The sequence below is a fragment of the Ascaphus truei genome, chromosome 1 (assembly GCF_040206685.1).
Source record: "Ascaphus truei isolate aAscTru1 chromosome 1, aAscTru1.hap1, whole genome shotgun sequence".
NCBI lineage: Eukaryota > Metazoa > Chordata > Amphibia > Anura > Ascaphidae > Ascaphus > Ascaphus truei.
In genome coordinates, this window is record NC_134483.1 from 466,167,734 (window position 1) to 466,239,822 (window position 72,089).

General features: G+C 48.2%; 1 protein-coding gene across 2 annotated transcripts; it reads left to right on the forward strand.

Annotated features, from left to right (window-relative positions):
* The first annotated feature begins 1,627 nt into the window (after positions 1-1,627).
* CHIC2 (cysteine rich hydrophobic domain 2) lies at positions 1,628-58,914 on the forward strand. 2 transcript variants are annotated; one of them, XR_012787464.1, is made up of 7 exons: positions 1,628-1,924; positions 26,773-26,827; positions 26,922-27,077; positions 50,017-50,073; positions 50,242-50,301; positions 51,508-51,602; positions 56,970-58,914. XR_012787464.1 is itself a non-coding variant. In XM_075566565.1 (6 exons), exons 1-6 carry the CDS (start codon positions 1,806-1,808, stop codon positions 57,018-57,020), a joined length of 498 nt encoding a protein of 165 aa, XP_075422680.1. In that variant the 5' UTR covers positions 1,629-1,805; the 3' UTR covers positions 57,021-58,914. The 2 variants fall into 2 exon arrangements, 1 of the variants encoding a protein (XP_075422680.1); XM_075566565.1 differs by lacking the exon at positions 51,508-51,602 and having other exon boundaries at positions 1,629-1,924.
* The last annotated feature ends 13,175 nt before the right edge of the window (positions 58,915-72,089 follow it).

Here is a 72,089-nt window from a genome sequence, read left to right on the forward strand (position 1 = left end):
TCCCTGAGGGCCCTAAGAGATTCCCTGAGTCACCGTAGGTTGTGTGCTGCAGGGAAGCCCAATAGTGATAGGAACATCACCCCCTACTGAATACAGATAGGGACAAAGAGTGCAGAGTTGCGGTTGCTGCTAGTGAGCTGGGACCAGGTTGCTGAGCATCGCGACATCAGACCAACTGCACTGGATCGGCGGATCCTTTTTGAAGTTGTCACCAGTCACCGCAGTGACCGGAAGGTATTTAACAAAGTGCACCAACACCGGTCAACAGGCGCTGATCCCGCCTTAGGGAACACTCTTTGGGGACACTAAGTAGAGTGGCCAAAGGACTGAGCCTATATACAATTACAGTACATGGACATGGTGTGGGGGCACGCGGTGACGGGACAGTGACATCACTCCTTACGAGAGAGTGGCCGAGCCAATAGCGTTATAAGTATAAGTTGATGTATGTGATATGTGTTATTGCCACGGTTAAGTAATAGAGGTTATTCTTGCATAGTTAACAGTTCCAATATATATGTGTTGCAATGGTTCTTGCCCAGGGGAATCTTACACGATGGGGATCCTGGGTAAGTGGAGGCGCTGCCATTAATATAAGTGTTACCCCAGGCTCCCAGTTAGCGGAGGCTCAGATCTACTGGAGCCTACAGGTGTGTGCAGTACCCGTAGTCACTCTAGAGCGTAGGAAAGATGGCTACATCTACATATATTTGCCATGGGATGTTCTACATCGTGTCACTATTCTGACGTTTTTAGCACCTTTCTGGAGTGGGTATTACGGGAAAGACCGGGTTAGACAGGGTCCTGCATTATTTGAATTATTTTTGGTTCATTGGCTCAGCAGTATCGGGTGGATGTGAAACATTGTTGTTTGAATTTACCGGTAATAGCACAAAAGTTTGGGTTGCTGTTAGCTTTGGATAAGACCGAGGGACCAACCAAGGTGTTGAGTTTTCTGGGGTTAGAAATGGATACAGAGAAGATGCAGAATAGATTACCACAAAAGAAGTTGCGTAAAGTACGAGGTCTGATCAAAACTACGTGATATTGGAAGAAAACCACTTTAAGAGAATTTCAGTCCTCTTGGAGCATTTAATGCTCGCATTACAAATTATGCCAATGGACAGGGGATTTTTTTGCAGACGTTTAGTGAGATCTACAGTAGAAATCAAAATGCAAGAGGATTACAAGAGTGGTCAAGTAATATTTGACTCTCGGGAAACATTATTCATGGATGAGGGCAGTGGAACATTATCAGTTGCTTTTATTTACAGATGCAGTTCATCGGTTTGGATTCGGAAGTATATACTGTACTGATATTTAATTAATAACCTTTTAAGATCTGCTACACCAGTGTATATTACTCCGGGTACAGCTAGTTTATTTGTAAATGTTTTAAGGATGTTGGTGGGGGGAGTGAGGATCTAGGAGGGGTGTTTTTGGTTCTGTGCACCTAGACTTTTTTTCCTCTGTGAAATGTTGCAGGGTATGCACACATTATTTTTTATTATATTAGTTTGTTTTGCAAATTGTTTCCTGCAGCGTGTGAATGAGACTGTGAGAGACACGTGACCATCCTGCTGCTGCTGCACAGCCGCCAGAAGGCTGCGTCTTGTGCTCTGGGAACGTGCAGGCCGTGGTGACGTCTCTGGCGGCCGCAGTCCGTAATGACGCAGCGCGACTTGGCGGCCTCCTCTTCCTGGTAACGGAAAAGCACCGGAGGAGAGTGACACGGAGGGGAGGGGAAAACTGTAGCGGTGGCCTCCTCCGCCTCTACCGGGCGCCCGGTCCCGGAAGGTGTCGGGATGGCGGATTTCGATGAGATTTACGAAGAGGAAGATGACGAAGAGCGGGCGTTGGAGGAGCAGCTGCTCAAGTACTCGCCGGACCCGGTGGTGGTGCGAGGATCCGGTCACGTCACTGTGTAAGGCCGCGGGGCTGGCGAGGGGGGCTGTGGGGTTAGGAGACCCGGGGATGAGCGGGGCTAGGGGGCAAGAGACCAGGGGAAGAGCGGGGCTGGGGGATCAGGAAACCCGGGGAAGAGCGGGGTTTGGGGGTCAGGAGACCCAGGGAAGAGCGGGGCTGGGGGGTCAGGAGACCCGGGGAAGAGCGGGGCTGGGGGGTCAGGAGACCCGGAGAAGAGCGGGGCTGGGGGGTCAGGAGACCCGGGAAGAGCAGGGCTGGGGGGTCAGGAGACCCAGGGAAGAGCGGGGCTGGGGGGTCAGGAGACCCGGGGAAGAGCGGGGCTGGGGGGGTCAGGAGACCCGGGGAAGAGCGGGGCTGGGGGGGTCAGGAGACCCGGGGAAGAGCGGGGCTGGGGGGTCAGGAGACGCGGGGACGAGCGGGGCTGGGGGGTCAGGAGACGCGGGGCTGGGGGGTCAGGAGACGCGGGGCTGGGGGGTCAGGAGACGTGGGGACGAGTGGGGCTGGGGGGTCAGGGGACGCGGAGCTGGGGGGGTCAGGAGACACGGGGCTGGGGGGTCAGGAGACGCGGGGACGAGCGGGGCTGGGGGGTCGGGACGAGCGGGGCCGGGGGTTCAGGAGACGTGGGGGGTTCAGGAGACGCGGAGCTGGGGGGGTTAGAAGACGCGGGACTGGGGGGTTCAGGAGACGCGGAGCTGGGGGGGGTCAGGAGACGCGGAGCTGGGGGGGTCAGGAGACGCGGAGCTGGGGGGGGTCAGGAGACGCGGAGCTGGGGGTTCATGGGGGTTTAGGAGACGCGGAGCTGGGGGGTTAGGGGACGGGGGGGGGTCAGGAGACGGGGAGCTGGGGGTTCAGGAGACGCGGAGCTGGGGCTTCATGGGGGTTTAGGAGACGCGGAGCTGGGGGGGGTCAGGAGACGCGGAGCTGGGGGGGGTCAGGAGACGCGGAGCTGGGGGGGGTCAGGAGACGCGGAGCTGGGGGGGGGTCAGGAGACGCGGAGCTGGGGGGGTTCAGGGGACGCGGAGCTGGGGGGGTTCAGGGGACGCGGAGCTGGAGCTTCATGGGGGTCCAGGAGACGCGGGGCAGGGGGGTTCAGGAGACGCGGAGCTGGGGGGGTTCAGGAGAAGCGGAGTTGGGGGGGTTTCAGGAGACGCGGGACTGTGGGGGTTCAGGAGACGCGGAGCTGGGGGGGGTCAGGAGACGCGGGGCTGTGGGGGGTCAGGAGACGCGGAGCTGGGGGGGTTTCAGGAGACGCGGAGCTGGGGGGGTTTCAGGAGACGCGGAGCTGGGGGGGGTCAGGAGACGCGGAGCAGGGGGGGGTCAGGAGACGCGGTGCTGGGGGGTCAGGAGACGCGGAGCTGGGGGGGTTCAGGAGACGCGGAGCTGGGGGGGTTCAGGAGACGCGGAGCTGGGGGGGTTCAGGAAACGCAGAGCTGGGGGGGTTCAGGAGACGCGGAGCTGGGGGGTTCAGGAGACGCGGAGCTGGGGGGGGGGTCAGGAGACGCGGAGCTGGGGGGGTTCAGGAGACGGGGAGCTGGGGGGTTAGGGGACGGGGGGGTCAGGAGACGGGGAGCTGGGGGTTCATGGGGGTTCAGGAGACGCGGAGCTGGGGGGGTCAGGAGATGCGGAGCTGGGGGGGGTCAGGAGACGCGGAGCTGGGGGGGTCAGGAGACGCGGAGCTGGGGGGGGGTCAGGAGACGCGGAGCTGGGGGGGGTCAGGAGACGCGGAGCTGGGGGGGGTCAGGAGACGCGGAGCTGGGGGGGTTCAGGAGACGCGGAGCTGGGGGGGTCAGGAGACGCGGAGCTGGGGGGGTTCAGGAGACGGGGAGCTGGGGGGTTCGGGAGACGCGGAGCTGGGGGGTTCAGGGGATGCGGAGCTGGGGGGTTCAGGGGATGCGGAGCTGGGGGGGTTCGGAAGACGCGGAGCTGGGGGGGTTCGGAAGACGCGGAGCTGGGGGGGTTCGGGAGACGGGGAGCTGGGGGGTTCGGGAGACGCGGAGCTGGGGGGTTCAGGAGACGCGGAGCTGGGGGGGGTTCGGGAGACGCAGAGCTGGGGGGTTCAGGAGACGGGGAGCTGGGGGTTCATGGGGGTTCAGGAGACGCGGAGCTGGGGGTTCAGGAGACGCGGAGCTGGGGGGTTCAGGAGACGCGGAGCTGGGGGGGTTCAGGAGACGCGGAGCTGGGGTTCAGGGGACGCGGAGCTGGGGGGGGTTCAGGAGACGCGGAGCTGGGGGGTTCAGGAGACGCGGAGCTGGGGGGGTCAGGAGACGCGGAGCTGGGGGGGTCAGGAGACGCGGAGCTGGGGGTTCATGGGGGTTTAGGAGATGCGGAGCTGGGGGGTTAGGGGACGGGGGGGGTCAGGAGACGGGGAGCTGGGGGTTCAGGAGACGCGGAGCTGGGGCTTCATGGGGGTTTAGGAGACGCGGAGCTGGGGGGGGTCAGGAGACGCGTAGCTGGGGGGGGGTCAGGAGACGCGGAGCTGGGGGGGGTCAGGAGACGCGGAGCTGGGGGGGGGGGTCAGGAGACGCGGAGCTGGGGGGGTTCAGGGGACGCGGAGCTGGGGGGGTTCAGGGGACGCGGAGCTGGAGCTTCATGGGGGTCCAGGAGACGCGGGGCAGGGGGGGTTCAGGAGACGCGGAGCTGGGGGGGTTCAGGAGAAGCGGAGCTGGGGGGGTTTCAGGAGACGCGGGACTGTGGGGGTTCAGGAGACGCGGAGCTGGGGGGGTCAGGAGACGCGGGGCTGTGGGGGGTCAGGAGACGCGGAGCTGGGGGGGTTCCAGGAGACGCGGAGCTGGGGGGGGTCAGGAGACGCGGAGCAGGGGGGGGTCAGGAGACGCGGTGCTGGGGGGTCAGGAGACGCGGAGCAGGGGGGGGTCAGGAGACGCGGTGCTGGGGGGTCAGGAGACGCGGAGCTGGGGGGGTTCAGGAAACGCGGAGCTGGGGGGGTTCAGGAGACGCGGAGCTGGGGGGTTCAGGAGACGCGGAGCTGGGGGGGGGTCAGGAGACGCGGAGCTGGGGGGGTTCAGGAGACGGGGAGCTGGGGGGTTAGGGGACGGGGGGGTCAGGAGACGGGGAGCTGGGGGTTCATGGGGGTTCAGGAGACGCGGAGCTGGGGGGGGTCAGGAGATGCGGAGCTGGGGGGGGTCAGGAGACGCGGAGCTGGGGGGGTCAGGAGACGCGGAGCTGGGGGGGGGTCAGGAGACGCGGAGCTGGGGGGGGTCAGGAGACGCGGAGCTGGGGGGGGTCAGGAGACGCGGAGCTGGGGGGTTCAGGGGATGCGGAGCTGGGGGGGTTCGGAAGACGCGGAGCTGGGGGGGTTCGGGAGACGGGGAGCTGGGGGGTTCGGGAGACGCGGAGCTGGGGGGTTCAGGAGACGCGGAGCTGGGGGGGGTTCGGGAGACGCAGAGCTGGGGGGTTCAGGAGACGGGGAGCTGGGGGTTCATGGGGGTTCAGGAGACGCGGAGCTGGGGGTTCAGGAGACGCGGAGCTGGGGGGTTCAGGAGACGCGGAGCTGGGGGGGTTCAGGAGACGCGGAGCTGGGGGGGTTCGGGAGACGGGGAGCTGGGGGGTTCGGGAGACGCGGAGCTGGGGGGTTCAGGAGACGCGGAGCTGGGGGGGGTTCGGGAGACGCAGAGCTGGGGGGTTCAGGAGACGGGGAGCTGGGGGTTCATGGGGGTTCAGGAGACGCGGAGCTGGGGGTTCAGGAGACGCGGAGCTGGGGGGTTCAGGAGACGCGGAGCTGGGGGGGTTCAGGAGACGCTGAGCTGGGGTTCAGGGGACGCGGAGCTGGGGGGGGTTCAGGAGACGCGGAGCTGGGGGGTTCAGGAGACGCGGAGCTGGGGGGGTCAGGAGACGCGGAGCTGGGGGGGTCAGGAGACGCGGAGCTGGGGGTTCATGGGGGTTTAGGAGATGCGGAGCTGGGGGGGGTCAGGAGACGCGTAGCTGGGGGGGGGTCAGGAGACGCGGAGCTGGGGGGGGTCAGGAGACGCGGAGCTGGGGGGGGGGTCAGGAGACGCGGAGCTGGGGGTTCAGGAGACGCGGAGCTGGGGCTTCATGGGGGTTTAGGAGACGCGGAGCTGGGGGGGGTCAGGAGACGCGTAGCTGGGGGGGGGTCAGGAGACGCGGAGCTGGGGGGGGTCAGGAGACGCGGAGCTGGGGGGGGGGTCAGGAGACGCGGAGCTGGGGGGGTTCAGGGGACGCGGAGCTGGGGGGGTTCAGGGGACGCGGAGCTGGAGCTTCATGGGGGTCCAGGAGACGCGGGGCAGGGGGGGTTCAGGAGACGCGGAGCTGGGGGGGTTCAGGAGAAGCGGAGCTGGGGGGGTTTCAGGAGACGCGGGACTGTGGGGGTTCAGGAGACGCGGAGCTGGGGGGGTCAGGAGACGCGGGGCTGTGGGGGGTCAGGAGACGCGGAGCTGGGGGGGTTCCAGGAGACGCGGAGCTGGGGGGGTCAGGAGACGCGGAGCAGGGGGGGGTCAGGAGACGCGGTGCTGGGGGGTCAGGAGACGCGGAGCAGGGGGGGGTCAGGAGACGCGGTGCTGGGGGGTCAGGAGACGCGGAGCTGGGGGGGTTCAGGAAACGCGGAGCTGGGGGGGTTCAGGAGACGCGGAGCTGGGGGGTTCAGGAGACGCGGAGCTGGGGGGGGTCAGGAGACGCGGAGCTGGGGGGGTTCAGGAGACGGGGAGCTGGGGGGTTAGGGGACGGGGGGGTCAGGAGACGGGGAGCTGGGGGTTCATGGGGGTTCAGGAGACGCGGAGCTGGGGGGGGTCAGGAGATGCGGAGCTGGGGGGGGTCAGGAGACGCGGAGCTGGGGGGGTCAGGAGACGCGGAGCTGGGGGGGGGTCAGGAGACGCGGAGCTGGGGGGGGTCAGGAGACGCGGAGCTGGGGGGGGTCAGGAGACGCGGAGCTGGGGGGTTCAGGGGATGCGGAGCTGGGGGGGTTCGGAAGACGCGGAGCTGGGGGGGTTCGGGAGACGGGGAGCTGGGGGGTTCGGGAGACGCGGAGCTGAGGGGTTCAGGAGACGCGGAGCTGGGGGGGGTTCGGGAGACGCAGAGCTGGGGGGTTCGGGAGACGCGGAGCTGGGGAGGTTCAGGAGACGGGGAGCTGGGGGTTCATGGGGGTTCAGGAGACGCGGAGCTGGGGGTTCAGGAGACGCGGAGCTGGGGGGTTCAGGAGACGCGGAGCTGGGGGGGTTCAGGAGACGCGGAGCTGGGGTTCAGGGGACGCGGAGCTGGGGGGGGGTTCAGGAGACGCGGAGCTGGGGGGTTCAGGAGACGCGGAGCTGGGGGGGTCAGGAGACGCGGAGCTGGGGGGGTCAGGAGACGCGGAGCTGGGGGTTCATGGGGGTTTAGGAGACGCGGAGCTGGGGGGTTAGGGGACGGGGGGGGTCAGGAGACGGGGAGCTGGGGGTTCAGGAGACGCGGAGCTGGGGCTTCATGGGGGTTTAGGAGACGCGGAGCTGGGGGGGGTCAGGAGACGCGGAGCTGGGGGGGGTCAGGAGACGCGTAGCTGGGGGGGGTCAGGAGACGCGGAGCTGGGGGGGGTCAGGAGACGCGGAGCTGGGGGGGGGGTCAGGAGACGCGGAGCTGGGGGGGTTCAGGGGACGCGGAGCTGGGGGGGTTCAGGGGACGCGGAGCTGGAGCTTCATGGGGGTCCAGGAGACGCGGGGCAGGGGGGGTTCAGGAGACGCGGAGCTGGGGGGGTTCAGGAGAAGCGGAGCTGGGGGGGTTTCAGGAGACGCGGGACTGTGGGGGTTCAGGAGACGCGGAGCTGGGGGGGTCAGGAGACGCGGGGCTGTGGGGGGTCAGGAGACGCGGAGCTGGGGGGGTTCCAGGAGACGCGGAGCTGGGGGGGGTCAGGAGACGCGGAGCAGGGGGGGGTCAGGAGACGCGGTGCTGGGGGGTCAGGAGACGCGGAGCAGGGGGGGGTCAGGAGACGCGGTGCTGGGGGTTCAGGAGACGCGGAGCTGGGGGTTTTCAGGAGACGCGGAGCTGGGGGGGTTCAGGAGACGCGGAGCTGGGGGGGTTCAGGAGACGCAGAGCTGGGGGGGTTCAGGAGACGCGGAGCTGGGGGGTTCAGGAGACGCGGAGCTGGGGGGGGTCAGGAGACGCGGAGCTGGGGGGGTTCAGGAGACGGGGAGCTGGGGGGTTAGGGGACAGGGGGTCAGGAGACGGGGAGCTGGGGGTTCAGGGGGGTTCAGGAGACGCGGAGCTGGGGGGGGTCAGGAGATGCGGAGCTGGGGGGGGTCAGGAGACGCGGAGCTGGGGGGGTCAGGAGACGCGGAGCTGGGGGGGGTCAGGAGACGCGGAGCTGGGGGGGTTCAGGAGACGCGGAGCTGGGGGGGTCAGGAGACGCGGAGCTGGGGGGGTTCAGGAGACGGGGAGCTGGGGGGTTCGGGAGACGCGGAGCTGGGGGGTTCAGGGGATGCGGAGCTGGGGGGGTTCGGGAGACGCGGAGCTGGGGGGGTTCGGGAGACGGGGAGCTGGGGGGTTCGGGAGACGCGGAGCTGGGGGGTTCAGGAGACGCGGAGCTGGGGGGGGTTCGGGAGACGCGGAGCTGGGGGGGTTCGGGAGACGCGGAGCTGGGGGGGTTCAGGAGACGGGGAGCTGGGGGTTCATGGGGGTTCAGGAGACGAGGAGCTGGGGGTTCAGGAGACGCGGAGCTGGGGGGGTTCAGGAGACGCGGAGCTGGGGGGGTTCAGGAGACGCGGAGCTGGGGGTTCAGGGGACGCGGAGCTGGGGGGGGTTCGGGGGACGCGGAGCTGGGGGGGGTTCGGGAGACGCGGAGCTGGGGGGTTCAGGAGACGCGGAGCTGGGGGGTTCAGGAGATGCGGAGCTGGGGGGGTTCAGGAGACGCGGAGCTGGGGGGGTCAGGAGACGCGGAGCAGGGGGGGGTCAGGAGACGCGGAGCTGGGGGGGTCAGGAGACGCGGAGCTGGGGGGGTCAGGAGACGCGGAGCTGGGGGGGTCAGGAGACGCGGAGCTGGGGGGGTTCAGGAGACGCGGAGCTGGGGGGTTCAGGAGACGCGGAGCTGGGGGGGTTCAGGAGACGCGGAGCTGGGGGGGTTCAGGAGACGCGGAGCTGGGGGGGTTCAGGAGACGCGGAGCTGGGGGGGTTCAGTAGACGCGGAGCTGGGGGGGTTCAGGAGACGCGGAGCTGGGGGGGTTCAGGAGACGCTGAGCTGGGGGGGGTCAGGAGACGCGGAGCTGGGGGGGTTCAGGAGACGGGAAGCTGGGGGGTTAGGGGACAGGGGGGGTCAGGAGACGGGGAGCTGGGGGTTCATGGGGGTTCAGGAGACGCGGAGCTGGGGGGTTCAGGAGACGCGGAGCTGGGGGGGGTCAGGAGACGCGGAGCTGGGGGGGGTCAGGAGACGCGGAGCTGGGGGGGGTCAGGAGACGCGGAGCTGGGGGGGGTCAGGAGACGCGGAGCTGGGGGGGGTCAGGAGACGCGGAGCTGGGGGGGGTCAGGAGACGCGGAGCTGGGGGGGGTCAGGAGACGCGGAGCTGGGGGGGGTCAGGAGACGCGGAGCTGGGGGGGTTCAGGAGACGCGGAGCTGGGGGGGTCAGGAGACGCGGAGCTGGGGGGGTTCAGGAGACGCGGAGCTGGGGGGGTTCAGGAGACGCGGAGCTGGGGGGTCAGGAGACGCGGAGCTGGGGGGGTTCAGGTGACGGGGAGCTGGGGGGTTCGGGAGACGCGGAGCTGGGGGGGTTCGGGAGACGCGGAGCTGGGGGGGTTCGGGAGACGCGGAGCTGGGGGGGTTCGGGAGACGCGGAGCTGGGGGGGTTCGGGAGACGCGGAGCTGGGGGGGTTAGGGAGACGCGGAGCTGGGGGGGTTCGGGAGACGGAGCTGGGGGGGTTAGGGAGACGCGGAGCTGGGGGGGTTCGGGAGACGGAGCTGGGGGGTTCGGGAGACGCGGAGCTGGGGGGATTCGGGAGACGCGGAGCTGGGGGGTTCGGGAGACGCGGAGCTGGGGGAGTTCAGGAGACGGGGAGATGGGGGTTCAGGAGACGCGGAGCTGGGGGGGTTCAGGAGACGCGGAGCTGGGGGTTCAGGAGACGCGGAGCTGGGGGGGTTCAGGAGACGCGGAGCTGGGGGGTTCAGGAGACGCGGAGCTGGGGGTTTAGGGGACGCGGAGCTGGGGGTTCAGGGGACGCGGAGCTGGGGGGGTTCAGGAGACGCGGAGCTGGGGGGTTCAGGAGACGCGGAGCTGGGGGGTTCAGGAGACGCGGAGCTGGGGGGTTCAGGAGACGCGGAGCTGGGGGGGTTCAGGAGACGCGGAGCTGGGGGGGTTCAGGAGACGCGAAGCTGGTGGGGTCAGGAGAAGCGGAGCTGGGGGGGTTCGGGAGACGCGGAGCTGGGGGGGGTAGGAGACGCGGAGCTGGGGGTTCAGGAGATGCGGGGCTGGGGTTCAGGAGACGCGGAGCTGGGGGGGTTCAGGAGACGCGGAGCTGGGGGGTTCAGGAGACGCGGAGCTGGGGGGGGTCGGGAGACGCGGAGCTGGGGGGGTTCGGGAGACGCGGAGCTGGGAGGGGTAGGAGACGCGGGGCTGGGGGTTCAGGGGATGCGGGGCAGGGGGGTTAGGGGACGGGGGGTGGTCAGGACACGGGGAACTGGGGCTTCATGGGGGTCCAGGAGACGCGGGGCAGGGGGGTCCAGGAGACGCGAGGCTGGGGGTTAGGGGATGGGACGGTCAGGAGACGGGGGGTTCAGGAGCCGCAAGGGGGGGGGATTCAGGAGACGTGGGGACGAGCGGGGCTGGGGGGGTCAGAAGCCGCAGGGGGGGTTCAGGAGACGTGGGGCTGGGGGGGGGGGTCAGGAGACGCGGGGCTGTGGGGGGTCAGGAGATGCGGGGCTGGGGGGGTCAGGAGACGCTGGGCTGTGGGGGGTCAGGAGACGCGTGGCTGTGGGGGGTCAGGAGACGCGGGGCTGTGGGGGGTCAGGAGACGCGGGGCTGTGGGAGGTCAGGAGACGCGGGGCTGTTGGGGGTCAGGAGACGCGGGGCTGTGGGGGGTCAGGAGACGCGGGGCTGTTGGGGGTCAGGAGACGCGGGGCTGTGTGGGGGGTCAGGAGACGCGGGGCTGTGGGGGGTCAGGAGACGCGGGGCTGTGGGGGGTCAGGAGACGCGGGACTGTGGGGGGTCAGGAGACGCGGGGCTGTGGGGGGTCAGGAGACGCGGGGCTGTGGGGGGTCAGCAGACGCGGGGCTGTGGGGGGTCAGGAGACGCGGGGCTGTGGGGGGTCAGGAGACGCGGGGCTGTGGGGGGTCAGGAGACGTGGGGCTGTGGGGGGTCAGGAGACTCGGGGCTGTGGGGGGTCAGTAGACGCGGGGCTGTGGGGGGTCAGGAGACGCGGGGCTGTGGGGGGTCAGGAGACGCGGGACTGTGGGGGTCAGGAGACGCGGGGCTGTGGGGGGTCAGGAGACGCGGAGCTGTGGGGGGTTAGGAGACGCGGGGCTGTGGGGGGTCAGGAGACGCGGGACTGTGCGTGTTCAGGAGACGCGGGGCTGTTGGGGGTCAGGAGACGCGGGGCTGGGGGGGGTCAGGAGACGCGGGGCTGGGGGGGGTCAGGAGACGCGGGGCTGGGGGGGGTCAGGAGACGCGGGGCTGGGGGGGGTCAGGAGATGCGGGGATGGGGGGGGGTCAGGAGACGCGGGATGGGGGGGGGTCAGGAGACGCAAGGCTGGGGGGGGGTCAGGAGACGCGGGGCTGGGGGGGGGTCAGGAGACGTGGGACCCCCCCCCCGGGTTATTTCTATGAGCTGTCATTTTGAATGAGAGGATCTATCATACTGTACATGGAGCAACGGAATGGAACATTTGATCGCGTCAAACTGCCGCTTCAATGGGAAGGTTGGGGCAATGGGTTATTTTTAGCATTTAGGGTAGATAGGAATTTTAGTTTTAAGGGGTTAGAGTAGGGGGTTTTAGGGTAAGAGTTAAGCTTAGGCGAAGCGGGCGGTGGCGACAGATCCCAGCGGCGGGAGTGAGTCGTGGCGAAGCACCAGCATTTGGTCACGACCAAATGTCCTAGACCCGGCCTGCACAACTTATAAAGTAAAACGGGCCAAACTGCTCCAAGGAAAGCAGATTCGGACTGCACTTTAATTAAAACTACCCCCCCCTTCATGACTCTTACCCCCCCTTCATGACTCTTACCCCCCCTTCATGACTCTTACCCCCCCCCCTTCATGACTCTTACCCCCCCCCTTCATGACTCTTACCCCCCCCCCCTTCATGACTCTTACCCCCCCCCCTTCATGACTCTTACCCCCCCCCCTTCATGACTCTTACTCCCCCCTTCATGACTCTTACTCCCCCCTTCATGACTCTTACTCCCCCCTTCATGACTCTTACTCCCCCTTCATGACTCTTACTCCCCCCTTCATGACTCTTACTCCCCCCTTCATGACTCTTACTCCCCCCTTCATGACTCTTACTCCCCCCTTCATGACTCTTACTCCCCCCTTCATGACTCTTACTCCCCCCTTCATGACTCTTACTCCCCCCTTCATGACTCTTACTCCCCCCTTCATGACTCTTACTCCCCCCTTCATGACTCTTACTCCCCCTTCATGACTCTTACTCCCCCCTTCATGACTCTTACTCCCCCCTTCATGACTCTTACTCCCCCCTTCATGACTTACTCCCCCCTTCATGACTCTTACTCCCCCCTTCATGACTCTTACTCCCCCCTTCATGACTTCACGACTCTTTCTCCCCCTTCACGACTCTTTCTCCCCCCTTCACGACTCTTTCTCCCCCCTTCACGACTCTTTCTCCCCCTTCACGACTCTTTCTCCCCCTTCACGACTCTTTCTCCCCCTTCACGACTCTTTCTCCCCCCTTCACGACTCTTTCTCCCCCCTTCACGACTCTTTCCCCCCCCTTCACGACTCTTTCTCCCCCCTTCACGACTCTTTCTCCCCCCTTCACGACTCTTTCTCCCCCCTTCACGACTCTTTCTCCCCCTTCACGACTCTTACTCCCCCCTTCACGACTCTTACTCCCCCCTTCACGACTCTTACTCCCCCCTTCACGACTCTTACTCCCCCCTTCACGACTCTTACTCCCTCCTTCACGACTCTTACTCCCCCCTTCACGACTCTTACTCCCCCCTTCACGACTCTTACTCCCCCCTTCACGACTCTTACTCCCCCCTTCACGACTCTTACTCCCCCCTTCACGACTCTTTCTCCCCCTTCACGACTCTTTCTCCCCCCCACCCCTCTCACGACTCTTACCTCCCCCCCCACCCCCTCACGACTCTTACCACCTCCCCCCCCACCCCCTCACGACTCTTACCACCTCCCCCCCCACCCCCTCACGACTCTTACCACCCCCCCCCCACCCCCTCACGACTCTTACCTCCCCCCCACCCCCCTCACGACTCTTGCCCCCCCCTCACGACTCTTACCCCCCTCCCTCACGACTCTTACCCTCCCCCCACCCCCCTCACGACTCTTACCCTCCCCCCCACCCCCCTCACGACTCTTACCCTCCCCCCCACCCCCCTCACGACTCTTACCCTCCCCCCACCCCCCTCACGACTCTTACCCTCCCCCCACCCCCCTCACGACTCTTACCCTCCCCCCACCCCCCTCATGACTCTTACCCTCCCCCCCACCCCCTCACGACTCTTACCCTCCCCCCCACGACTCTTACCCTCCCCCCCACCCCCCTCACGACTCTTACCCTCCCCCCCACCCCCCTCACGACTCTTACCCTCCCCCCCACCCCCCTCACGACTCTTACCCTCCCCCCCACCCCCCTCACGACTCTTACCCTCCCCCCCACCCCCCTCACGACTCTTACCCTCCCCCCCACCCCCCTCACGACTCTTACCCTCCCCCCCACCCCCCTCACGACTCTTACCCTCCCCCCCACCCCCCTCACGACTCTTACCCTCCCCCCCACCCCCTCACGACTCTTACCCTCCCCCCCCACCCCCCTCACGACTCTTACCCTCCCCCCCACCCCCCTCACGACTCTTACCCTCCCCCCCACCCCCCTCACGACTCTTACCCCCACCCCCCTCACGACTCTTACTTCCCCCCCACCCCCCTCACGACTCTTACCTCCGGTGGGGTGAGGGCATCTCCGTCTTCTCCCCTGAAAATTCTACTGTTTCCACTGCAGGTCCTGAAAACAAGGTTGCCGCCCTGGCAACGGGATGTTGTGACATCGCGGCGCCATGTTGTCACTTAGCGTCCCGTTGCCATGGCAACACAGCGTCATTTGCCGCCGTGTGGCCATTTTTTTTTTTTCAAGACCTGTATGGGAAACAGTAGAATTTTCAGGGGAGAAGACGGAGATCCCCGCACCAGCCGCCTGACCCGGTGGGCCGCACAGTGATTCCGGGCGGGCCGCATGCGGGCCGTTGTTTCGCTGGCCTTTCCTAGACTGATGGAGCAATACCTGCTTGAGAACCTGTTTGTTCACTTAGGATATATTTATTTATAAAGTGTTTTACCAGGAAGTAACACATTGAGAGTTATCTCTCGTTTTCAAGTATGTGCTGGGCGTAGAGTTATAATGACAAATACATGGTTACAAATACATGGTTACAATGAGTGAAAAGGGTTATACAGTAGATTATATACAATACATTGCATGCACAGTTAAAGATAATATATATTATAGGGGTTACTAACAGTTGTTATAGACCAGATTAAAATGTGAGACAGCCTTAGTTTTGAAAGAACTTAAACTGGTGGCGGCTGTGAGAGTCTCCGGTAGGTTGTTCCACTTTTGGGGTGCACGGTAAGAGAAGGAGGAACGTCCGGATACGTTGCTGAACCTTGGGACCATGAACAGTCTTTTGGAGTCTGATCTCAGATAAGTGCTGCATGTGGTAGGGGTGAGGAGCTTGTTCAGATAGCTGGGTAGCTTGCCCAGAAAGTATTTGAAGGCAAGACAGGAAAGATGAATTTTGCGCCTTGACTCAAGTGATGACCAATCTAGTTCTTTGAGCATTTCGCAGTGATGTGTGTTGTAGTTGCATTGGGGAACAAAACGGCATATTGAGTTGTAGAGGGTATCAAGTTTGCTAAGGTGGGTTTGGGGTGCTGTCCCATATACTATGTCCCCATAGTCTATAATTGGCATTATTGGATATTGAGGTAGACCCTCAATTACTAGTGCTGCAAAGCATATAACCCACTTGTAGTAAAGGATGCAGACGGCTGGACTGGGCTAAAAATTCTTTATTTAGACATGGATTAAAAAACCAAGAGGAGGGGAGCAATCCCCTGCACCTCTAACGCGTTTCACCCAAGCATGGGCTTTTTCAAAGAGGGTGATTTTTCTGCCTGCATAAAGGGTGATTTTTCTGCCTGCATAAAGGGTGATTTTTCTGCCTGCATAAAGGGTGATTTTTCTGCCTGCATAAAGGGTGATTTTTCTGCCTATAATTGGCATTAGCATCTGCTGTGCGATACGCTTTCTGACCAGCAGACTTAAGGACGATTTGTTCCTATATAGTTAGGGTGACCAGATTTTCAAAATAAAAACCGGGACTTATCTCCCCTAAGTCTTACTCCCTCTTTTCCTCACTCACTCCCCACTCTCTTCTCTCACTCGCCCCCACCTTCCATCAATTACCCCACTCACTCAATCCCCCCACAAAATACATACCAAAAAACTCCACCCCGCAATACATAATAAAAATACCCGCCCCAGCCAATACATATTAAAAAAACCCCTGGCACCCCAATACTTTTTTAAAAGACCCCCCCATACATATTTTAATTTTTTTTGGCATCACAGGTAAAATCATCATCATCCTCATATACCCACCCCCTGCATCTCCCATCACCCTCATATCAACCCCCCCCGCATCTTCCATCTCTCCCCCCCGCATCTTCCATCTCTCCCCCCCCGCATCTTCCATCTCTCCCCCCCGCATCTTCCATCTCTCCCCCCCGCATCTTCCATCTCTCCCCCCGCATCTTCCATCTCTCCCCCCGCATCTTCCATCTCTCCCCCCGCATCTTCCATCTCTCCCCCCGCATCTTCCATCTCTCCCCCCGCATCTTCCATCTCTCCCCCCGCATCTTCCATGTCTCCCCCCGCATCTTCCATCTCTCCCCCTGCATCTTCCATCTCTCCCCCCGCATCTTCCATCTCTACCCCCCCACATCTTCCATTTCTCCCCCCCCCCCCGCATCTTCCATTTCTCCCCCCCCCCGCATCTTCCATTTCTCCCCCCCCCCCCGCATCTTCCATTTCTCCTCCCCCCCGCATCTTCCATTTCTCCTCCCCCCCGCATCTTCCATTTCTCCTCCCCCCCCGCATCTTCCATTTCTCCTCCCCCCCGCATCTTCCATTTCTCCTCCCCCCCGCATCTTCCATTTCTCCTCCCCCCCGCATCTTCCATTTCTCCTCCCCCCCGCATCTTCCATTTCTCCTCCCCCCCGCATCTTCCATTTCTCCTCCCCCCCGCATCTTCCATTTCTCCTCCCCCCCGCATCTTCCATTTCTCCTCCCCCCCGCATCTTCCATCTCTCCCCCCCCGCATCTTCCATCTCTCCCCCCCCCCGCATCTTCCATCTCTCCCCCCCCCGCATCTTCCATCTCTCCCCCCCCGCATCTTCCATCTCTCCCCCCCCGCATCTTCCATCTCTCCCCCCCCGCATCTTCCATCTCTCCCCCCCGCATCTTCCATCTCTCCCCCCCGCATCTTCCATTTCTCCTCCCCTCCGCATCTTCCATTTCTCCTCCCCTCCGCATCTTCCATTTCTCCCCCATCTTCCATTTCTCCCCCCCCCCCCCCGCATCTTCCATCTCTCCCCCCGCATTTTTTGGCAGCACAGGTAAAATCATCATCATCATCCTCATATACCCACCCCCTGCATCTCCCATCACCCTCATATCAACCCACCCCGCATCTTCCATCTCTCCCCCCGCATCTTCCATCTCTCCCCCCGCATCTTCCATCTCTCCCCCCGCATCTTCCATCTCTCCCCCCGCATCTTCCATCTCTCCCCCCGCATCTTCCATCTCTCCCCCCGCATCTTCCATCTCTCCCCCCGCATCTTCCATCTCTCCCCCCGCATCTTCCATCTCTCCCCCCGCATCTTCCATCTCTCCCCCCGCATCTTCCATCCCTCCCCCCGCATCTTCCATCTCTCCCCCCGCATCTTCCATCTCTCCCCCCGCATCTTCCATCATCTCTCCCCCCGCATCTTCCATCTCTCCCCCCGCATCTTCCATCTCTCCCCCCGCATCTTCCATCTCTCCCCCCGCATCTTCCATCTCTCCCCCCGCATCTTCCATCTCTCCCCCCGCATCTTCCATCTCTCCTCCCCCCCGCATCTTCCATCTCTCCTCCCCCCCGCATCTTCCATCTCTCCTCCCCCCCGCATCTTCCATCTCTCCTCCCCCCCGCATCTTCCATCTCTCCCCCCGCATCTTCCATCTCTCCTCCCCCCCGCATCTTCCATCTCTCCTCCCCCCCGCATCTTCCATCTCTCCTCCCCCCCGCATCTTCCATCTCTCCTCCCCCCGCATCTTCCATCTCTCCTCCCCCCGCATCTTCCATCTCTCCTCCCCCCCGCATCTTCCATTTCTCCTCCCCCCCGCATCTTCCATTTCTCCTCCCCCCCGCATCTTCCATTTCTCCTCCCCCCCGCATCTTCCATTTCTCCTCCCCCCCGCATCTTCCATTTCTCCTCCCCCCCGCATCTTCCATTTCTCCCCCATCTTCCATTTCTCCCCCCCCCCCCGCATCTTCCATCTCTCCCCCCCCGCATCTTCCATCTCTCCCCCCCTGCATCTTCCATCTCTCCCCCGCCTGCATCTTCCATCTCTCCCCCCCCCTGCATCTTCCATCTCTCCCCCCCTGCATCTTCCATCTCTCCCCCCCTACATCTTCCATCTCTCCCCCCCCTGCATCTTCCATCTCTCCCCCCCCCTGCATCTTCCATCTCTCTCCCCCCCCCCCCTGCATCTTCCATCTCTCTCCCCCCCCCCCTGCATCTTCCATCTCTCTCCCCCCCCTGCATCTTCCATCTCTCTCCCCCCCCTGCATCTTCCATCTCTCTCCCCCCCCTGCATCTTCCATCTCTCTCCCCCCCCTGCATCTTCCATCTCTCTCCCCCCCTGCATCTTCCGTCTCCCTCCCCCCCTGCATCTTCCGTCTCTCTCCCCCCCCCCCTGCATCTTCCGTCTCTCTCCCCCCCCTGCATCTTCCATCTCTCTCCCCCCCCCCCCTGCATCTTCCATCTCTCTCCCCCCCCTGCATCTTCCATCTCTCTCCCCCCCCTGCATCTTCCATCTCTCTCCCCCCCCTGCATCTTCCATCTCTCTCCCCCCCCTGCATCTTCCATCTCTCTCCCCCCCTGCATCTTCCATCTCTCCCCCCCCCCCTGCATCTTCCATCTCTCTCCCCCCCCCCTGCATCTTCCATCTCTCTCCCCCCCCCCCTGCATCTTCCATCTCTCTCCCCCCCCTGCATCTTCCATCTCTCTCCCCCCCCTGCATCTTCCATCTCTCTCCCCCCCTGCATCTTCCGTCTCCCTCCCCCCCTGCATCTTCCGTCTCTCTCCCCCCTCTGCATCTTCCGTCTCTCTCTCCCCTCTGCATCTTCCGTCTCTCTCCCCCTCTGCATCTTCCGTCTCTCTCCCCCTCTGCATCTTCCGTCTCTCTCCCCCCTCTGCATCTTCCGTCTCTCTCCCCCCTCTGCATCTTCCGTCTCTCTCCCCCCCTGCATCTTCCGTCTCTCTCCCCCCCCTGCATCTTCCGTCTCTCTCCCCCCCCTGCATCTTCCGTCTCTCCCCCCCCTGCATCTTCCGTCTCTCTCCCCCCCCTGCATCTTCCGTCTCTCTCCCCCCCCTGCATCTTCCGTCTCTCTCCCCCCCCTGCATCTTCCGTCTCTCTCCCCCCCCTGCATCTTCCGTCTCTCTCCCCCCCCTGCATCTTCCGTCTCTCTCCCCCCCCTGCATCTTCCGTCTCTCTCCCCCCCCTGCATCTTCCGTCTCTCTCCCCCCCCTGCATCTTCCGTCTCTCTCCCCCCCCTGCATCTTCCGTCTCTCTCCCCCCCCTGCATCTTCCGTCTCTCTCCCCCCCCTGCATCTTCCGTCTCTCTCCCCCCCCTGCATCTTCCGTCTCTCTCCCCCCCCCTGCATCTTCCGTCTCTCTCCCCCCCTGCATCTTCCGTCTCTCTCCCCCCCTGCATCTTCCGTCTCTCTCCCCCCCTGCATCTTCCGTCTCTCTCCCCCCCTGCACCTTCCGTCTCTCTCCCCCCCCTGCATCTTCCAGATCTCTCCCCCCCCCCTGCATCTTCCAGATCTCTCCCCCCCCCTGCATCTTCCAGATCTCTCCCCCCCCCTGCATCTTCCAGATCTCTCCCCCCCCCCTGCATCTTCCAGATCTCTTCCCCCCCCCGCATCTTCCAGATCTCTTACCCCCCCCTGCATCTTCCAGATCTCTTCCCCCCCTGCATCTTCCAGATCTCTTCCCCCCCTGCATCTTCCAGATCTCCCCCCCCCTGCATCTTCCAGATCTCTTCTCCTCCCCCCCCCCCCCCCCCACATCTTCCATCTCAACCCCCATATTCCTACCTCAGGCGGGTTCGGCGGAGGCGACAGATTGAGGCACGCGCTCAGTAGCAGCAGGCACAGGAAGTGCCGTGAGCTGCTCTGGGGGGGATGGAGATGAGCCGGGGACCGGGTGCCGGAGGGAGAGCCGGGGGGAGAGCGAGCCGAGGACCGGGTGCCGGAGGGAGGGAGAGCCAGGGTGCCGGAGGGAGGGAGAGCCAGGGTGAACCAAAGCCCCGCCCCCTTCTACCTTGACCAATCCCCTGTGGCCCGCGCTCACTAGCAGCAGGCACAGGAAGTGCCGCGAGCTGCTGTGAGCAGGCTCTGGGGGGGGGGGGATGGAGAGCGAGCCGGGGGCGGGGGGGTGGAGAGCGAGCTGGGAGCTGGAGGATGTGGGTGTTGGGTGCTGGAGGGAGGGCCAGAGTGCCGGGGGATCACCGGCCGGGCTGCTGAATCCTCCCCGCCTCCCCCACGCACCGCCGCCGACACATTTTAAAAAAAAAAAAAAAAAACGGGAACATGGAGGAAAACCCGGGACATTTCCGGGACGGACTGGCAACCGGGACAGCACACGAAAAACCGGGGCGGTCGGTCACCCTATATAGTACACCTGGTCTGACATAGGCTTTGGATGTCAGGGTATCAATGTGCAACCCAAATGTTAAATGGGAGTCAAACCATATGCCCAAATATTTAAAACTAGTAACTGGCTAGAATAGTATTAGAGTTGGCTTTGATCTGTAGCTCCTTCATTGGAAGCTTTAGAAATTTAGCCTTGATACATATATGGTACATATCTGGACAGCTTGTCTTAGGTTTCTGCCATAGTGCCTGCGACGGTGCGCGGCGCAAACAAAATACAGTACCTCAATCAGGCCGGCCATAGTGTGTGGGACGGCGCAGCAGGATTTTGAAGACATCATTTAGTTTTTTCCGTGCGACGTCTGCGTCACGTGAGCGTTTCAACCAATTAGGGCAAACCAGCCTGGTGACGTCATAGCCACTCCTCCCACCAAAACCACGGATCGCTCGGGCAACAGGCGTGCGCAACTCCTTGTACTCCTTCACCCGCGTGAGTGCACAATCACAGCCTTACTCTATGGAAAATCGCACGAACATCAATTAAACATGTGAAGACACTATAATTATTAGTAACTGTACTATTGTGATCTGTCACTTTTTGGGGCTTATTTATGAAACTGCTGTTGTGCAGTTTGTGGCACTATTGAACGAAAACTCCTATTAAATCAATGGGATTTTCCTTGCATGCAGTGCCCTGATCACAGTTTAATGAATAACCCCCTAAGCCTTTAAACATCTCATAACTGTGAGAGAAACAATACTGTACCATGTAGAGAGATGTTAGCAAGTGCCCAGCTATACTATGCATAAAAACAGAATGGACCATACGTGGAAAAGTATTTTTCTCCTCAGCTCTTTATTGTCTCGTCCATTCTTCAGCTTGTACCGCTCATAGGTTTTTCTTATGGTGGAGGGTTTTTGTCACTTTTTTATCCATCATAATTTATTTAATGTGTGGTTGAAACCTATCACAGCTTCAAATTGCCATGTCACTATAACCAACTTCACACTGAGACCCAAATTGTCAAAAGAGCTGTCTGAATGGTTTCTTTAACCCAGGCTGTGCTGAAAAGCTGTGCAATACGGCATGCATAAGCTCATAGGGGTCCATGTTAAAATGGATTTGAAGCAAAAGGTGACAGTGTGTGCATTTGCATATCATTTCCCTGAATCCCTGGCTGCAGTGGAAGCGCTGGATGCTAGGAGATAATGGGGAAAAGCAGGGCTGCAGACCTGAGACGTTAATGTGCTCTCACATGTGATATTTTTATTTGTGTTTTTTTTCTTGCTCTAATTATTGCGGCTAAAACTGAACAAAAGTGAATACTGGAAAAATCAGCGCGTTATTTGCTGCACACTCCTCCACCGCAACCCTGAGGTAGACACTAAATGTTGGATAAGTGGGTGAAATCTTTATCTTTCAAACTACTACAAACATCAGATTCTTAATTGTTGTGTGCTTGTTTGCAGAGGGCCACAATTGTTAAAAGGATGTGTGTATTGGTTATAATGTACCTTCGTCTAGATCCTTGCTTACCTATTAGTATTTTAATATTTTTTTCTAATATTGACATGTGCCCATGCTTAACATCACATTTTTCAGGCACAATAATTCCCTGCCCCGAAAATCTTACTATTGAATTCTGGGGCCTAAAACAGGGAGATTAAGTGACTCGCCCAAGGTCACACACACAGCCTACTGGGATTTGAACAGTGTTCTTGCTGCTAAATTCCTCCAACTTAGTTGGAACATTTTGCCAGGGAAGGTGCAATGAGACAAATATATCGTTGTCATGCGTATCCAGGGTTTTACTCGCATTTTATAGGATTGGTAGAGTATGTTGTTTGTTCCCATTTTACAGGCACAGTAAATACCTGCTTACAGTGTACAATTAGTAATCAACACACATGGAGTTAAAATAACTTGCCATGATCAGAAGGAACTGTGTTGTTTATCAACACTTATATTGCTATGTAGGGTTGTTTGCCTATTTTATTTCTTGCTTCAACTGAGTGCTAGGAAGCAGAATGGCAGCTGCCTAGAGCTGTCATCTCACAGATGTGGGGACTTTCCGGATTACCACTCAGACCATCAGCTATGCTGAGTGATAATGGCTTCACTGAGCATCATACCTGCAATCTTAGACCCCATGCTTCCTACATATGGGGAAAAAATTAGAGCAAAGGGAGATAATTAAGATAATTAGGTAATTAATGGTAATTAGACAACACTGAAAACAGGTATATATGCAGTGTTATGTATCTGTTGATGAAATGTTGGTTTGCTAAATGATCAGACGCCTGTCCAACTGGAAATAGACATTCAGAATCATAGACTGCGTATTGCAGAAGCTACTCACTAATCCAAACTTATCCCCATACCGGCTCGGCAGAACTTAGTCAGCTCACTCATTGGTTTTATAGCCATTAATATCTGGTTGCCATAATCTCTGACCACTGTCTCTTAATACGTGCCTCTGCTTAGTAAAGTGGAGCAAGAGTGAAAAATAATCAGTAAAGATTATGAATTAATTATATGAGATCTCTTATCAGAATTGGCTACTGGGATGGCAGAAATAGAATAGCATCATGATTCACAACTTTTGTTGACTGGAGACTTAAAGCGACAGTCCGCCACCCAAATGGATAGATGTAGATATCTATCCTACCTGAACCATGGGGTCCTCTGGAGTTCATCTGGAACCATCACCCCAGATATTTTTATGGTCACCAATAGAAAGCTGCAAGGTCCTCTTTGTGACTTTACTATTGTCTGCTGGGTCCAGCCCTATACCTCGCACCTCCATTTAATGTTTGGCGGACACATACTCTGCTCGATGCCAGTGTGAAAACCGGGGTGACCCCCCGACAGCCTTCGGGTCAGAGGCAAAAAAATAAAAAAGGAGCCGCTCAAACTGCTGTTGTAATATTCAATATTTACTGTTTCACAAGCGCAATACAGGAAACACTGCTGTGATTATTCACTTTTTAGTGTAAGACCGAATGCAGCTTTAACAATCATATTATGAACCATTTTAATATGATGGTCTACAGGAACAACTTATGTAATAATTCCCTCCTCTTGAGTTGAACAGCGGCACTCAAAGCTTTGGGGGAACTTTCAACTGCTCAGATTACCCATCCTTTTTTTCCCCCACAGAACTTGCAGGGAAATAGAAAGATGACTGCAGTGTCACCTCACAATTGTCGCATGTTTTTATTGGCTGCCAATGTGAAGCAGACCTTAGTGGCTTTATTGTTTCTCCAGGACAAGAATACTTGTAGAGGAAGTTCAAAATTAAATATATCATGGACAGGGGGGCAGGGGGCTATAGCTTGGAGTTTTGCATTCCAGCACCATGCTTTCCCCCCCCCCCCACACCTCTTCTTTTTTATTTTATTTCTTATCCTTTCAAAATATATATATATACACACACACAGACACACAGACACACAGACACACACACACACACACACACACACACACACACACACACACACACACACACACACACACACAAAATCATAAAATGAATATAAATGTTTAACCAATCCACAGTATCTACAGTGTGAATATAAATGTCGCCTGCTTGTTTAATTGCTTCATTTTAAATGTAGACAATTGTAAATAGAAAAAAATGAGAATTGTCAGTGTTTTTATTGTATGTCTTTATTTATATAGCGCCAAAAGTGTACTCGACGCTTCACAAAGAATACAGTGCAGGGAATTATAATACAATAAGTGCAGCAAAATCAGACAATAGGAAAGGAAATCCCTGCCCCGAAGAGCTTACAATCTAAGAGGTTTGATGGGGAACTTACAGAGACAGCGGGTGAAGGAATAAGTGCTGTAGATAGATGGCAGTGCTTGGTCATAATGGGTGGTAGGAGTAACTGAGTGTGGGACAGTAACCATGAGTGCAGGCTATTTGGATGCTTGATTTGTGGGGCAAGTTTTAAGGTTAGTCAGTATTAAAATGAGAGGGTTAACACAATTTACAGGGGAAGAGATGGCAGGAAGGCATGGGTGAAATCAGGTGTGTATGTCTGGCTTCAGGCTATGGGGAGATCCCCAGCAGCAGGAAGGAGTAGATAGAGGGTTTTGTGGGTGTTTTTGGGGTAAAGAAGTTGTTGGGAGAGAGGTGTATAAATAATGGTGGAGTGGGGAAGTTGGAGAGAACAGAGACTTTCACAAAGGAGTGTAGAAACAGTCAACAGGAAAAGCAGTAGGGAGGGCATAGTGAGATGCAGGAGGATAGACTTCCCAGGTACTGGGGGATATAAAGAATACAAAGAATCACAGCTTTTGGAAAGTTAATTTCTCACCGTTGCAAAGTTGTTGTGCAAAGTCCCGATCTTCCTCAAATCTTCACCTCCAATTTCAACTCCCAAATTAACTCTGCCATACACTTTAAATGTGACACTTAAGATGGGACACACAGCCTACATGGATGGTCTTAAATACTCTAAAACACAGCCGCTTGACTAACAAGGTAGGGGTTTGCCTAATCAACTCTCACAGACATACTGATTACATTTTAAATTCTGTAACAATTGATGGTAGAATGCAGCTCAGACACATACCTATTTGAAGAAATAAATCAGAATGTTAGTCCAGATATTCAGAATGCATCCATGATTAAAGATATAGAAAGGAAACATCCAGAGATGATAACTCCAAAATTAACTCTGACAGACACTTTAAATGTGACACTTAAGATGGGGGACACAGCCAAAACGCTGGTGAAGTCTGGTACATTGTACAGTAACACAGGGAATCGAATGGTCAGGAAACCCGCATATAAAACCTGATTGGCAACACTTCTTTCCCAACTTGTTCCTTTGAAACGTTTGCTACTAACTGCTGCATTATCCCTCTGGTTATACAGTACTAGCATGAATACAAATAAATCAAACTGCATTTTTCCTATTTACTTTAATATGTCTCTAATTTTCTAGGCATTTCTTTTCTAAGAATATTGATCTTATTGTGATGGTCATACTAAATCTAGTGAAAATTGGTGCTTTTCAAATATGTGGGTTGATTTTCATGGTTAAATGCAAACATGTTTTTTAATTATGGTTTTAACCCTGTTCCATTTTTTTTTAAAATGCTCCAGCCTAACTTACGGGTTTATACATAACAAACAAAAAGAGAAACAGGAGCGCTAATGGTAAACAGCAGATGTAATGGTGGATAAGAATAAACAAACAGCAATAAGTTTGTTACACACTAAAGAGACAACACAGTATGTAACAATGAGGTTATATTAAATAACTAAAGATGAATAAAAGAACCAAAAAACTTTTGCCTGTGTGGGGGTTGAGAGAAGATGGCCCGGTGTGGCTGTAAACCTGGGCTGTCCACTCTAGCACAAGGTAGGTGTGTCCCCGAATCAATGGTGCTGCACGTATCCTCAGGAGCCGATTCAGGAACCGATGTTGCTGCCACTGCCTCTCCCTTTGCTGCGCTTGTCCCTCGGGTGTTCCCACTCGGGGGTTGTCGCGCTGCCGTCTGGGGTTAGGCTGCTGGTATCCTGGCGTCCTGCTTGGAGTCAGCTTCCTCCCTCCTGCCACTCGACTACGCACTTCCGTTGTCGGGGCGGGCTACCGGATGCTCGGAGCTCCCCTCGTTGTGTCCACCCAGTCAGACAGGCTAGAGTCCCTGGTTTATGCAATCTTTAGCTTGACTCTCAACGGGCATCTACCCACTAGAAGAGCCTCTGGTGTATTAAAAATCAATATTCAATAATCCAACGCGTTTCGGCGTACCTACGCCTTCAGGGTTAATTTTGGAACAGTGCTCTACAAACCTTAAATGTCTGCAATCAATTCAGTTAGAATTTTGCTGACTGGCCAAGATCTTAATGAGTAAATTACTACCAGCTGTTTAACCCTGTTTGGGTATTGATGGCTCAGTAGTATCCAATAGGGATTATGAGTATGCTTTATATTATCCCTCTTCACAGGCTCTGGTTCTGTGTAGCGCACTCAGTCCCACCCCCCTTTTCCGATTTGCTTTTGGGTTTATACATGCCTTTGTAGCAAAGGGCAATAGGACATGTTACATTGAATATGTACAACTTTGCATGTGCAATGGCATTAAACATTGATAATGGCAAGTATTGTATTCGACTCTAGAATTAACATTCTGGTGTTTTTAATTGGATGAAAGCACACACACTTGTGATCTGGATGGAGGCATGAACCCTCTCTGCTCTTCCTGACTTCCTAACTATATGCTGGGAAGCTGCCTTCCCCCTGTCAGACTTAAATCCTATTCAAATGAATGTAAATCTTCCCGGGCAGAGGAAAGACTGCTTCACAGCATATTGAATAGGGGCCTCTGCATTTTCCACACCGCTCGCTGCCCTCGGGTTTTCTTGTGTGAGGATCCATTTTGTTTTTAAAAGCTGCTTTATTATATTTCCAACACTTATCTCTCTCCTATTTAATGAACCCATGCAAAAGTACCACAAATAGTGATGTGCTCCAAGATTCTCTCAAACATCACATCCGGTTCTGTTGCTACAAGAAGGTCCCTTTTAGCATACAAAATAAATGCGTGTGAGCTGCATATTAATAGCTTTGATCCGTCTTCATATTGATTCTTAAAGATAGGTGTGCAGCCATACTGGCTGTTTCCTATGGAGCCTCTAGCACAGAGAGGTTAACAAATAATAGTTACTAATAGCATATGTGGTCGTGGCTAATTATTTTATTTTTTCCCCCCATTAGGTTTGGTCTTAGCAACAAATTTGAAGCAGAGTTTCCATCATCTTTAACTGGCAAGGTATGTGTGTAGTGATTCTACATACAGATTATTGCTTAACTTGTATATATTGTTTCTTTTTGTAATGTGTACATATTTGTTTTTTACCTCTCAGGTAGCACCCGAAGAATTTAAAGCCAGCATTAACAGAGTCAACAGTTGTCTTAAGAAGAACCTTCCAATCAATGTCCGTTGGCTGCTTTGTGGATGCCTTTGCTGCTGCTGTACATTGGGGTGCAGCATGTGGCCAGTTGTTTGTCTCAGTAAAAGAGTAAGTTGATGCTTTTATTACGAGCTCGGCATTGTATTAACTGTGTGTGATATTACTACAAGTACAATTTGAGGAGCATGTCTGTGGAAGCTGTAAGATAATCACATAAGCTAACGCTTCTCTTTAATTTGAAAGCAGCATTTTATATTTAAATCAGTTGTGTAGTGTTAGATAATACTTGGTAAAAATCACTCTCCACTTCTTCTTCTTTTTTTTTTTTAATGATTAATGTTTTAAGCTTCCGCGGGTTGCTATAGCAACTATTTAGGAAGCCACACAACTTCCTCTTTTGAAATAGGCAGCCCTGGGATATTGCATGCCCTGGGAAGGAGGATTTTCGCAGATCGATCGGCAGCTTAAATAATTGCATTGCAGTAAATGTTAGGCCGAGGTTATAGTGCCGGCGACGTCGCCCAAAAACAAATGCGTGCGCTTATAGTAAACGCGACGTGGTGACGCAATTTTTTTAAGCCGCCAATATTTGATTTTTCAGGGACTGTCGCCTCATGTGACAGCCCCTGAACCAATCAATGGCCTGGTCGCCCGTGACGCCGCCGCAAAGCAAAATGCAACTTTCGCTAGCGGTGACGTCACGCGTCGCCGGCACTATACGCACGGCTTAAAACTGCTGCATTGGTTAAAACAGAAACTGTCACAAATGCTACTTTGGTCTGTGTGGGATATATCTTGTGTCCGCCATTTTGTAACACTGCTCAAGTCTTCCGAATTGCATAATAAAGAATTCTGTGAAGTGACAATTCTGCTGTGCATGGCGATTCAAAATCTACTAGCTACCTGCGCCCTACAGCTTATTTATTCTGTTTTTCACTTGACACCTAGGCAAGCTTTGTCTTCACAGTACTTTTGGCTTCAGACCTGATTAGGTTATAAAATATATCTACATAGTTATCTTGGTAAAACCATTTGATTTGTAGTTTCATAAGAGTAAGAATTTGAAGATGCTTTGTGATTAGTGGGGGTTCAGTTCAAAAACAGATAATTAGTAAGGTAGTTTTAGCAGACCTGTACAAAGCGACAGATATTTGAAGTAGGTGGTAGTCTACTTTTTAAAAAGTATTTCAATCTGTAAAATTGCCGGCTCGTTTACTGGATAGGTTTATAGCGGAAAGGGCCATGGTGGTCTGTTTCACCTGAAACCGGCGCCTGCACAATGTTTTACTTGAAGTGATACTAAGTGGGACTTGCACTATAAGATGAGGAGGGCGAACGTGTCTGAATCCGATCTGCGGATTTTCCTGGGTATTTTAAAACCAATCCGATCCGCACACCAAAATCCGTCTGCCAATTCGGTACTAACAAATATGAGCGGATACCTCTGAATCCGTCATTAAATCCAATCTGATCGGATTTTTAAGAATCTGAACTCTGATTCAATCGGGATTCCAAATTTGAATTTAAAAAAATCTGAAATCTGATTTGAAAACCTGAAACTGTCTGTGTCTGTGTCTGTGTCTGTGTCTGTGTCTGTGTCTGTGTCTGTGTCTGTGTCTGTGTCTGTGTCTGTGTCTGTGTCCCTCAAATCTCCCTCCAAATACATTAGGGAGATATGCCTTTGAAAAAGCAGTACACCAGCGGTACTCTGGGAGATATGCTGAGTATATTGAAATGAGTCACATCCCACACTTCATAAAAAGCTGTCCAATGTCCATAACAACTATACGGAGTTGACGAGCCTAAAGCCGCGTTTATAGTGGGGGTGCGACGGAGCGCATGGAACATTCACTATGCAATAGCGAGAATGAGCGATTTGCCGTCAATGGCTGAACCATGCACGTGACCTGGCCGTCAAGCGACAAACACAGAATTGTTGTGCTGCGTCGCACGCTCTATGGGTGGCCTCATAGAGAAGAGATCTGTTGTGCGCGCCGTCGCTGCCACTATAATCGCGACCTAAGGATCCCAGTGACTGAAAGAAAATTATATCCGAACGTTCTTAGTGACATTACAAGATCTCAAAGAAACGTATGTAAGAGAGAGAGCCTTATTAATTAAGGGTTGAGCTAATTTTTTAAGAATAAAATGCTCATTAAAATTTAAAAAAAAAAAGCTGAGCAGTGAAAAAACAAGAAGCGAAAATAACATTCAGGTGGAAGTACACCTTAAAAATACAGTCCCTCAACACCAACGTGAGCCTATGGCAGTACATTTAAGATTTTGTGTTATGTTTTTAAACATATTATTTTACGGCAGATTACCACTTGGCCACCTAGTAAGCCCATTTTCCAATCGTCTGTAAAAACAATGTATACAATCATTAGCCTTCTTTTGTTTTTATGCTAGCTGTATGTCTCGCTCAAGCCACTTGGAAATCCCATGACTGTATTGGCCTCTAGCACCTCCGTTGGCAGGCTATTCCATCAATCCACCACTTTTTCCATGAAGAACACCTCACATTTGACTTGAGCCTGCCACTCTCCAGCTTCAGAGCATGACCTTGTTCTAGCCCTTTTCTCTGAAATATGCTTCCTTCCTCTATTTTGTTCTATGTATGTGTATGTATATACCCACACATACACACAGTTGGAATTATATCCCTCCTGTTCCTCCACAGCAGGATCTTGCAATCTACTTAGTCTGATTTGCAAAGTTTGACGTAAATTTTCGCCTATCAAGTGTTTATAGACTTTATAACCTAATGGCGGAGCCACCTCTTCAACGGGCAAAGTTCTGTTTCTCCTCTCCACTTCTCTTTGATCATTTGGTGGAGAGAACCAATGCATGAACTAGGATTTGGATGTTTTGCTGGAACAGGCTGGGCAATGGCAGAGGGAGCAGACTCTCGATACCAACTGAAAATACAAATTCATTTTCAGAGATGGGGGGTTTGGAAGGTCTGGCAACTTCAAGTGAAGTTTTTGTTATTTGGGGCCTGTAGTTTGCGCTTGGAAAAAGAGCATATAAGACGGACGCACTGCAGAAAAAGTAATGGACAGACTGAGGTAGCAATAAAAAAGGATTTATTTGACCAATGCCATGAAGTAAAAAGAAGGAAATAATCCTAGTTTGAACTTCTTTGTAGGAGGATTTCATAAAATGATTTAAAGATAAAATCCTTGCAGCGTCCATGTGTCCCACGTTGGTGCATGTCATAGATGGGTCTCTGAATCTCCAATTTGTACAGCAAGCCCGCCTTAATGGATTAGCCCAGGGTTCATTTAGCTGGCAGAGTTTTTATGAATGGAATGCAGTTAGTTTCCTTGCTTTGCGGGTGCAAACCTGTTTTTGTTTGAATAAATCGCAGAGGAAGATAGAGATTGAAAAACGTGACTCAAGGATTTCTCTCTCTCTTTTGGAAGGTGCTAAGGCATTAGGATTCTGAACTATCGCATGGGTCATTACCTCAGAAGATGAAATTGAACATTGGTAAATTGGTTAAAAAGATAAAAAAAAAAACACACCAAAAAAATCCCAAAGCTTGCTTTGGAGTTTTTTTTTTAAATCTTTAGTTTTGAGGACTGACCGTTTTATCAAACATATAAAGGTGAATTGTTATTGGTTTTATATAGTCCTTATGAAGCCATCAGTAGTCCAAATGAAATAATGTTATTAGTAGCTAAGATGCTTGAATTCAGTGTATCTGGAGAGCACGCCATTGGCGTAGCAGGTCAAAAATATATTTTTCAAAACAACTTCTCTATAATTGGCATTCTTTAAAACATGAAATCACCGTTCTGTCCATGTTACCTATTTGCATCCTGTTAAAGACGTAGCTCCGCCCAGGTTTTTTTTTTTTTTACCTGCCGGGGTGGGGGGTTTCTCTGCAGTCGAACCTTGATAATTTCAGCTTTGGTGCCCCCAATACTGTCCTGTGCACGGTTAACAATATGGAGGTTTAAACTCCCGCATCACGCGGATAGGAAGATATCATGTGATGCAGGAGATTTTAAATCTCCATGCGATACCGGCATTCCCTTGGGAGCTGAAATAACATGGTTTAGCACCAGACACACCCCTTTTCCCACCTAGTACAATGATTGCCCCTTTAAGAAAGAATATGCGTTTTTTTAGACTTTTAAGAGCAAAGCTTTATAAATACAATATGGAGGGATATAAATAGTAACTTGGTGTAAAGAACACTGCCCTTGAAGTAGGGGAACCCAGTTTGAATGTCCGCTCTTGGACAAGTCACTTTATCTTGTCTAATGTCTGAAGCAGCAAAGTAGACTGTGGCCTCTTCAGGACAGGCACAAGCCTGTACAATGCTATCAAAATTTCACACTGAGAGCTTCAGCTACTCTAAAGATCATTAAGGCCTGACTATTGCAGATACCTTCAGCACCAAAGTTAGCTGTATGATCTGTTGTACATAAAACCCGGACGTGTTTGCTTGATCTGCTCATTTTGTACGTATTGAAATGCTCTACTGGAAATGTAATGCTTATTCAAATGTTTGCCTTAGAAACATTTGTTAGATGGTGTTTATAAATCACTGAGACTTGATTGCTACAGCATTCTTGCTTTGTGTATGAATCTCTAACCCCACCCCCCAAACACATTGCAGTGTAATTATGAAATAGACATTAACAAGTTATTTATCAGTGTTTATATTGTTTTTAAATAAAGTGCTCTAGTCAACTTAGATAATTATTGAAAATGCATCCTTTTATTTAGTTATTTATTTTTTTACTTTTTGTTGTCATTATGTATATACATCACTATATACAGAGTATGCAACAGCAAGCTGTAACAATGCCACTCTATCACAAGAGGTTTATTAAAGACCGCAAAAATAATGGCTATTCCCTGTACTACACAGGGAGTTAATGTTCAGAAAAGTACAGGAGTCAGAAGAGGAAAGAGATTCCCCCCCCTCCCCCTTTCCTAATGCTGGTGTCCTGACAGCTAGCAAAGCATTGCTCCAAACCCCATTAATTAGCCCAGGGGGGCGCAAACTTTTTTCCCTGCGCCCCCCTGCCGGCTGTCCCCTCACTCCCGCGCCCCCCCCCAACCCCAACTTACCCTCGCTCCGGCGTAATGACGTCACGTTGCCATAGCAACGTGACGTCACATGACCTCGCAGCGTCATTTTGACGCCGCGTTGCCATGGCGACGCCGGGAGGAAGCCGCCGGCGCCACGGGTAAGTATGGCACTTAATTTAAGTGCCTTCGGGAAGCGCGCGGGGCCTCTGTAAACCCCGCGCCCCCCGTCGGCAGTCTCGCGCCCCCCCTGGGGGTCGCGCCCCACAGTTTGCGCACCGCTGAATTAGCCCACTGTCAATTTCTCAGTTTTGTAATTGTCTTAGTTGCATTTTTACTAGCTGATACAGCCAGATAGAGCTTATTTGCCTATTTTATTGATTTGTTGCTTTACAGCCTACGTTTATCGCCATTTATTTTTTTGCATGGTTTTTACTTTAATATTTCCCTTTGCTCTTCCCAAATGTGTTTGTTTAAATATTCTTTGTTCCGGAGATATAAGATATTGAAATATGAAGTGGAGGTTAAAATGGAGCTCTCCCCCAGAGCCCTGTACAGTCTAACCGTTGACATGGTAACCTCAAAAATATAGATTCTTAATCGACCCTAGCTTCTATTTTTAATGCTAGAAAATCATTAAACATTCCTTTGTTTATGAGAAAGTTGGTCATGTGTATACAGATGGGTGGATAAAACTCACATTTTTGACCTTACTAACCAATAAGAAAGGAAGTACCTCAGATACATGCTATAATAATTTTATTTGTATAGCTTTCAGTGAACCACTGTATTTGATTTATACATTCTGTAATCTGTACTCAAGCTAATGTTGCATTATCCTTCCCTGTCTAAACTGAATAAAAATTTAAGTACAAAAAAAATATAAATCATTAAACATAAAAAATCAGGGCGTGCTCAGGGGCAAAATACTAATAATGTTATAGGAATTAAACTCAAATAAGTTTCTGTCAAGATTGCAGTTTTCAAAATCATGGCATAGGCTTGGGAAACCTGTCCCACACGTGTGCATTCTTAAGTGTTTGTTTTGTTTTAGCTTGGAGATGAGTCGGAGAAAAGGTTTTGTCTGTTTGTACACAGTCATTGAAGTAGAACAACTTTGTTTCCTTAAAGTGGCCACACTACTCAGAAATCAGGCCAGGAAGTCACTGTGCTTAGTCATTTGTTTCCTTTGAGCTGAAGTTTACGGTTATACACATCCATACTTTGAATACTGAGCCAAGCTAAATTATATTAGGGAGCGACTAAGCCAATTGTTTGCAAGTATTTATCCTTCAAGGTTTGTAAAATTTTTATTTGAAATGTGATGAGCACCTTTTCACTCAAGTTTTTGATAGATACTTATGGAATTCGCATCTTGCCTCGTATCTATGCAACATATACAATATTTTTTTGCTGTATTCAATACTCGTATGTATTATACGTACACAAACAATATAACTTTATATGTAAAAAAATCTGATTTTAAAATGCAATGTGATCAGACATTATTTGTGGGTGTAACGGAGCAAGACTTTCAAAATACTGTTTAGTTTATTTTTTTTATAAATCAGTTATGGTAATTAGTATTAGGTAATACTGTGTTTTTGTTGTGTTTTTTCCAACTCTTAATCGCATTTTGTTTGTTTTTGTTTTTTAACTTTAATAAAAATATAAGTTTTCAGACATTAATGGGAGGGGAAAGGATATTAATCCCCATTTTTTTTTAATGTACTGACTATCCTTTGGCTGCTTAGCAACCATTTATAAAGTTACATTCACTTCCTCTTTTCTAACAGGTTCTCACACACCTGTTTGTGATACTTTGTTGCCAAATGGCAGAGCTCAAACAGATATGTGGCAGTGTTCCCAGCAGCAGATTGTCTGTTGCTGAGCTGAAAGCTATAACAATATAATGTTACACTTAGTAATACATCACATTGCAGCTGCTGCATTTCAGAGTGCAGCAGAGTCGGTCGTCTGCCATTTCGATAACCCCAAGAGCAGGTTATTGGCCGATCAAAGGTGAACATATGGATCGGTAGCTTAGGTAATTATTTCTCATTAAAGCTACTGACATGCTGTATATAGTAAAACAGAAGAAAAAAACTGAAACAAGGACTGCAGCTGTAATGCGTCCCGCCTTTTTTTAGTTTAGTGCTGATTTTTTTTTGATGCATTAAAGAAGAAACTTAGTGAGACCAAAAGCAAAACGTAAGTGCTTCATTTTCTTTGATTTACTTTTTGAGTGCTGATCTAGTTTGGTTTTTATACATCATACACGTACATAAATCATACTAAATATATATGATGTAGCCCAGCGGTGCGCAAACTGTGGGGCGCAAGACTTTATTGGGGGGCGGGGCGGGGGTTAAAGGCCCCGCGCTAAGAGCGCAAGGCCTCTGTAAATGTACTACCAGATTCTTGTCCACACGTCTCCATGGCAACGCGGCATCAAATGACGCCCGTTACCATGGAGACGTGACGTCAAATGACGCCACGGGTCACGTGACGTCATATGACCCCGCATTTGACGCTTCGTTGAAGGTAAGGGGGGGCACGATCGAGCACAAGAGCAGGCAAGGCGGGCGCAGCGCAAAAAGTTTGTGCACCCCTGCATGTAGCCAATGTTATTTCAAGCCGTGGCATAATGCAGCGAGTGAAATAGCATCATTGCCTCTTTATCGCGCAATAGTGACTCAACAATGCCACTTCTCTTGCTTGTGCATTGTGTATGTTCTGGTGCAGTGTGCTATGGCAGCGGGTGTGAGATTTTGCTGGGGGGCGCAGGCGGTTGCAGAGGCCCTGCATTCTTCCCCAAAGCATTTAATTTAATGCAAGGGGATCGCATGAGGCCTCTGCAACACTCCACTTTACTTGATTCAGCTGGCTGTGTGAACCGTCGCCATGGCAACTTCATCTGACGCCGCGGGTAATGGCGTGACGTCACATGACCCCCGCACGCCGGAAAGCAGGGGGCGGGAGCAAAAGTGGGGATCAGGCAGGGGGGGCGCAGCGCAAATAGTTAGCTTTGTGCCTGTATTGAATATTGATTAAGCACATGAATTATGCAGCACTCTGTTAAATTTGAAAAAAGTAACCAATGGCACAACTAATCATTTTCAGTATATGTGGAAAAAAAATTGGTTTCTCATAAAACCTGCTGATCTCCAGTTGTAAAAGAGAAACAATAAAAAAAATAAGTGCAGGTGTTTTGATCAGTTGTGAAAAAAAGGCTGCTGTCTTGGCTCATATGCTGTGCCTACTTACAATGTAAATAAATGTAATGCACGATTCCAAAAGCTGTGGCAATGTTGAGTAGTACACATGGCTTCTCCATTTGGGCTTTATTTTTGTTAAATAAATCATGACACGGTGTAATATGTCATGTGTTGTATTTACCTAATTTTAAGACCTGCTAAGGATCATTTGATTGTTATTATGTCCTGATATGTAAAACATGGAATTCAAAGAGGGTGTACTTTATTTTTCACACAAGTGTATGTATGTATATATCATGTATGTATGTATGTATATATATACATACATACATACATACACTTCGTTAAGTTATGGTGGGTAGAAAAAGTGACACCCTCCACAACAAAGCATATAGCAAAGGGAAATATTACTGTATGCTCATTTGTATGTCTTAGACAGGTCTGCAACCCCACCTTTCACCATTATCACACAGCACTTCCACTGCAGCAAGGTATTCTGGGAAATGACATGCAAATGAGCACACACTGCCACTTTTTGCTTCAAAATCATTTTAAACATGGTTCCCTATAGGCTTAAGCTTTCTGCATGGTCACAGCTTTAAGCACAGCCAGGGTTAAGATGCATTGCCAGAAAACCCACCCATAGACAGCCGTTTCGACCTTAATGGGTCTCATCAGTGTGGGGTTGGTTAACTGGCAATGCAAAAATGAAGCAATGAGGATGGGGTTTACCATACTTAGTTAAGTTATGGTGGGTACAAAAAGTGACAAAAACCCTCCACAGCAAAGGATATAGCAAAGGGAAATATTACTGTATGCTCATTTGCATGTCTTAGACAGATATATATATATATATATATATATATATATATATATATATATATACAGTGTTCGACAAACCTATACATTTGCTCGCCCCGGGCGTGTGGATTTAACCCCCGTTTGGTACTAGGTGACGAGTAGATTTTTTTGTGTGGCGAGTAGATTTTTTGGTGATTTGTCAACCACTATATATATATATATATATATATATATATATATATATATATATATATATATATATATATATATATATATATATATATATATATATATATATATATATATATATATATATATACAGTGCTCGACAAACCCGGTCGCCCACTCGCCAGGTGCGAACGGAAATTGGCCCGTGGCCAGCTACTTTTCCCCCCTGCTCTGCGCAAATTTTAAAAAAATTAAAAAAAAAAAATAACAAAAAAAATATCCTCCTGGCTGATTGGCCAATTGGTCGTGACGCGGAATGGAGCCCTTCTCTGCAGGGGTAATGGCTTCTCCTCGCGCGCGCGGTCCGTCTCCGTCTCCTGCCCGCGCTTCCCTCCTCATCCCCTCCAGTCTCCGCTCCTGTCGGGCAAGAGATGACAGCAGGGGATTTCTCCCCCCATCTCCCCCCCCCCTGCCCCGCTTGCCCTCCGGTTCTGCTCCTGTCCCTGTGGCTGCTCGCGCGGGGCAGGAGATGACAGTGGGCGATGTTCCCCCGTCCCGGTTGCCCTACGGTCCCCGCTTTCCCCCAGTGGCTGCTCCCGATGCCAGCAGGGGTGTTCCCCTCGGTCCCCGTGGCTGTCTCCGCTTCCCCACCCCCCCACAAATTTAAAAAAATAAATAAATAACAAAACAAAATATCTTCCTGGCTGATTGGCCGTGACGCGGAATGGAGCCCTTCTCTGCAGGGGTAAGTAATGGCTGCTCCTCGCGTGCGCGGTCCCTGTCTCCTGCTCGCGCTTCCCTTCTCATCCCCTCAGTCTCCGCTCCTGTCCCCGTGGCTGCTCGCGCGGGGCAGGAGATGACGGCAGGGGATTTCTCCCCCCATCTCCCCCCCCCCTGCCCCGCTTGCCCTCCGGTTCTGCTCCTGTCCCTGTGGCTGCTCGCGCGGGGCAGGAGATGACAGTGGGCGATGTTCCCCCGTCCCGGTTGCCCTACGGTCCCCGCTTTCCCCCAGTGGCTGCTCCCGATGCCAGCAGGGGTGTTCCCCTCGGTCCCCGTGGCTGTCTCCGCTTCCCCACCCCCCCACAAATTTAAAAAAATAAATAAATAACAAAACAAAATATCTTCCTGGCTGATTGGCCGTGACGCGGTCGTGACGCGGAATGGAGCCCTTCTCTGCAGGGGTAAGTAATGGCTGCTCCTCGCGTGCGCGGTCCCTGTCTCCTGCTCGCGCTTCCCTTCTCATCCCCTCAGTCTCCGCTCCTGTCCCCGTGGCTGCTCGCGCGGGGCAGGAGATGACGGCAGGGGATTTCCCCCCCACCCACTCCCCGGTCCCGCTTGCCCTCCGGTTCCGCTCCTGTCCCCGTGGCTGCTCGCGTGGGGCAGGAGATGACAGCGGGGAATGTTCCCCCCCCCCCCAAACCTGCTTCCCCTTTGGTCTCCGCTCCTGTCCCCGTGGCTGCTCGCGCGAGGCAGGGGATTTCCCCCCCCTGTCCCGCTTGCCCTCCGGTTCCACAGAGTGTGTATGTATGAGAGAGAGTGGTGTGTGTGTGTGTGTGTGTGTGTGTGTGTGTGTGTGTGTGTGTGTGTGTGTGTGTGTGTGTGTGTGTGTGTGTGTGTGTGTGTACGTGTAGGACACCAAAGGTACCCCCCACCCCACCCAGTCAGTCATCCCCCCACCCCACCCAGTCAGTCATCCCCCCACCCCACCCAGTCATCCCCCCACCCCACCCAGTCAGTCAGTCATCCTCCCACCCCACCCAGTCAGTCATCCCCCCATCCCACCCAGTCAGTCATCCCCCCATCCCACCCAGTCATCCCCCCACCCCACCCAGTCAGTCATACTCCCCACCACCCAGTCAGTCATACTCCCCCCCACCCAGTCAGTCATACCCCCCCAGTCAGTCATACCCCCCCACCCAGTAAGTCATACCCCCCCCACCCAGTCAGTCATACCCCCTCAGTCAGTCATACCCCCCACCCAGTCTGTCATACCCCCCCACCCAGTCAGTCATACCCCCCCACCCAGTCAGTCATAACCCCCCCCACCCAGTCAGTCATACCCCCCACCCAGTCAGTCATACCCCGCCCACCCAGTCAATCATACCCCCCCCCACCCAGTCAAACATACCCCCCCACCCAGTCAGTCATACCCCCCCAGTCAGTCATACCCCCCCACCCAGTAAGTCATACCCCCCCCCACCCAGTCAGTCATACCCCCTCAGTCAGTCATACCCCCCACCCAGTCAGTCATACCCCCCACCCAGTCAGTCATACCCCCCCACCCAGTCAGTGATACCCCCCCACCCAGTCAGTCATAACCCCCCCCACCCAGTCAGTCATACCCCCCACCCAGTCATACCCCCCCACCCAGTCAATCATACCCCCCCCCACCAAGTCAAACATACCCCCCCACCCAGTCAGTCATAACCCCCCCCCACCCAGTCAGTCATAACCCCACCCACCCAGTCAGTCATACCCCCCACCCAGTCATACCCCCCCACCCAGTCAATCATACCCCCCACCAAGTCAAACATACCCCCCCACCCAGTCAGTCATAACCCCCCCCACCCAGTCAGTCATAACCCCCCCCACCCAGTCATACCCCCCCACCCAGTCAGTCAGTCATACCCCCCCACCCAGTCAGTCACCCCCCACCCAGTCAGTCATCCCACCCCCCTGCCCAGTCACCCCACCCAGTCAGACAGTCAGTAATCCCCACCCAGTCAGTCAGTAATCCCCACCCAATCACCCACCCAGTCACCCCACCCAATCACCCACCCAGTCACCCCACCCAATCACCCACCCAGTCACCCCATCACCCCACCCAGTCACCCCATCACCCCACCCAGTCTCCCATCACCCCACCCAGTCACCCCATCCCCCCACAGTCACTCTCTCTCCGTCTCTCACCCTCTCTCTCTCCCTCTGTCTCTCCCTCTCTCTCTCCCTCTCACCCTCTCTCTCACCCTCTCTCCATCTCTCTCTCACCCTCTCTCGGTCTCTCTCTCACCCTCTCTCCGTCCTCTCTCACCCTCTCTCCGTCTCTCTCTCACCCTCTCTCCGTCTCTCTCTCACCCTCTCTCCGTCTCTCTCTCACCCTCTCTCCGTCTCTCTCTCACCCTCTCTCCGTCTCTCTCTCACCCTCTCTCCGTCTCTCTCTCCGTCTCTCTCTCACCCTCTCTCCGTCTCTCTCTCACCCTCTCTCTCTCTCTCTGTCTCACCCTCTCTCTGTCTCACCCTCTCTCTGTCTCACCCTCTCTCTGTCTCAAAATCTGGATCTGGATATTTTATTTACCCTGTATATCTTAACTGCCCTATACTACACCGAAATAACCTATACTGCTTTCTTCCAGATCTGACTCACACAGAAGACATTGGAATCCCCCGTAACCCAGAAGACAGGTAGGGAACACATCCCCTCCAATGTATAACATTGTGGGAATGAGGTACCTGGACATTGAGGGTCTGCGGATCAGGTAAGATCCCAGGTGGGATTGCTGCTTTAAACATTCTGAAGCGGGGGCATCCAGGCACTAGTTAAGGGGTGCAGGAAACTAGTCATTCACATCTGGCTTGTTTTTCTAGATTCGACATTTATACACACACACACACACACACACACAAAACAAGGACTAATTGTAGTATAATGTAATACACTACCGACACACTTTATTGAAGTGTGGTCGGTACCGCAAGCCGGGAAATCTCCCGGCTTGCTAGTGGCCGCCCCTCGGCGTGCCGCGCGTCATAGACGCGCGGTCACGCGTCATCGGGAGCGTGCGCCCGCTGCACGCGTGTCCAGGGGCTCCCCGAGGGAGCCCTGGTGTCCCGCGATCGCGGGACAGCGGCAGGGGGTTCCGGGGGACCCGGCGGACCCGGCAGCGGTAGGGAGAGCGCCCCGATCGGAGGGCGCTCTTCCGCTGCTTCGGCGTGCGCCCGTCACACTCGGGCGCGCGCCAGGCTACTGCTGCGGCACAGAACGGGCAAATGCTCGAATAAACTGTGCCGCAGCAGTACAATAAATAAACTTATGTCAAAAACGAATGTTCTTACTAGAAATTTATTAAATTTATTTCATTTATGGTTTTTTTTTAAATGCGGGGCTGGGGGCGGGATTAGAGGCGGGGTTGGGGGCGGGACTAGAGGCGGGACTAGGTGGCGAGTAGATTTTTTGGTTCGGCGAGTAGATTTTTGGGTGATTTGTCAAGCACTGTATATATATATATATATATATATCCTGTCTTCCCATAAGAGAAGGCACAAAAGCAGCAACACTCCGATAAGCAAAAAGACATGTATTAGCAGTGACAAAACAGCACACTATAAACCCAACGTTTCGGTCCTGGCAGGACCTTCCTCAGAGGGGTGCTACCAGACAATGACACCCAGAGAACATATATACCCCATAGTTCACCATGTGAGGACAACTCGAGGCAGCTAATTGTACAATCCTGGAGCTCCACGAGTGCAATCAGTGTATGAGGTAGCACGGCGGCCATCTTGGAAATTAGAAGACAGAGCAATGCATGCTATCGCGCATGTGCAGATGAGTACAGGCTCCCCAGTGGACAAAAAAGATCCTAGTGTCCAATGTTGCTAGGAAACGCATATGTGGCGTCATGAAGTCCTGGGAAGTCGGCTCAAAGTGAAGTTGCGCATGTGCAAGGCTAAGTAACAGCACCAGAACGTCACGCCGATCTGGTACCCCATTCAGTGTCAATTGCATCAGCGTGGCAGCTCCCTAGAGAAAATGACAGTGCAGGAACAAGTGAATCAACACATAAGATGAATAAGAGCAATTTCCAGAGCTAAGGGTGACTGTTTAGATGGCAAGGGAAGGGAGGAATAACAAGGGAAAGGAGGAGGTAGAGCAAAAACATGCATATAAATTAGGCAATTGTAAATGGCATACTGGTAATTCATCATGTACTATTCGTAGAAGTATCATGAAACACTGGCACATCTTGGAAAACGACAAAAGGATTGGAAAACCACCATTATTCTGTTACCGCAGGGGCCGAAACATAGGTGACCTATTGACACAGGCAGATCCGGTATCCAAGTATGCCAGCCCTACGAATTGGCTCTCCAAAACTCCCGGTGTACACAAATGTCATGGCTGTACAAACTGTCAACACATGATATTGGGGGAAAGCTTTGTCCATCCACACAGTGGAAAAGCAATTAAAATAAAGGATTACATGAACTGTGAGAGTAAATTCGTTGTATACATCATCCGGTGTCCATGTGACCTGTATTATATTGGTAAAACCACACGTATGTTGAAGGAGCGTATATCACATTAAACCAATTGATTATGACCAATGTAAAATTATATATGTGATATACATCTAGAAGTTCCACTTGTTAATAATAATTTTGTAAAAAAAAAAAAGATGAAAAATGTATTACAAATTATAATAAAAAATAACAATTATGCGTCATAAGTTGCATTGGTAAGCTATAGTTTAAGTATATTAATATTATGAGAGGGTACTAGTGGGTAGTATGTTGTTAACTACGTATCGGGGATAATAGCCAAATAGCGAACTCTCGAAATAATTTCAACATTAGTCAATATCACATGGGAGCAAGAAACCATTAAATTACACGCGTTATATTACAATATACAGGGTAATAGGTACAACGAAATTTGAAATCCCAATGTGTGACGCCATGGTGACAGTGGCGCTCCCCCCCCCCCCCGGCGCCCGCTTGGTCCCCCGGTGTGCCGTCCTGCTGAGTGAGGCGTGCAGGCGGCGGCAGGAAGCGCCCTGTGTGGGCCTGAGACTCGCGCTCCCCCCCCCGGCGCCCGCTCGATGTGGCGTCCGGCTGAGCGGCGGTAGGAAGCGCCCTGTGTGGGCCGGAGGCTGAGGCGGGAGGCGCAGTGGGCCTGAAGCTGAGGCGGGAGGCGCAGTGGGCCTGAGGCTGAGGCGGGACGCGCAGTGGGCCTGAGGCTGAGGCGGGACGCGCAGTGGGCCTGAGGCTGAGGCGGGACGCACAGTGACTTACCTGAGCGGGTGGTAGCGCCGGGGAGGTAAGGGAGCGGCTGGGGTAGGAGGGCCGCGCTTCCCGTCCGGAGCCAGTGCAGGGCGGCGCACGTGATGGGGGGGGGGGGGGGCGGACAGAGGGTGTGTGTGTGTGTGTATAGAGCTGCTGTGTTGTGTGTGTGTGTGTGTGTGTGTATAGAGCTGCTGTGTTGTGTGTGTGTGTGTGTGTGTGTGTGTATAGAGCTGCTGTGTTTTGTGTGTGTGTGTGTGTGTGTGTGTGTATAGAGCTGCTGTGTTGTGTGTGTGTGTGTGTGTGTGTGTGTGTGTATAGAGCTGCTGTGTTGTGTGTGTGTGTGTGTGTGTGTGTGTGTGTGTGTGTGTGTGTGTGTGTGTGTGTGTGTGTGTGTGTGTGTGTGTGGAGCTGCTGTGTTGTGTGTGTGTGTGTGTGTGTGTGTGTGTGTGTGTGTGTGTGTGTGTGTGTGTGTGTGTGTGTGTGTGTGTGTGTGTGTGTGTGTGGCCCGGCCCGTCACTCCGCCTCAGGCCAATGAGAGGTGTGCGGGGGCGGGCGGCCCAAGGGACCAATGAGATTTCCCCTAGGGACACCGGACATCCAGGCAGGCAGGCATACAGTGCTTTCACTAATATAGTATAAGATTCGGTCAAACATATGTTTATTTTTAACTTTAGCTTATGGTATCTATAAGTCTCAGGTTAATGAATATCATTCTTCAATTAGTTATTCGGTTACTGTTATTAGCTGTTCAAAATGAGAAGTTAATAATTGGTAGTGCAATATTCATAACCTGTGATCTATAACTATATTAAAAATTGACCAATTTCTATTTCCATGTTGAGACCCTTAGGAGTGAGGGTCTGCAGTCTATGGATCCAGAAGGCCTCTCTCTGACTTAATTCCGCATCCCTATCTCCTCTCCAATGCTGCATGACATGTTCAATGGCTGTACATTTCAGCCCCTTAGAATCCCCTTTATGGTGAGTCAAAAAGTGATTAGATACACTATGCGTGATAACTTTCCTTTTAATATGACTTAAATGTTCTAATATCCTGATTCTCACTGGACGTGTCGTCTTACCTACATATTGTAAATGCAAGGACATTCCAACATGTTAATTACTTGGTCAGATTTGCATGTGATATGGGTATTATGAATGTCATCGATTTCGTTAGTAACATTAGACTTACATTTCTGTTTATCCTTTGCCTTGAACAGGCAGGGTCTACATGTCATGCAGCCAAAAAAAACTTTGCTTTGAAACAACCAACTGTTATTTGCTTTCTTTGATCTTAATGCACTTGGTGCCAATCTGTCCTTGATGATAGGTAACCTTTTTAAAAATGACACTTGGTCTCCCTGGGATATTTCCCTTCAAAACGGGGTCACTCTTGAGAATATCCCAGTGCTTGGTGATTACAGTATATTCTTCATTTTCATGGCTTCCCTATTGTAACTTGTTAGAAACGCAAAATCAAATTTACCAGTTTCCTTATTCCCTTTTTTCCTTTATAATCTGACAATATAGAACATTATAATAATTATCCAATCGTTAAGAGCCATATAAGTCAGTTAATAAGAAGTAAACGGTTATTTAAATTCTATAACCCTCTTAACATACCCTTAAAAAAAAAAATACACACACAATCACACACACACAATCACACACACACACACACACACCCTTTTCCCCTACTTTCCACTTTCATTCCCTTTCTTACCCAAATATCCCTATATACATTCCCGATTATATAATTTGATAATAAAAACACACGCCTTTTTTTGCTTCTTTATTTCTTTTGTTCAATTGTATGTAAACTTTTGGCATAGTTTTAGACTGTTTCAGTAATGTATGCCTCTAAAGATTTCTTATTTATACTATAGGCACTGCATTGTATTACCAATGCTGGGCACTCCTGTGTTTGTTAATAAAATATTATAAAAAATACAAATAAAACACGCTGTGTTGTTCATACATTCTAATTAGATTAGAGATCTTTACTGGTCTCTATTGCCTTACTAGGTGCAGAACTGGCAGCACCGATCCTTGGATTTTTCGCTCCAAAATAACATCCATGGTTCCTGGTAAAGTGGAAGATTTTCATCTTCGGTTAATGTCTCTTTAGAACCTGGTGCACCTTTAACCAAAGCGATACACAACCCAAAGGCAGCAAAACGGGGGTAAATCCAGTGCAAAAATAGCACTATATTTATCAGACAAACCTATTGAAAGCAATGAGATTTTCCCTTTTGATAAATTAGTTTGCACTGGTGTTAACCCAATTTTGCAGCTATACTGTATATGCATTTTTTGTATATATTGTGTTGATTACGATTATAAACTGCTTTCTTACACTACTACGGTGTCCTGTGTGTATTGTATATTGTGCACTTTTTATAGCTTGTGGTCAATTTTTGAATACTTCTTTTGTTTTGACATCCTTTACAAGATGTTGATGATTACAAAATGACAAATATATTTTCCTGACTAAAAGGGCAATTCTTATTGGAGTCGTTTTGTAATTACTTGGCGAAATAAGTACATGCAAAAACTAAAATGTGTAGTATTGCGAAAAAAAGCCGTTTTTATCTGCTGCTGCAAGAATGAATGTGCCTTTGTCCCGAGCTGAAGATATTACTCTCCAATCAAGTGTCCCATTCTGGTTTTGTGTGCTGTCCACCTGCCTTTCGATGGAAATCTGTAATATGTCAAGTGCAGTGATTAATTAGGCTGCACGTGCAAGAGCTTTTTATTTTCACCTGTCACACGAGAGAAAAATGAACTGCAGACTTGTGGGATTGTGCATGGCTGTCTGATGTAAGCTTTGAGCCAAGGTTGTGCATTTCGGAGATGTTCTCCTTTTAGAAGTTCTAAAACAAATGACCAGTTTGCTTCAATATTATGCACAGAGAGTAATGCTAGTTGGCTTGTTCTATCCGTACCATTTTATTGACAAAGTAAGGTTTGAGTAGCTAACTTCTACAAAAGTATGCGGGTTGCATTCAACATAATGTGATGTCCCACATAACCTAAAAAAGTTGTGCATGCAAGCGAAAATTGTCCAATACATACTATATAATCATAAAGACTTCAATGCAGAGATGCTGTGGGTTTTCAGCCGTGATAAATGTTCCCTTTGGTGACAAAAGTATATATACGTATTTATTAATCAGAGTGAAATAATGACCGAAATGGAACATTGACAATGGATGTAGACATTTCTAATGGAACTATTTAGATACCCATTGCAATCAATCAAAGTGTAAAGAAAAGCATGGTGAGTTTTACGAATTTCAAAGGCCTTTTTTTTGTGGTTTTTTTTTAATTTTTTTTTTTTTTTCTTCACATGACTACAGTCTTTAGGACGAAAAATGTCACCAACCCTATGTAGCAAATAAATGCTATGGTAGTCATGCCCCACTTTAAACAGGTATTGCAAAGTAGCAAAAAGTAGATTTCGTTTTTTTGAATCCCTTGCCATTGATTTAGCAACGGGTGGGCAGGCAGATGCCTGCTCAGAGTAGAACCTATTGCGGTTTTTCTCCATTGATAGAGTAGCCTTTCAGAGTCAATGAGCTCTGTCAATGTGAGCTTGTCAAAGCTACAACTTCATAGACCTGAGAGGCGGTTTGAGAGGTCAGCCCTTTTCAGGTTCGCTGTGATGCAAATGAACTATAATGCTTAAACAACTATTGGAATTTTTATGTCTGCTCCTTGTTCTTCCTTCTTTTTTTTTTCCTTTCTTTTTTTTTTTTTTTCTTCACAAAGTCATTGACGAGACATTCAGTGCTTTCTAAATTGGAAGTTGCATTGTGCTAAAGACCTAGTACAGATTTACGGAGGGCTGAAAGCAGTTAGATCATGTTCTTTTCATGGTGCGATTAGAATCAAATCTATTTCCCTACAGCCTTCAGCTTTCAGATGGCAATTTTAACAAAGCTTGGGGGCTAGACAAGGGACAAAACGACTGAACTGAATGTTAATTACACTCTGCGGCCTTATTTTCTTTTGATTTGGAGCTGACTGGCAACTAAATTAACACAAAGTGTGACCAGAACTGCTGCCCTATTTTCATTTAAAAGGGGAGCAGCCTCTAAAAGGCTATCTTTTCAAACATACAAGAGAGGTCTGACTATCTTTGTTAGCAAGTGCACTGTTTTTCTTTAAAAAAAATACTAAAAAACAAAAAAAGCCTGAATTTAGAAAATGGATGTAATAAATTTACAAAGTGACACATTCACATCCTAAGTAACGTTCGCTAAGCTCCCACTTAACAGACTATCTCGAGACGGGCCGGGATCCCTGTTGGTTATTCATTACAATTGAACTTTAATTGGTAATCATGCTGCTTATATGTTTATTGCATGCTAATAGAAGTAACTTGCGGGGCTAATTGTACCTTCACGTTTTGCAACAGAGTTTCAAATCCACGCGTGTTTTAATTTTCCTAGTCTTGCCATCACGCTCATCGAGATAAAAATTCTGGCTTGACATAAGATTTCTGTTTGTTGACAGTGCTACAGTCAGTTGGGCGTAGTAATAGTTGGGTGTTGTTTCCCAGCAAGCTGCAGCTGCTGTTTGAGCGAGGCACAGCGATTCCAGTCTCTGCACCTGCAGGTCTCTCACTTTTAACACCTGGCATGATGATTTATCCTCCCTGGTCTTGGTTAGACCCGTACACTGCATCAGGATTTACGAATATTTTAATGCATCTGAAGACGTGTTTTTTTTTTTTTTTTCCCCAGATACAATTTTAATTTCAGGTCCACTGAAGAATAAGCCTTCAACCATCAATATTTCAATTGGTCGATGGTGCGAGCAACAATTGCTTGGCAAATCAATATAACCGCTTTACAAGTCTTTTTGTGATTTTTTTTTTTTTTTTTTAAATGTTGCTAGAATTTTGAAATACAGTACTTAACATGTTTGTGAAAGTGGCAGTATATAAAAGGGCCATGTGACCTGTACGAATTGCTGGCAAATACAGAATTGCAAAAGAGGTGGGGTTTTTTTTTCTTAAGTCAGAAAAACCATGGCAGGTTTCACCTGGTTTGCAGTCTTTCAGGAACACTTTGCACATCTCTACACAAGTGGGTCTGGGTCTGTAGTTGAATTGAGTGATTCTTAGAGGGGAATATTTGAGACAAATCCAGTACAAATGAAATGCAATCGCAGTAGTTCAGAAAGATCATTCATAGAAAGTTATGTTATTCCAACATTCGTGTCCCTCCAGTTAAAAAACTTTGGAATAGGGTATTAACAGCAGGAGGATATATTGAAATAGTGTATTAATCTGTCTGCTGCCAGGAGGGCTGGGGGCGAGAGGGATGCATTGCATGCCTCTTCAGCAGTGCAAGGGTTAACATTGGATTTGTTTCTTTAATATTATGATTTTATTTTATTTTTTTATGTGTAACCTATTAACAAGGTATATTGCTTACAAACCAGGTTCTTGAATCCTTTATCTTAAGATATCATGCAAGTGAATCATCCATTTATTCTTAAATGGTGATGTATGCAACTACTTGATATTTAATCACAAAGTACAAGAGGGAGGGGGGGGGGAATAGAAACCCATAATCCATTGTGAAGGCTTTAGTACATTTTCAAATTGACCCATAACATTTAATTGTAATTCTTTTATTTTCCTATACACCTCTTTCAGTGGTAGCCTTTGTAAACTTGATTTTCTAGAAACTGGTGTACTTTGCAGGTGTTTTAATTTTTGTGCAAGTGTGATTAGCTGGGTTTTTTTTTCAACATCACCAAGCAAAATGTTGCAATTTTGCATGCGTTTAATTTTTATTTGCCTTGTGAATCCAGTTATAAGCATTTGAAATTGGTGTCTATAATAAAGTTACACGTAAAGAAAAACACCCGCACAGCTTTAGTAGTAAACCATGGTGAGGTGCTAACTAGGTGGGGACGTAAATGTATACAGGAGAAAAGGAACCTAGTAAACAAGCACTCTGTCACAACTGAATGTATAATTATATTGTTAAAATACTTTATTAATGATCAATTAATAAAAAAAGGGGGGTTAAAATAAAATTAAATTGTATGATTAAACAGCACGTGACTGTATCATTTGTAACCCAACTATGGCTAGGTGGGTAGGTTGTACATAACGAGATCCCTGATTGATATTCGGGATCTGATGCTATACTTATAGCTGCCTATGGATATGGGAAAGGGGGCCGTTATAGGACCCACTATAAAGAAAAAATTATGTCTCAATATAAATGTATCAGGGCGTGTATTATGATGCGCTGTGATAGTGGACTTTATATGGTGTGTACATTAACACATCCAGGCATGATATGCGGTAAATGAAACCAGTAGTGTAACTACCTGTGTTTAATAATATGGTGTTGAGCTAAAGGGAAACCTCAGTCACGCTGTCGGGGCAGAGTATCAGCCTGTATGAATAACCCCAGAGTGACACACTAACCAGGTCTAAGATAGCGACCTAATACACGCGTCATAATACACGCCCTGATACATTTATATTGAGACATAACTTTATCTTTATAGTGGGTCCTATAACGGCCCCCTTTCCCATATCCATAGGCAACTATAAGTATAGCATCAGATCCCGAATATCAATCGGGGATCTCATTATCTACAACCTACCCACCTAGCCATAGTTGGGTTACAAATGATACAGTCACGTGCTGTTTAATCATACAATTTTATTTTAACCCCCCTTTTTTATTAATTGATCATTAATAAAGTATTTTAACAATATAATTATACATTCAGTTGTGACAGAGTGCTTGTTTACTAGGTTCCTTTTCTCCTGTATACGTCTAAAATAAAGGCCCGTGCCAACCTTTTCACTGTGTGGGGTTACATGTCTGATAATTGTTTGTAACAAAAAATACAGGAAAGTTAAACACTCGCTCAGCTTAAATAAAGGACAGGGTTAGGTGCACCTCTGGGTACAGTACAGGTAGATACTAAAGCAAGAAAAAAAAGCAAATCCCGTTGTGGGCACTCAAACACCCTAAGTGGTGGAATGATAATGGTTAAAACAGAGGCACATTAACCACTTAATAGCCAACCCAGCAAGGAGTTACTTTCACCTTAACTATATGTTTTGGGTACGGCCTTTGTAGGTTTATTCTTGCCCTACATTTTTTATGTTTAGGTAATTCTATACACTAGCATCTACTGAAGTGCTCATTTGGGTAGAGTTTGTCGATTGTCATTTAGTTACTCCGTTATTTTAAATGTATATATTAAACTTTTTTTTTTTTACGATAATCATTCTACCCCTCATAACTCCAGCATATTTTTTTTTAAATATATCTAGTGGCAAAAGTGATGATGGATGTCTCTGCCATCCTTACTGGATATATAATTATTACCCATTGTCCCTCAACTTGTCTTACAATATCCAACCATAAGTTTTCATTTCTATTTCACAATGTTTCCTAATTGCGCCATGGCTTGTAAAAGGAGATACAATTAGGAATTATTGGGAGCATATATGCGCTAGTGTTGCAGTCATTTGTTCTCCACTTGTCAATCTGTAAACTATTAAAGACACATGTATGTGCTGTTTTTAGTTATAAAGCTGCTTTAGGGAATTCTGTATGCTGCGTTTCTTTTCCTGGGGGTAAAGTCCATTGCAGTTCTAGTTCCAAAGTAACACTGAAGCTGTGATAATATCACAGACCACCCTGTCCTCAGTCACTGTCCCCTTCCCTTCTCATTCAAAAACCAGCTGCAAAGATTTTCTTCTTTTTTCTTTTTTTTTTTTCTTAAGCCAGTCAAGAGTAAAATTCTCCCCCATTTGTCTTCCAGACACGAAGATCAATTGAGAAGTTATTGGAATGGGAAAACAATAGGTTATACCACAAGGTGAGTACCGCAGGGAAGCAGCTTCGTACTGTTGAAGTCTGAATTGCACAGTATGGAAACAGATGCTTTTGTTAGGCTAAAAATATGAAAGGTGGATAAATGGGCTAATGTGTTGTGCTGCAATAAAATAGACCTCATTTTTCTTCTTTTACTACCCTGCTCTTCCAGCTGTGCTTGCACTGGAGACTGCGCAAAAGGAAATGTGAAACGAATAACATGATGGAATATGTAAGTTAAAGGGCTGTTTTGTGGGTCTCTCTATTAAATGATCATTTATTTTGCTTCTGATCTTATTCTTGTCTCGATTATTAATCAGTAAAGGTGTCAGGAGCTTAATCACCCGAGCGGAAGGATTTTCTACGGTTCACAAATGCATAGGCTCATGTGTAGAGCTGATTTATAAAGTTATGAAGGACTTTGAAAACAAGGCTTCACTGTGCTGTGAGAAAAAAATAATAAATTAATTGCCAAGACAAAATAGCCCAAGCGTGCAGTGATGGGGTGTGAAATGTTTTCTTCTGTATGAAGGATAATCACAACTTGAGTTGCACAACGAATTTGAAACTTGATTAGCATTATACTAAATGGCCATATCCAAGTATGGAGCTAAATCGTGGTTGTTTTTCAGTGTGCTCATGCAATAGGAGGGTAAAGCGGACATTATTTTATCTCATCCACCTAACAAAATACATTTGGTATAAAAACTTATTGAAGGACACCCCGTTCTTCGTGAACTCTAGATAATGTCTTGATGTATCGCAATAATTTTATTAACACTGGGAATAAAACACATGGATTAAACAGACTATACAGCCTAGGGATATAACCTAGTACAAGAAACCACAACTATAAGAAGATTCTACAGCTATTAATCAGTGTGGGCTAAAGTGAAGCAGAAAATATTTTTTATTCTATTCCTCTCCACTAAATATAAATACAGGAGTGCTGGCAAGCCAGATATTAATGCTGGTCTTTCACATGCGCATTTCTTCCAAAGGCAAGTTTTAGTGATGTCACCATTAGCAGCAGAATCTCTGGCAATGGATTCCTCTGTTCACCTCAAACTTTAAAGCTACATTTCTGCAGAACCTTTGTCACTGGGTCACACCCGCCTGTTCAGGTTTATATACACCGTGCTGCTTTTTGTTTTTTTCCCAAGTAAAAGCTTTGACTTCATTTTCGGCATTGAGCTGTCAAATGAAGTACAGAGTATTTGAGCAAACAATAATCCAATATAGGGTAATGTGCTATCAGTATTCAAGCCATCTTATGTATGGCGGTTCTAGCATGTATTATTTTTTAACTTTACTAAAAAACAAAGTTTTATAAAGTGGGGTACAGGGAGAGGGGAAGAATGAGGGTGATGATACAGTACAAAGATTTTCAAAGCGCCAGTAACGTCAACATACGAGTGTAACATTGTTAATTCTGTAGAGTGAAGCGAGGCATATAGGATAATCCAGCTATTTTGCCAAACGAACATGCCAAAAACCTCTCTTGATTCTCCCCCCCACCCCCTTGTCCTAGAGGTAAGTGAGTTTGAACCTTCATTGAACAATTACTATTTACTGTGAACTGTCTTGAGGGCAGTCACTTTGCATTCTTCTGTTGTAAGTACATCTAACATTTGTTAGCTTTGTGCTTTGCTGATACCATCAGCAAATCTCCACAATTCAGTTTCTTACTATAGATATGCAGTAAAAGTTCAAAGTAAAAGTTTAAAATGTCAGTTACTCCCTTTTGTTGCTGAATGGGATAAGTTGGCTATATATATATGTAATACACACACACACACACACACACACACACACACACACACACACACACACACACACACACACACACACACACACACACACAAATATATACACATACACACCCAAATATATACACACATACACACCCGCATATATATACACATACACATACACACACACACACACACACACACACACACACATATACAAATGGAAATATTACTGTGTACTCATTTGCATGTCTTAGACCAGCGGTGCGCAAACGGGGGGGCGCGCCCCCCATGTGGTGCGCGCGGTTAACTGCGGGGGGTGCAGAGTTTACAGAGTCCCCTCACGCTTCCCAAAGGCTCTTAAATTAATTGCCGGGAAAGCGGCGAAGGCCTCTTTAAACCTTACTTACCGTGGTTCTACCGGCATCTGGTGATGCTATGGCAACGTGACATCATGATGCCCAGACGCCGGAAACCAAGGTAAGGAGTGGGGCGCGCGGAGTGGATGACTGCAGGTAAGGGGGCACAGGGAAAGTTTGCGCTCTCCTGTCTTAGGTCTGCAACCCTGCCTTTAACCATTATCACCCAGCATACAGTGCTTCCACTGCAGCAAGGGATTCTGGGAAATGACATGCAAATGAGCACACAGTGCCACCTTTTGCTTCAAATCCATTTTGACATGGACCCCTAGAAGCTTATGCTTGCTGCATTGCGCAGCTTTTCAGCACAGCCTGGGTTAAGATGCATAACCAGTAAACCTACTCACAGACAGCTATTTTGACCTTTTGGATTTCATCAGTGTGAGGCTGGTTATACTGGCTTTGCAATTTGAAGCTTGGATAGGTATCCACTGTGTGTGTATATAATATATATTTTTTAATTATTAATTTTTTGCAGCATTCGTACTGTACTTCTACATTAAAAAAAATCCTTTTGTTTTGGGATCTGTGTCACTGTTCTAACAAGATTAATTTATATTTGGAGACCATTGCGTTCTGTGAGTCTGACAAAAATACTTGCAAATCCTATTAAAGAACAGAGCCTAATGGGACATAATGTTTTGAAAAAGTATTCACCCCCTACCAATAATGTCACATTGAATTACAAACAATGTATGCGCAATTTTTTTAAACTCTTTTTATTGAAAACTACAGAGCTGTAGTGGTTAAACTGAACATTTATATGAGGAGGAGGTTAAATATCAGCAAAGGGGGGAAAAAACAGTGACATTTATTGGTTGCATGTTACGGGGTTGCCTTTCTTCAGCAGGGACTGGGAAGCTTGTCCAGGTAGATGGTGCAAAGTACAGGTTAATCCTTGAGGAAAACTTGTTCGAGTCAGGCAACACTCTGAAACAGGGGAGCCCATTCACATTTCAGCTGGACAGTGCCCCGAAGCAGAAAGCCAAAGTCACACTGGAGTGGTTGAACAAGAGGAGAATTAATGTTCTTGAGCGGCCCAGTCAAAGTCCTGACTTGAATCCAATCAAACATTTATAGCGAGACTTGAAGATTGCAGTGCATCAACGATTCCCAAAAAACTTATCAGAACTGGATCAATTTTCCCATGAAGAATGGGCAAAAATGTAACCATCTTTCTTTTCAAAGCTAGTAGAGACCTATCCAAAAAGACTGTTAGCCGTAATTGCTGCCAAAGGTGCTTCTACCAAGTACTGATTTAAGGAACGGAATACTTATGTAACCAGTAAATATCACTGTTTCTTTCCCCTTTGACATATAACTTCCTCCTCATATAACAGTGTTCAGTTTAACCACTACAGCTTTGTAGCTTTGAATATAAAATACTTGGTTTGAAAAAAATGCTCATTATTTGTAATTCAACAACTTGTGACAGTATTGGCAAGGGGTGAATAATTCTGCAAACCACTGTATACTTGTTTGGATGCCAAATCGTATTATGAGGAAGGACAGATTGAAGATTTTAAGTGAAGTTACAACAATAAAATAAATGCCACTTGTGAGTGAATAACAGTTTTGCAGACTTTCCTAAAATTAACATAGCTTTGTCAGCATACTTCATTTTTGACGTATGCCGTTTTTCAAAGATTAAAATCATTAATTTTGCTCTCAATTGGCTCTGAAAACTCTTACCCAGTCATTCTGTAAATTAAAACCATTATTTCAGAATTGACACTGTCTAACAGCTGTCTAACACCCTGGGGGTGGGTTTTTTGAAGTGAAACTTCTTTAGTGGCACCTCTGATGGGATAAAACTGGATGATGTGGGGCGAAATGTGAAACGGAAGTGACGTCACGTAATGGACGCCACTCCGCTCACACCGCCCCTGTCACATCGCCGGCGCTGCTCCTAATCGCCGCCACACCCCTCCAGCCCCCCCCCCCCCGAGCCCCACACCCCCCCCCCGAGCCCCATACCCCCCCCCCCACATCGTGACATATGCGGCGGCAATAGCCGCCGCTCCTAACGGCCGCTGCCATGCCGCGCATGCGCAGTTGTGATGGCGCCGCTGACGGACGCCACACATGCGCGGAAGCGGCTGGCAGCGGCGTCGTTCCCCCCACACGCGTTCGCGGGCCCCCTGCGCTCGCAGGAAGCGGTGACATACGGCGCAACACACGCGCGGCACAGGGGCTCGGCGCCGGCTCCTGGAAGAAAGGGTGACCCGGGCGGTGCGCATGTACCCCGCGGGGGGGAGGGAGGGTGTGCGCAGAATTTGTGGCGGGGGGGGGGTGCTGCGCAGGATTTGTGAAGGGGGGGGCGCAGAAGGGGAGGGGGAGAAGTGGTGCGCAATTTTACACCCCGCCCCTGGCTGCAGCAGGACACACACACTGACTGCCCCCCCCCCCACACACACACACACACACACACACACACACCTCCCCACACACTGACTGACCCACCCACACCTCCCCACACACTGACTGACCCACCCACACCTCCCCACACACTGACTGACCCACCCACACCTCCCCACACACTGACTGACCCACCCACACCTCCCCACAAACTGACTGACCCACACACACACACACACTGACTTACACATACACACTGACTGACACAGATACACATACACACTGACTGACTGACACACATACACATACACACACACTGACTGACACACATACACACACACTGACACACATACACACAAGGAATTCACACTTAGTGCAAATAGCTAATACAGGGGATGTGTGCCGAGCACGCGCATTCTAAGTCAAATTTATTTGCGTTTTGTCACTGAAATTGTATTTTGATTTTTAATTAAAACATCACCAACACAAATACAATTTCTGTGACAAAAGTCAAAGAAGTTTCACTTACTATGCGCGTGCACAGCACACACAGCTTTTTTTTGGTATGTATTTTGTACGGTGGATTAAGTGAGAGTGGGGTAATTGACGGAAGGTAGGGGCGAGTGAGAGAAGGGAGGGGGGCGGGAGTGAGAAGGGAGGAGGGCGGGAGTGAGAGGAAAAGAGGAGTAAGAGGGAGTAAGAGTGAGACGCAAGGGATAAATACATGCAAGGCGGAACGGGTGGAGAGTTAGTGAGATGGATGGGAGAGAAATACATGGGTAGATTGTAGGAAATAGAGGTGGCTCGTGAGGTGTGAAATTTTGTGACTGACCCCTGTCGAACCTATTATGTGTCAGCCAAATAGAAGTTCCCCGAGATTTTTCGAAATACTTCGAGGGTTACTCCAAACAAACAAGGTTGGAAATCACTGGACTAATTTGTATGTGGTGAGATCTTAATCCACACACAGAGACCAAGGTGTGGCAGCTGAAGTTGAGCAGTTCCATGGATCCTAATAGTAAAGTGCTCACTTCTTGTGATTTTGTCACTGATGCATGATGTTCTTATTGTAAATAGGAGTTCTATTGCGTGGCTGAGTATAGTTAGTGTCTAGTATCTAAGTACACAAAAGTTATGGGGACTAAAAAAGTGACAATCCTTCCAGCATACAGCAAAGGTGACAAAAAATAAAACCTTTTACGGGCACATTCACATGTCTTGGGTTCGCAAGCTAGATTTCTGGACCTGTCTGAGTGACTGATCTATTAATATTTTGTAATCTTTTCTAGTGCAGCATTTACACATGGAACCATCGTTGTTTCAGATACAACAGAATTGGTGACTGAGCATGTCAGATTCAGAATTCTTATTGAGAAATAAAGTAAAGAGATGCCTTAAAAATGTGTATCTATGTCATTGGCTGGAAGAGTTGTTGATAAAGCATTGCGTGGTTAAAAATTGGAATCTACATTTTCTTATGCATATTAATGTGACGCGCAATTTCTGAGACCCAGTCCTTGGTGTCAATTATTCTGAACCTCTTGCTAGTTTCTGATAAGTCTTATGTCAATTAGATCAGTGACGTGTCGAATTCCTTTTTTGTCATTGTTGCTATTGAATGTGAAAAGGAAGAACATTTCACTTGAGAAGTGACCTTCAATTCTGTTCTCCACATATTCCTCCTTCATTGTTCTCATTCCTGACATTTATCCAATTACCTTCTTTAAAACAGTTCAGTACCATGCATAGGTTTGAATTGAACAGCTCTCAGATATATAGATATTCTTGGTTACACACGTACTGCTGGGTCAAAACCACTACAAATAAATTCATGGGGCACACACTTGTATTTTACATGACCTCTAAAGAAAAGAAAATATTAATTGAGAGATCTATAGTAGGTCCTTGTCTTTCATAGTCATTAATTAGTTGTTAAACGGGCATGATTAGTTGTAAGTCATTGTTTCATTGTGACGGTGCTATCAAAGGAATTGTCCTTTTTGTTTTGTGATACAAATGTGATGAACTGTATAGCTGAGGTTGTCGGTTAATAATTAGCCAGTGCTTACTTTAACAGATTTAGTGACTTCTCAACCATATGTTTGTATTCCTCTTTTGATACTTGTGGTCGTTGTTGTTTATTGCTCTTAAACACCCGCTGTGCAGCATCATCATCTAATGGCCTCCAAAGTCTAAAGGGTCGATTTTGGTGTTTGTTTCATGTAACTTTTTTTTGCTCACTTTTCCCCCCTTGAAATTCTACATGCTATGGCTTGCTGAGGGTTTAAAAATGCAATACATGTCGCTGTCTTGTGCAGATGATATAATTGATAAGACAGAACGCTGATTGTTTTGTTTCTTCTTTCCAACAGGTCATCTTGATAGAATTTTTACCAAAGACACCGATTTTTCGACCAGATTAGCATTCTTTTTTTGTTCTGTTTTGTTTGTAAAGACTTACTTAAGTATCTTGTCTTTCCAATGGTGCCTTGCTTGGTGCTTTCCCAGCGGTGACAAAGCAATGGTTCCACACAATCTTGTGGTTTTTTTTTATTATTCTTTATACATGTTTTATCTGTTGCTTTTTATTTTTTATTTTTTTCAAAAACACTAGCCATACAGCTCCACTTCTTAGTTGTCACCTTTTTGAGTTTTGCCATCATTTAATATATTCTGCTAGTGAGCAGAGTTTCTGCACCATTAATATTGTGCACATCGACTTCATATGTCTTCATATGCAAAATAAGAGTTTCATTCAACCCAGCCATAGTTTATTCTCCCACGAGGGCTACATTTCTTCTTTCTGTTTGTCTTGATTTTTTTCTATACTAACCTGCCATCTGTGGAGCTGCATTTTCTTCAGTTACATTTTGGGAACCAAGATGTCACTGCACCATTAGGAATCTCTATTCATCCAAGAAGAAATCCTGTCAGCTGGTTCTGCAGAAGATGATTTTGTTCTTCATTACATAGAAGACTCATGGAAATATTTGCATGTTTCTTGTTACTGTAGCTCAGGACCTCGTTGTGTTAACATGACATTTTGGTGGGTAATTCTGTGTACTCCTGCAAATAAAACCCAGTAACATCAATGGAATTTTCATCCAATAAAGGCCTGAAACCCTTCTTGGGAGCATACAGAATTACCCCCTTACCTTCGTTCTGGATGAAACCTTCTTTCCTACACTTTAATTCCATGTTTTGTTTACCAAGTATTCTGCACAAAAGTGGAATGCAAAGTCTCCATACAACTATATATTATAGTTTGTATTTAGTTTCAAATGCAGTTAATCATTAGGGCACACAGAGTAATTATATTGAAATACAAGTTTTGGATAATAGATGTTTCTTGCACAGATTTCTAGGTTTACATTGCTTAGTATTATGCACAGATGAAACTCAAACTTGGATTAGGCCAGATACATGCTAGCTGTGGCACAGAAACTCACCAGTATATGTTTGTGTTAATATATTCATTCTTTGATTTTGAATAGTTTTTATTGAAATTGTGGAACTTGGGAGTAATCTTAACATTTCTATATTCTCATAAACGAGTTCTAAAGCTGGGGTATATGATGTGTAGCATTTTAAATACTGATGCTCTGTTTAAAATGGTAAACTTCATTGTTGATTACAACTACAGGAGCTACGTAAAGGAGCTATCCAAGCAATATCCTATGTGTTTTTTTTTTATTAACTAAATCAGTTCTGTAGTATTGGATAATACTTACTTTGAATCGGCAGCTTAGGTAATTAGTTTCAATAAAGGTAATGAAAAGGCTGCTTATATAAAACATTTTTTTTAAAGATGCTTGGATTGCCTCTTTAAAGCTCTTAAGTATATACGTTGTTGTTTTTCTTTACCGCCAATAAAAGTACATTGTATACATCAGTGGGTGGTAGGTAATGAACTGTTTTGTTTAAACAAAGATGTAGGAATTTGTAACCTCTTATAAATTCCAGCTAATGGAGACGATATTACAGAAATGAACACATTCTTAATCTTGTAATTATGAAAGGAAGTATAGCCAGTATTTGCATAATGTGGGTAAATTCAACCTGTATAAAAAGCATTTGTTTGACTCCCTGACTTTGGTTTTCTTTTATTATGTAATAATAATTTTAACTCTTGCTCCAGCTGTTAAACTTTTTTTTTGGTGCACATCCAATGCTGGCAATGGTGTGCAGGCTCGCCATTAGCTAAGGAACATCAATTGTACAAGACTCCAATGTCCATATATGTAGTTGCTGTATGAAGCTTGGCCTAGTTCTGTTTTGTCTTCCTATTTGTACATTATTAAAATGGGCAAACCTAAACATCGAAGGAATTTTTTTTTTATTTGCTCTGATGGATTGAGTTCCTGTAGCGTGACTGTCGGCTGTATGATATAAATGTATTTTAGCCTACACCATTTCCTAAAATAAAAGTTTTATTACGTTTTTATTCAAATGTTTTCAGCAGTAGGTACAGAAGGAAGAATGGGTAACACATTGTACATTACTTTAAAAAAATGTTAAATGCGGGTTTAAAAAAAAAGTGTGCAAAATATTAGAATTTAATTGACGCTTTCATCAAATAGGACACAATATGGCTGCCGGGGTCAGGCTTGCTCCAGAGGCCAAACGAAAGCTGCAACATCAGGGTGACTTTCAATTGGTGACTCCAGAGCCATATATTTATTTATTTTTGTCTCAAACTCCGCAATAAAAAAAAACTAGAAATTGCTTTGGTCAGCTGCAGGGCTCAAGAACATAATAAAAACAAAAACAGACGACCGCTTTCATTGGCGATGACAGGCTATAGTATCAAATGTCTGCTTCCATACCCAAAATATTGTATGGGTGAATTTGACATAATGCCCAGGACATACTGTATATCTATATCTATTTATGCATACTGTTCATCTCTATGCCCAGGACATACTTGGAAAAGAGAGGTAACTCAATGTATTACTTCCTGGTAAAAAGTTTTATAAATAAATAATATGTTTACGTCGCAGTAGAACAGTGCTGGTGTACTCAATTAGCACAAATACAGTGACCCTGTACAAAGCAAAGGCTCTGCAAACAATACATTTGCCGTTTATTGCATCACGTAAGATTTGAAATCGGGTCTGTGCTGCCAATGAATCAATTTTAATCTGAATTAAGATGCTCATGGCTTGAATCACAATGGCAGTCATTCTAATCTACCTACCTACGTAAATACAATGTATTGGATAATTTTGAAATTCGATCTGGTTTCACACTTCTACATTTATAAATATTCGCCACCTGATTTTTTTTTTATAAAAACAGAAGAGGTGGAGGGGACATGGTTATAATGTACCCTGGAACAAATTGTGCATTTATTGAAGTTGTACACACAAAGGTATTATAAATGTGTAAGACAGTGGTAGTCCTAGAAAGGTATAACAAGGTAAAGAACTCATACGGTAGATGTAATTCAATACTTTAGAGTGTCATTCTTGAGTAACAATATATTTTTGTTGTCTCTGGTGTATGATTATTGGATAATGATTGTCCTTTCTTATAGTTGGTTCATTATAGAATCTTTTCTCAACTGAACAACCTGAAGGAAAATAATTGTCAATTATATGACTGACTGCTGTATTGTTACAAGAGATTAGATGAACATTACATTATAATCTCCCCTTACCTAAGATAAGTACTTGGTTAACATGAACTTAAAAAAAATTATCGAGTAAACGTGTTCACTTTTGTCCTAAATGGGACTTCCTTGAGGGAAAGATGCAACTTCGCATTTCGTGCATCTTCATTGTACATACAGGCTTATACTTACAAAGCAGTCCTCTGGCATTCGTGCTGGAATACTCATTGCAGCCAATTGACTTTAAGCTGAAAGGTGTAATTCCAGCGCAGGAAGACTGTTTAATAGATATTTCCCACAACTGTTGGACATCAAACACTTTTTGTCTATAAAACAATCATAGCCATTTTGAATTGTGCCAAAAAAAAAAAAAACAGATTAAAACCAAATGTCTGCTACAATAGAAAATTCAATCTTTAAACCTCCCAGAAGCTTTGTCTAAAAAAAGAAAATTAATGGTGTAGCCCTTGAATGTCTTAATCTGAGATATGTGGAGTTTTATTTAACGTAATGGACAGTTTTGCAATACTATTTAATGAATGAGGACAGACTTGTAGGCTTATAAAATTATGACCTGCAAGTGCTCACATTAGATTTACCAAATACTTGTGCTTAAAAGATCAGGAAGTGCAAAGAATGTGTAACAATGCTGTGGAATGCTCCACTCATCTGCTCTGCCCTACATAGCTTTGATCTCTCGTTCTGCTCCAGTGCTCTACCCATAACTGTCTGCTTTCCACCGCCTTCACATCATCTGCCTTCAATTCTTTTCCCTCACTGCCCCTCCTGTGGATCTCCCTCACTCTCCGCATACGCCAAGTACCTTCTCTCCCCACCTGTCCCACACCCACAGTCGCTTCTACTAACCCATTGTGGATAAGCATTGCCATCTACTGCACTTACTCCAACTGCTGTCTCTGTAACTCTTACCAACGTACCACTTAGAGTGTAAGATCTGTGGGGCAGGGATTTCCTTTCCCATGGTCAGATTTTGTTTGTTGCACTTGTATCATCACCTGTATTGTATTGTCTCTCTTATAAAGTGCTAGGGCTGCCTCTTATACCCTCTAAACGTACTCCTTACTAGTTACATAGTAGATGAGGTTGAAAAAGACATGTCCAGCAAGTTTAACCTATGCTAAATTTAGACGACATACTTTATTCTATATTTGTAATTGCAGTATTTTGATCCAGAGGAAGGCAAACAAAAAATTCCAGTGAAACATCCAATGATGTCTCATAAGGGGAAAATAAATTGCTCCCTGACTCATTTCTGGCAGATTTCTCACTGGATCAACATCCTTCCCATATTCTTATTTGGTATGTCCCTTTATACCTTTAATATCTAAAAATATGCCCAACTTTTTTTTTTTTAAAGATATTTATTGTATCTGCCATCATAGTCTCCATGGGTAATAAATTCCACATTTGCCCTTACTGTAAAGAACCTGTTCCTTTGTTGTTGGTGAAATCGCCTTTCCTCTAACCTTAAGGAATGATCGCGTGTCGTTTGTTCTGCCCTTGGGATGAATAGTTCTTTTGAAAGCTCCTGGTATTTGTTTTCCCAGGTGAGGGGAGCATAGGATATTCACAGAAAGAATATTTAAAAGATAAGAGAACACAACATAGTGTGACCAATGCAAAATGAGGTCTGGGAAATATGTAGTGTGTGCCAGTTCACTCACAGATGGTCATAAAATATAGGGCATATCAGAGACTCAATCTCTGATGGAAACAGGATTGCTGGAACACAGGTGAGTTCACACACACGAATGGTGCGGCAGTCTTCCAGTCCCAGTCGTGGAATAGAGAAAACTCTCATGGCAGAGAGTATAAATTATATACAACAAGGGGTAAAAAATACACTCATTTGAAAATGTGGTCAGCGTAATGTATGGGGTCTTTGTAATCCCTGGTGTCCCTATGGTCAGTGCAGCTATCTCTTCCGCGCTAAAACTGGATGTGACATCTATTACAGGCGGAAGTGGTATGACACGACTCTCCCAGGTGCCAGGACTTTATGGAACGTACATGCGCAGTCACGAACCTTTCAGAAATGGACGGATTCAATGCGTTTCACTGGTAGTTTCTTCAGGAATCTTATCTTAGATGTGCCTTATGGTATATATACCTTAACATCCAATTTATCAATAATTAAATAATAGGGGTAACAGCGATTATAATGCCACTCCATACATAATGGCATTCACAAAAATGTCAAATACTTCTTTGCAACAATGACCTGACTTGGACCCATAGTTGGCTGTATTCAATTATAAAATGGATATAATATATAACCTTCACAACTCCAACAATACATCAAACATTATTAAAATAATACATATGAAAAGCGGGGCAATACCTACACATGGGAAGATGAAAAAGTGGGGAGGGGGGGGGGGAGGAATAGGACAGAATAACTAAATGGCACAAATAAATTACATCTGAATAAAAGCGATACAAACATATTAAAAGGACTGGAATGACTAAAAATTATAACTGATTGTCATGAAAGCCCCAAAATCTATATCCATATTAAGTCCACTTGGGACCAATGTGTGTAATTTGTGAATCCAGACAGTCTCTTTTGGCTAACTGGATCATTCTGTTCCCTCCTCTCCAGTCTATGGGTATTTGTTCAATACCTTTGTAGGATAGATATTTTGGATTGGATAAGGTGGATCTTAAAATGTTTTGAAACAGAATGTGTCAGTACCTCCTTCTTTATATTGCCAAGGTGTTCTAAAATTCTGACCCTTATTGGTCGGGAGGTACGTCCCACATATTGGAGGCCACAGGGGCATTCCAACATGTACAGCAGGGCCCCGCTTCTCGGCGCTTCGCTTTTCGGCGATCCGCCGATACGGCAGCACCGAGAAGGGGGCTGCCATGTTGGATAGTACGCCGCGCATGTGCAGAATGGGCAGTTGCGCCCGGCGCGCATGCGCAGACCATAGGCCGCGCATGTGCAGAACGGCGCAAACACCAGTCTGCGCGTGCACATAACTGAAAATCGCCAGATCCGCTTTCCGGCGATTTTCATTATACGGCGGGCCCCTGGAACGGAACCCGCTGTATACCCGGGGCCCTCCTGTATATGACAAACGGGGGTTTACAGTTTATATATTCCTCTATTAGAAACTCCTCTCCTGTATGGTTGGAGCTAAATTTAAATTTTTCGGGATTTTTGTGTACACAGGCATTACACATGATACAACCATATAAGCCTTTTGGCTTACTAAGCCAATTGGAATTTTGGGTCCTTTTCTTTTTAAATGCTATTGGTGCCAATCGACGCTTTAAATTAGGCGCCCTACTGAATAACAAGGTTTATAAGGTTGATGGTCTCTGAGTATAGGATCATTCCCCAGAATGTGCCAATATTTATGTATGATGTTCTTCATTTGTATGGCTTTTCTATTATATTCTGTTATAAAAGACATATTAAATGTATTTGGTTCGCTGGCTGGATTCCAAGATGTAATTGTTAAAATGTGTTCTAGTTTTAATTTTTTTTTTATCAACATACAGTACTAAGTCCAAAAATTCAACCTCTGATTTACTAATATTGGTGGTGAATTTCAGATTCAAATTGTTGTATTGATGTGGCTAAAAAAGAGATCCAATGATTCTTGATCACTCTGCCATATAAAAACCACATCATCAATGAAGCGATGCCATAATGCCAGGTTCGCACCGAGCTTATGGTTGGACCAGACAAAATTGTCCTCCCAATGACCCCTGAAGATGTTCGCATAGCTCGGTGCACACCTGGTCCCCATGGTGGTGCTGCATTTCTGTAAATGAAAATTTTCATCAAAAAAAAAAAAAAAAATTCTAACTTAAAAAGCTATGGATTCTAAAATGAACTCAATTTGATCTATATGTAATTCCTTATCTGCTTTTAGGATATTTCTACTGCATCACATCCATCTTTATGTGCAATCAAAGTATACAGAGAAGTGACATCTGCCATACAATAAAATCATCTTGCCATACAACTTTTTCTAATGTCTAAAATATCTGTAGTATTGCGAATATAAAACTCAAAGGTTTTTACATATTTGTGTAAGAAGCAATCTAAATATTCAGAGAGATTTGTGGTGAGTGTGTCTATACCTGATATAATAGGTCTTCCCGGTGGGTGGGTGAATAAAATGGAGGGGGGGCGGGAAGTGTATTAAAATAATTAAATGCTGTTGAGAGCGATGCAGAATTAGAGGCTCCATCCCAAAATGATGTCCTATGCAATTGTACCGCTCAGTAAATATGTGCCTACGTCACTAATGTATTTATTTGTGCCCTAATAAAATTGGTTTTCAAAATGGTTTAGGTCGTCATATTAAAATTTACATTCAGGTCTTTAATGATCTTGTACATGTTCATAGGAAAGGACAGTTGGGTTGGTGTGCAAATTATAAACTGTATTGGACGTCATGGCAGCAAAACGGTTAATTTATTCTGTGACAAACCAGGTGATTAATGACTTCACATTAAGTTTGTAGCGCTGGAAGTACAAAAATATTTAGCAGCAGAAAAACCTGTCTTAGGTGTGAAACTGCAATAACTTTATGTTGACATTTAATGAGGACTTGTTAGTTCATTTATATTTCAAAGGTCTAAAATAAATCATTCGTTTTGCGTCTTTGGGGACATGGTAGAAAATAGCATATTTATAAACCTTTTTTTTTTTTCACCGTAGCATCTACTAATTATCCTGAATAATGGGATTTCCTTGGATTTCTTGTTTGCTCTTGTAAAGAAAACCTACAGCCTGTGCACAGAGATGGGCAAAGCACACGCAGCGATGTAATTTCACTTTGCAAAGAACTGTGATACAATGTAGCTTAGCAAAGAAGCGCACGAGAGATTTAATGTAAGCCAATTGTGCACTTTTGTAGGGGGAAAAAAGGTAACTTCATTGTGAGTTCATTTTAACATTTTTTTTTTCTTTTCTTTCCTCTCAAAATATCTCTTCTTGGCATTGTGTGAAATCCTTCCAGGCAAATGCTTATTCCGTGCAGGCTTCTGTTCTGCTAAATGCTCTCAGTTCTCCTTTTGCAATCAAGATTATGTTGCTAAGGAGATTTTTTGCTTTTATTATGCCATTGATTTGTGTTAATACGTTTTGAATACCTCTTGGTATTCTTCCGCAGACAAGGCCAAAAGAAAAACTTCCCCTGAGTTTGGGCATTTACATTACAAATGGAGCGGTGGTGTAATGAAGCCGATATAAAGTGGGCAGTTGAATGGAAACTAAAGAAGGGCACTCAAGTGAGTAATGAAGGAGTGGGCTAGTACAGGCCTGAGTCCACCTCCTCCCAGCTTCAGCAAGAGGCTCCAAGCAGGGAGAGGGCGCCTCCCTGTGCACAGACCACCCACCACACACAGCTCTGCACTGTTAACCCGTTAAGAACTTACACTCTTCTCCTTTGCCCTTGTTTGAATTAGCCCTTCTTTTCCACCTTACTTCACCTGACCTGATCCAGGGTGCCTCCCGAAATAGGATTATTCCAGTTCGATCTCTGATGTTCTGGCTGAGCAGTTTGCCCCAGCCCCCCCCCCCCCCCTCACCCCCCTGGAAATCCTGGCATCATGGCAACATATCTTTGGTGCTCTGGCCTGCATGACAGAATCAAAACGATTATTACGCAGTTAGTTAATGAGAGCGACGGAGAATTCAAGGATCATACAAAGTGTGCGGAAGCTTAACTCCGTAGCAAGCGGTGAAGGGGTTAATCAAATCTATTGCAGGAGCATTTCAAATGAAAAACCTCGCCCATTGCTGCTTTACTTTATCTGGGCGTTAAACCCATTATACAGTAAAATGGCTTATGATGTCGCAAAATATACACTGTGATTTTGTTCAGAATTTTAACCTGTACAGTGTCTCTGCAATTTCCAGTCACATGACCGCCACAGGAGTGATCACGTGACTGCCACGGGAGTGGTCACGTGGCCGCGCAGGAGTGATCTCGTGACCGCCACAGGAGTGATCACATGACTGCCACAGGATTCACGGAGACTACACTTTTTTGTTTCGATCAGGCTGATCTGTTGGTTAGCCCAATCATCCTCTAGAACAAGGGTGCACAAAGTGGGAGGGGGGGGGGGGAGGGGGCCGCTTACAAAGGCCTTGCGCTCTTCCCCAAAGCATTTAAATTAAATGCCGGGGAGTTCGCAAGGCCTCTGTAAATTCACTTAAGTTGTCTCCAGCGGCTTCTGGCGACATGTCGCCATGGCAATGCGATGTCACATGACGTTGTGATATCAGAAACGCCGGGGACAAGGTAAGGGTGGGGGAGGAGAGCAGGCAGGGGGCGCAGAGGAAAAAGTTTGCGCAACCCTGCTCTAGAAAACGAGTCTTTGTGCCATGATATACCTGGTACGTCATAAGGGCACTTTAAAGGTCAATAAGCTCTTTGTGCTTTATGCAATTATTTTCTTTTCTGTCATTTTTTATGCTACAATAAAAGGCAAAGAAAGACAGAAAAGCTAAAAAAACAAAAAAAAAATAACAAAAACCGATCTGAAGAAGATGGTACAAAGGAAAAGAAAAAGAAAGAAGGGAAAAAATGGCACCGCGAAAAGGAAAGACAAGATAAATTGGAATGAAGGAATATGAAAAAAGCAGCGGAAGGGAAACGAGACACAACCAAGCACATTCATCGACAGGCCTGGCTAGTTTTAGTGTTAATGTTTAAGAAATCTGAAACATTAAAGTGTTGTTTTACAGAATAGTTACCAAGAGATTGCCCTAATTATTGTTGGAGAATCCCATCTACCTTTAGTAATTTTGTAATAACTATTCTTGCTAACATTACTCTTGGTGAATGTAGCAGTACCCTTGGGGGAAAAAAATGCTACATTGTTAGTGATCTACAGTAAATGATTACATCTTGCATAGAGTTAGTTCAAGGCCTTGTGTTTTTTGAATCAGAAGCAGGATTATGATCTGCCCAATAAAATATAGATAATGGTACAGTGTCCTACATTGCCTCTGAGTTATAATAACACTTGGATTTTTAATTGGCATTAAATATGGTGTGTTTTTTTTTTTGCAGTAGCTTGGCCCCAGTTGTGCAGCTGTATAATGCAGGCTAAATTCTAATTGTAATTCACCTTATGCTTCCAAATAAAGGGGCTGTCATCTAAAATCGGCACTGGATTAAAAAAAAAGTGTGGGCACGTTTGTGTGTCCTATAAACATCCTATAGTATTCACCCCCGTCTGCATGTTCTGAAGAAAAAACTAATTTTTTTTTTAAGATGTATATTTTTGTAAGTTCTGGGAAAGATCCAGGTGCCGATGTAATAGTGACAAATATATGGAAAAAATATATCAAACAAATATATCCAGCTGTGTTTTATGACTTGTAAATCTTGTGTTGTGGCTGGCCCGGTTTTTTTTTAGTATTAGGTGGGAAACAGGTGGTCTCCAGAGCTGAGCCCCATTAACTTCAGCTCCAGAGCCCCTCCCCCGATTGTAGCCCTGACTGGACATGCAACATGGCGACTCAACTCTTCTGCAGCCCAGGAGCCAACAAGAATCCGCATCTTCATCCGTCACAGTTTCTTATTGGGCCGCGGGACCTTTAAACATGATATAGAGGTAAGTATTATTTTCGGAAGTATGGTGACTCCCCGGCTTCTCTCTTCGAATGGGTTTAAAACTTCTTTTTTTTTTTTTTATATATAAAGGAAATGCTCCTTTAAGATCTAATGAATCCAAGTAATCAGAATTTTAAAAGGTTGCATTCTGGAACATAAGCTGAGTTAAGGTACAGCTTTGGGGTAAAAGGATGTCTTGCAAGGGCTTACTCTGTCTATATTCACATCCTGATACTTGTATGTTCTACAGTGACTTCCCTTTGCCATGGTACGTGTTGAATGTCTTGACCTAAAGGCTTTGAGGCTATTGTTCATGGATGAGGATGAGGGGAGGAGGTCAGCTCAAGAACCTTTCTCAAGTTGTGCGAGCCAAATCTATTAACCCCTTGGTTGCCAGAGGCAGCCAATGGGGTTAAATACAGTAAGAGCTGATATCTTTTGGCCTGGTCAGCTGACTATGAAAGCATGGAAATTCTAATTTAAGCGTCCCTCCAATGATATGCCAATGTATTGTGGAAGAATTACACTGCAAAGGGTATGCAACAAATACAGAATTGTTTGCAACACATGCTTTTTATCTGTAGTCCTAACATTTATTACATTTACTTAGGTTTTTTATTCTGCATGGACATGTTTACAGGGCTTGTCTCAGTGCTGCGTCTAGCATAATAATGATAATTTTATGTATTTACTTATATGGCACTGACAGAGTACATTATGAGATAACCCAGCCACAAAGAATCCAGAAGAAGTTATAAAGGAGGTACATGGAACTAAAGATAAATACCTTGCATCATCACACCCATTACATATTGAGGCAATATTCCCCCCTTGCTACTCTGCAAAGTTTGGTTCTATCCGCTGTCTCTTAGCTGGGTTATGTTTTTCCATCTTCACTTTTCTTTGGAAGGGATAGGAGAACAGTAAATGAAGAAAGTATGTTAAGTAGGGGACATGGAATCCACATTAAACCCCCAGTTCTGTCCAGATAGCTACAAAAAAACATATTTGTACAGACTGCTTTTATGTTCCTGCTAAGGCCTAGGGCATAGTAAAATCAGTGTCGCTGAGGCGGACTGAGCCGCGCTGAACAGATGCACAAAGCCCCTGCATCTGTAATCAGCGCGGCTATAGTTTCTCCCTCCGCATGCGCGCTGATGCGTGCGGAGGCTGAGAAACTTTCCCGAGACAGGCAGTTTTGAAATTTGCCGCTCGGGGAAGTGGAGGAGCGGTCACGTGACTGCTCCCATCCAATGGGAGTGGGGGACTAGCCCCGCCTACCGCTTCGGCTCCTGGTACGCCCCCGCCCCCTGAGCGCGCTCACTGCCTCGCCTGCAAGGACAGGAAAAGCATCATTTTCACAGCAGGCGAGGCAGAGCAGGAGCGCGGCTCAGCGAGCTTCAAGCCACTATGTCCCAGGCCTAACAAACATTCCTACAAAATCCTCCAGCAGTTTTTGGTTTAAGAAAAACAATGATATAAAAACCATTTTGGGCTGAAGATAATATGTATATTCGCCAACATATATTGTCAGGCCCAGGAGAAATATAAGAAGCAAGCCACCCTCTCCCTCAGCAAACTGTGGGTGGAAAAAGGAGGTATGGGCATGGGGGTGGTATGGGCACAGAGGGAGGTGCCCTAAAAAAAACAACATCCAGATACAACTAAAGTCACTTAACATAACCCAACTAATTTCCCAAACCACACGGATAAACCTGAAATCGCATAACCATTCCTTGCTAGACTGGATTCTCTCCTCAAATCCCAGCAGAATCCAATCCTCTGGCATCCTTCCTGATATTTTCAGTGACCATGCAATAGTGTACTGTGTAAGAAAAATCAGGCCACCCCAATCAAGCCCTAAAGTTCTCCTCACTAAAACATTTAGAAACTTGAACCCACAACAGTTTCAGGCTGACCTTACCAACTGCCCATGGCACAGAATCTGCTTAATACCCGACCCCGATTCTGCGCTCAATTATTTCCAATCAGAGTTCTTAAAACTCTGTGATACCGGCTCTTAGCCTCAAAGCTCAGGGGCGCCAGAGTTAAATCCCAGATAGCCAGTATTCAGACAAGGCAGGTCTCATACATAGAAAAAGAGATAGCGCAGGAATTCGCGGATTTTTACTCGGACTTATACAACCTCCACCCCCCAGACCAAGACCCGGTCAGCCTCAATACAATCACACAATATCTAGAGCAATGTAACCTCCCATCCCTATCCGCCGAGGAGGTAGAGAGTCTGAACAAAAACATCCCAAGAGGAACCATCTCAAGCTATTAGCTCACTCAAGTTAGCCAAAACTCCGGGCCCGGACGGCTTTTCGAACTCTTACTACAAGATGTTCATGCCGACCCTTTCCCCCTACCTACTAGATATGTACAATTCCTTCCTTCAAGGGGAGCCGATTCCCGCCACAATCACAGCAGCAAATCTAGCTATAATTCATAAGGAGGGTAGGTACCCGCTCCTTTGCGGTAACTACAGGCCCATCTCCCTGTTAAACACCGATCTCAAAATCTACAGTAAGATCCTGGCAAACAGGCTAAACGCAATTCTCCCTAGACTCATACATGGTAGATCAAGTAGGCTTTGTGTCCGGAAGACAGGCCTCCGACAACACCCGCAAAATTGTGGATATAATTGACCACGTGCATCTCACCGGTTCCAAAGCAATGATTCTGAGCCTTGATGCTGAAAATGCGTTTGACAGAATCAATTGGCCCTTCCTAGACCAAACTATGCTGAGGTTTGGCTTCTGTGGCCCTTTCCTGGAGGGTGTGAGAGCCCTCTACCAAAACCCAACAGCGTATGTTAAATTATCAGGCGGCTTCTCAGACCCAATAAAAATTAGGAACGGGACCAGACAAGGTTGCTTGCTCTCCCCCCTCCTATTCGCCCTAACTATTGAGCCCCTAGCAGCCAAAATCAGAGAAGAAAAAAGCATTAAGGGGATCCAAATTGCGGAAAGAGAATACAAAATTTCTCTATTCGCTGACGATGTGATTCTGACCCTCGCTGACCCCCACACCTCCCTCCCCAACCTTCAAAGGCTACTGACCCAATTTGGGTCAGTCTCTGATTATAAAGTGAATATGGACAAGTCAGAAGCCTTAAATATATCCCTCCCAGCCCAGACGAGGAAACTCATTCAAGCTAACTATAAATACAAGTGGAGCTCCACCTACATTAAATATCTTGGAGTTAAAATCTCCAACTCCTATAATACCCTCTTCCAATATAACTACCCCCCCCCCCTATTCGATCAGATTAAAAAAGACCTGGAAGCGTGGAAAAAACACCAAATTTCATGGTTCGGGAGAATGGTTTCCGTAGAAATGAATGTTCTTCCAAGGTTATTGTATAACTTCCAAACCCTCCCAATTGCGGTGCCACAAGCGGCACTAAAGAACATTCAATCACTACTGCTCCAATTCATTTGGAATGATAAAAGGCCAAGGGTCCCAAGATCAGTGATGCTCTCTTCAAGAGCAAGTGGAGGTGTGTGGGTTCCCGACATAGTCAGATATTATCTTGCAGCACAACTGAAGCAGGCTGTAGTTTGGAATTGCGACCCGGCCTCAGCCTGTTGGCTCGAAATAGAGTCACATTTCGCACGCCCCCACTCCCTCCAAGTGGCATTATGGACCACAGGCGGTAGCGGGGCTGGGCCAGAGAGGTTCGACCTGGGAGCAATGAGATGCACGTGGGACGTATGGCTTAAAAGCAAAAGGAAGTATGGTCTGTTAGCTTCCCCTTCCCAGCTCACTCCAATCTTTGGGAACCCCAATTTCCCACCAGGGTGTTCCCCAAGACAACTTGACCAATTCCAGAGTCACAATATTAGGATGGTTGCCGATCTGCTGCAGAAGGAGGAGATCTTAACTTATCAGGCGCTAAAGGATAAATTCTTGATCCAGGGTCTCCACCTGTTCAAGTATTTACAAGTTCGTCGCTTCCTATTATCATTATCCCCAACCTCCAAGTTCCCCCCTCTAACCAGATTTGAATCCTCATGCATTAAAAACACCTACCAAAGAGGTCTGATTTCCGAGATATATAAGGGAATGGAGCCGATATCTAGCCCACCGAATCACCGTTACATGCAAAAATGGTCGGAGAAATTGGGCTTCCTAATAGATCTGGAAGACTGGGAGGAGATTTGGGAGCAAGCCGCTAAAACATCAATTTGCACAACAATAAAAGAAAATATCTATAAAATTATATTTCAGTGGTACCTGACCCCAGCTAGGCTGAGCCAGGTCTA

Coding starts and splice junctions, on each gene's coding strand:
- CHIC2 (XM_075566565.1), top strand. CDS start 1,806: ATGGCGGATTTCGATGAGATTTACGAAGAGGAAGATGACGAAGAGCGG. Junction 50,074..50,241: donor ACAATAGGTTATACCACAAG/GTGAGTACCGCA, acceptor CTGCTCTTCCAG/CTGTGCTTGCACTGGAGACT. Junction 50,302..56,969: donor CGAATAACATGATGGAATAT/GTAAGTTAAAGG, acceptor TCTTTCCAACAG/GTCATCTTGATAGAATTTTT.